Source organism: Sprattus sprattus, assembly GCF_963457725.1.
Source record: "Sprattus sprattus genome assembly, chromosome: 11".
NCBI classification, from domain to species: domain Eukaryota; kingdom Metazoa; phylum Chordata; class Actinopteri; order Clupeiformes; family Clupeidae; genus Sprattus; species Sprattus sprattus.
In genome coordinates this window covers 7793118-7865206 of record NC_137909.1, presented here as the reverse complement: position 1 = coordinate 7865206, position 72089 = coordinate 7793118, and the positions used below count along the sequence as shown (strand labels likewise).

Sequence of the window (72089 nt, the reverse complement as noted above, 5' to 3'; positions counted from 1 at the left end):
TTTAAAAAAAGGAAAAAAAAAGATGTATGTATTTATTTTTGATAGACTTTATCAAAATCATAAGCCCAATCAAATGGTTCCTAATTTACATATTGTATACTCTGTGGTTCAAGATCATGTGGACCCAAAACTGTTTCATGAAACATTCAGGATCTACTTATCTGGGTAAGTGAACTTGTACAGTTGATTGTAAAATAAATGTCAAACTTGTGAATATGTGTATGTGCTTTAGTTAATTATTCCCATAATTGTTCCCATTCACGGAACTTGAACTTGAACACGGAACTTGAACAGGTGATTGTAAAATAAATGTCAAACATGTGAATATGTGTATGTGCTTTAGTTAATTATTCACTGAAGCACATACACATATTCACATTTATTTTACAATCAACTGTTCAAGTTCCGTGTTTCGTGTTCAAGTTCCGTGAATGGGACCCACACACACACACACACACACACAAACACACACACACACACATACACACACACACACACATACACAGACACATACACACACACACACACACACACACGCATACACAGACACACACAAACACACACTTCCCATGTTCACAATGTGTCATTACCTATTGTGTGTGTGTCAGATGGAGAGACAACCCCATGCTGCCAGACGGTTTGTGGTACGAGGGGGTCAGTGAGGAGCCTCTGCAGCTGTCAGGAGGAAGTGCTGCTCAGAGCTCCACCATCCAGAGCCTTGATGTGCTGCTGGGCATTCAGCATGACAAGGACTCAGGTGGGTGGCACACCTGTGAAACAAATGATAGAGAGAGAGAGGGAGGGAGAGATAGAGAGAGAGAGAGAGAGAGAGCGAGAGAGAGAGAGAGAGAGAGAGGAGAGAGAGAGAGAGAGAGAGAGAGAGAGAGAGAGAGAGAGAGAGAGAGAGAGAGAGAGAGAGAGAGAGAGAGAGAGAGTACTTTACTGATCCCCAAGGGGAAATTGTAGTGTATCAAATAAAGGAAGTTACAGTTGTACAAAACATTGAGCACTGACCTTTGATGGTACCCTTAAAAATGAAGTTACACCTCATGCTTTGTTTGTGCTTATTTGTGCAACATCTTGGCCTCCAATGACAAAAGCATTGTTTTTTTTTCTGTATCTGTCTCTCTCACTCTGTCTGTCCCTCATCGTCCTCTGTTTGCGTGAGACAGCAGGCTTCCTGAGGCGGATGCAGAGTTACATGCTCCCTTCACACAGGAAGCTGATGGAGACTGTGGCCTCGCGGCCCTCCCTGCGCTCTCTTGTGCTGTCCCGCTCCGACCTCTCCCTCCGCCTGGCGTACAACTCATGCGTTTCTGCTCTGGTGGCGTTACGGAGCTACCACCTCAACGTTGTAGCCAAGTACATCACAGTGCCCGGGCACAGGGCACAGGCCGCTGGGTGCCCATTCCGTGGAGCGTGCGTGGCCCTCGGTGACCGTGGCACTGGAGGTTCCAGCCCTATGACTCTCCTGAAGAGTGTGCGCGATAGCACCAGAAAGGCACTCATCCCCCAGCACATGAGCCTAGCAGAGGCATGAGGACACATGAGCTGTTACAATGGACCATTGTACACATGACGACTAGTTGCAGTGAAGTGTTGTTCAGAGCGCCACTCTTGTGTGAGATGCTTATAATGCTAAAAGAGAGAAATCAAGCAAAGCTTTAAGCCGTAATCTGTATTTGTGATTTAGGCATTGGTTTATTTCAGCTAATGACTATGCGAATGTGTTGTCAATAATGCCACTAATTACGTATTATTAATTAACAATGGTGCTTTACTGTAGGGCTTGTTATAATGTTAATGTTATGCTAATGTCTATGTTCATAATATCAACATCTCCACATACCTGATCACATGTTTTGTGATTGTGATTGTTATGCATACTTGCATGATTTGTGATTGTGATTTTGAATAAGTTGTTCTGAGCAATTATTAGGGGTATCTTGAGAAAACCAAGTCAATTCATCTTCAGAAATGTCATGTGTGTGCATGAACACAAGAGGTCAGTAGTGTGTATGTTACATAGAAGAAGTACATCATCTTGTTAAGCCTTCACTGGTGGCTGTAGAGCCACGACACTGTGATTTGATTTCACAGGTATCTGAAGGAATCCAGCAGTGTCCCCTATTCTGAATGCATTCTGCATTTGTTAATGGTTATTATTATTTTCATTCCATTAATGCCTGAAGGGAACCTTTTTATTGTATTAGGATGATAATATGTTGTCCATCACAGCTGTGTCCAAAGCAAGTAAATGCTCTTTTGCTCAGCTCTGTCTATGTCATGAACAGAGATGATAAGGTTACATGAGATGGAGGCACCCCTTGTAGGGTTTGGAACAGCATGTCAAAGCAGAGGTCCATCAGTAACTAACAGGTCCGAGTTTGACAGAGCTTGGTGCACGGAATGATATTTCCTCATCGGAAAAGGCTGCTGTCAAAGACAAAATTATGAAACACTCCTTCTTTCATTTAAACCTGGAGTGACTGCTTTGTGCCATTTTTATAAACTGAACTGTCATTAAAATGACCATTAATATTGAATTGGACACGCAGCCCCTGGGATCCACATCCCTTCTCCTCCATCATACTCGCCCTGTGGCACCCAGCCTGACAGTGTTGTCAGACTCAATGAGAATGTCTGTCATTCGTACAGTTTCCATCTCAGCACACACACACGCACACGCACACATACACATATGAACACACACAAGCTCATCCATACACACACACACACACACACACACACACACACTTTCCTCTGACCTACCTTTTGCTGTGAAATGATGCCACTTTGGGGTTTTATGTGAATGGGACTTACAGTAGCCTGCTGAGCGGGAAGAAAAAAGCAGTCATGGATGAAAGCTATCAAGCTGGATTGCTGCCAATGCCTCACTCTTTGTGCTCAGTATGTGCTTAGACACTTGGCTGTGTGTCACTGAGTATCTGACCTTCTCCTGGTCCGTATTACAGTCATATTGAGAAGACACAATGCTGAGACACAGTCTGTTTGGATGTTTTTTTGGATGGTAACACCCACCAGATCTTTCATAATTAATTCAGCAGTAATTTGCCATCATGAGCATAAATTAACGTATTAGTCTTTCGATTGGATTCATTAACATCTGTTTATCTCCTGTGGACGCTGATATGATGTGGGCACCGCTTCCTCCAGATTTCAGAGGCTGTTGCCTGTTGGTAAGCAGCTTATTTGTCAAATGTTCTCTGGAGCAAAGTTAGCCAACTTTACAGACAAATAAAGGACTTACTAGGTCATTCCGTTCTTAAACTTGAGGCATTCAAAATCACCAAAGCAACTGTTATACATTTCAGAAAAGAGGAACCCACGTGATTGTCAGCTAAAGTGCTGTGTTTGATTTAGCGACTCGTACATTATTGTCAATAACAGCCGGAAACTTTTTTAAATAGCGTAGCGGGGTATAAAGCTTAATTACACCGCAATTTTGCAGGGCAAACGTAACTTCACCCACATAAATCACTCACGAACAAAAGTCCTACACTGCTCACCATCCATCTCTCATCTATTAAGTAAGCCACACAGTGTGCGCATGAATAAAACATGCATGGGTAGTGAGGTCCTGTAGGCTCCAAATCAATGGAGACGTGTATGGCAAAATTCCTCATTAGCTGCTTCTTGTTCCCCTGTATTCATATGGTCATCTGATCTAAATAAGTCATTGTACTTCATAATTCACACAGTTGCAATTTCAGCCACCTACTCAGAGGCCATTCTTTCCCAACTCCTCCACAATCCCAGCCTCAACATCTCTACATCTCACGCTTTCACCTCTGAATCATAAAGTCCAGCACCTGCTGCACAGTAATTGCATCTCCGGCTGTTTGTGCCACAGGCAAGGTTATTTCCTCTGGTGCCATGAAGTCATTCACTTTGTAGACTTAGTTTGCTGTTTCACTTCATAACTGCTTTAATGCCTAAAATGGTCATCCGGTCACTGCACTCAAAAGGGACAGGGAGCATAGCATAGTGTTGCCTGTACAAAAGCAGTTCTTTAGGTCCCCATCACACTCACTTAGCTCTCTGCCAATCTCTACTAAACAACAGTTATCTTTGTGTATCTCATTGCCAATATCTATGGTTCTCATAGAGTCAGCATAGACTAATAATTATTTACCATGTTGTTTAAGACTCGCTGAGCTACTGCAGCCCAGGTCTATATCTGCATATAAAGAACATTATTTCAAAGATAAAAATTGCTCTACAGGAAAAAAAACGCAGACAGTTCAAAAGGCTTGATGGAGGCATCTTTCTTATCGTTCTTATATGAGCCCTCTCGTGCCAACAACCCGTAATTTTCACTCCACCCTCTCATATAAAATATACAGTATACATTTACTAGTTTGACCCAACCACTTCTGAAGGTGATGTGAGGAGAGCACAGTATATGCAAGCCAAAAGAAATTTACCAGGCAGTACAACTTGTGTAAATACTGTGTACATAACGTACCCTGTGTACACAAGTACTCTGTGTAAATACTGTGTACATAAGTACCCTGTTTGCATTTCATCTTTACATCCTTAGGTGCTTAGGGTAATTCATGACCACTGACCAGTGACCTAGAAAAACAGCCCTGATGAGTCACATAGAGTGGTTCATGTCCATCGCCATGTTGAGAGCATAGAGTGGATTCATGTCCATCGCCATGTTGAGAGCATAGAGTGGATTCATGTCCATCGCTATGTTGAGAGCTTTACTCACAAGCTCCACAGTAACTCGCTGGTCGCACATGTCTCCTATGTAATGCTAAACAGCCGCAGACACTGATGGGAGGGAGGCGCACATAGGGGGGCCTCAGATAGCACTGAAAGCGCTGCGACACAATGAGGCTGGCAGAAGTGGAAGCAGATGGCAAGACATCCAGAAGCATGCAGTCGCTGAAGGTCTACAGTCACAGTGGGGTTAAGTCAGAAATGAATGTACAGGAATGACGTTGAAATGGCACACAGCAAGTCACAGGCTGTTCAAAGTTTAGACAGGTGTTAGGAGTGTGGGTTTTGGTTCGACATTTATCGAAAGTGGCAACAGTCTTTCACATTAAGGTGCAGGGTTGATGTCAGTTTGGGTTTTTTGTCAGTTGACAACAAGGCACCTCTTGAGTGTGCATCAGAGCCTATGAATTTTGTATAAGTCATCTGTGCAGTCTGTGCTAATGTAACTGAGGGGGCAAAAGACCTCCTGACAAAAGTCATGTGCAACATTACGTAAGGATGAGTCGTTGGAGGTGAACACAGTTCTTCATTTAGCCAGATTTTATACTGTCATTTACACAACAGTGACGGCATCTATTTTGATCAGTCTGTGTGTGTGTGTGTGTGGGGGGGGGGGAGTGTTTGTGGGTGTATGTGCGTACGGGAAGGCGGCTGCAGTGGAGCAGGAGTGTTTATCAAGGTCCATTACCAAGGTCCATTATCCTCTGTCTGGATTGTAAAATGGGAATTTGATGAATGCACAAATGAGCGAGAGGAGCGAGAGGATCCGTCATGAGGCCACGAAGACAAGCCCATTACGGAGAGAGCACCATGAACTGTTCCTCTGTGCCGGTGAGGTCAACTCAAAGGTCAGCGGGCTGGTTTAGTGGATTTCTCGGCCATTCCAAATTGAGGTGCTCAGTCATTTCACCAAAAATTCATCACAAACAAAACTGGGGGTTATAAGTAATGAAACCCTGCAGTTTCCTTTCCTTTTCACCAACTTTTTACAACCATTTTCCATGTGATGCAAGTGAAAATGTACCTCAATGCAACAGCAAACTTTAGGAACAGGTCAAAGATGTATTTCATCTAAATTCTGTTATTTCATCTTTTGTGTGGAATAACAAAGCACCCCGCATAGCGAGACATCCAAAATGTGTAGGTGGTATGGCAGCTCCAGATTTTCTTGCATACTACTGGGCTTCTAATATACACCCAATTGTGCATTGGCTGTATGAGGATCCAGGTGCTGATGCACCATCATGGTGTGTTCTAGAATCTTTATCTAGCCTACCCTTCTCTTTGCCAGCATTGGTCTATTCCTCCACCTCAGAATCCCCAGCGGAATTTACCAAAAATAAGATATTGAGATCAACCTTAAAGATCTGGAAACAGATGCGTTGTCATTTTGGATGGACATGTTTCTCTTTAAAAGCTCCTATCCATTCAAACCATGTTTTCACACCTTTTCTTGTTAGACGTCATTTTTTATTTAGCAGAGATGAGGTATCGAATCTTTCTATGACCTCTACTCTGATGGTGTTTTTTCCTCATTTGACCAGCTCTGTAGGCAATTTTACCTCCCCAAAAGTAACTTCTTCCGCTACCTTCAGGTCAGAGATTTTCTGCGTAAAACACTACTGGTGTTTCCAGCACTGCCACACTGCCACACTGCAACTCATTTGAGGTGTTTGTAGAGCGACCTAAATCATTAAGGAGGATCATTTCTCACTGCTTCCATCTTTAGAAGCCAATTGGCAAGCTGATTTAGGTGAAAGCATTACCGACGATATGTGGCTCTCTATCCTGCAAAGAGTACATGGTTCATCGATTTGTGCTAGGGACAGCCTAATGCAATGTAAAATTCTACACCGCTCACGCTGGACCAACCAAAAACTTTCAAGACACTTCCCAGACATTAGTCCCATCTGCAGCTGATGCCACTCATCCCCTGCTACTCATGCCAACATGTTTTGCAGCAAACTTAAAGGCTTTTGGTCTTTGATTTTTGAAGCTCTCTCAGAATACATAGGTGGGGATATAACCATCAGTCCTTGCCCATTCATGGCCATTTTTGGTGCCTCCCCAGACTGAAATGGTCAAAAACAGTCAGATTCCATTGCTTTTGTGACTTTTATTGCCAGACGTTTAATCTTACTCAAGTGCAAAGATCCCCATCCTCCCACTTTTACACACTGGATTGAAGATGTGCTGTATTTTCTTAAACTAGAAAAGATAAAACACTCATTGAGGGGTTCTGCAAAGAGGCTTTTTGAGTTATGGAACCCATTTATCACTCATGTCAGAGATAAAATCCAGCTACCTTCAATGTAAATCATTTCTATGCATGCCTATTGCTCAACTTAAAACGTCAGCTCTGTATGAACAATCATCCTGTGTACTTATTGCCTAGTCCTGTGTTATTTTTTATATATAAATATATTTAGGTTTCCTCCGGTAGGAGGTAACCTATTGTTATCGTAGGTATTATTATTCTCCTGCCATGGGAGTCAATGGCAGCCCCTAGAACCATATGGTAACTTTTTGTGAAATTTGGCACACTCATTAAGGACAGTCCCTTCTTCATTCTCACCAAGTTTCATGGCTCTCATTACACCACTCTAGCGCCACCAACAGGTCAAAGTTGGACTTTTGTAACACACACAACTTTTGAACCGTATGACCGATTTTCAAAAATGAGGCACCATTGGATTCTCTGGATCAAGACGAATTAAACCCTAGCCTCACAAAAGTTATGGAAATAATTTTGATCCTCACAACCGTTTGTCCGGTACAGCCACTCAAATTCAGCAGAAAAGCGGTCAAACAGGAAGTGAAGTCATATCTCAGCTAATCTTTGAGATATCAACACCAAACTGGTATGTCACTTGGAAGATACTACAACATGTTCCCATGTGCAAAGGCAACTTCATATCTTGAAAAATGATTGATATAAAGCAAATTGGATACATTGTTAACGCTAAAATAATGCTTTACACATCTGCAGGTCAAAAAGTGAAACTCTGATTCAATCACAAGTTCATATGAAGACACTTGAGAGTGTTTAGTACACAAATCTGAAAAAAAGTTGACTGTAAGATAAAAAGTAGATTTTTGGTGAATATTTGAAACATGCATGCTTGACTACTTGCTAGGGTGGTTCTCTATAGAATGTCTCTCTGTCTCCTCATCCGCGCGGCTCCTAAATCTCACACACTCAGTCTCCCCGTAACACACGCGCAGGCTTTGTTTTACGCACACACATTCTCACAGACACACAGCTTGGTGTCACACACATACATTCTCACAGACACACAGGGTAAGCGTGCACACACAACCTCCACTCAGTCTAAACTTCAGGGAAAAGCATTGTAAATGTTGGATTTGAAATGTAATATCCCATTGGCAAGTCTGCAGCATGGATTTTTCTAGACAGTGACAAATTGTCACAACTTTACATTTTTCCCTGGTTCGCAATGTTTGGAGGAGGAAACCGCCATCGCTGCTTGCAGCTATATTTTTAGTTATTTTTGGGTGGGGGGTGGGGAGATTTGGCATACTCCTGCTTCTTTGCCCTTCATTATTCTTTGGTGCGGCCCACTTTCCCAGCAGCACAGCACGTAAAAAAGCATTTAAATAACTCAAAAGAGAGAGAAATTAAAAGGGGTTTGGTACAACCGATTAGGAGGTTGAGGGGAGGTGTTGACACTGGACTTCCCCTGGGCTCGCTCCAAGACAACAGCAAGGAGGAGAAACATTACTCACAATGACAGCATTAAGATAGCCCTTACGTAACCCCAGTGGTTTCTTTCTTTCCCATCAAACTGCTTCTACAGCTCCTGGTGTCTGTCATGAAATTAGATGAAAGAAATCTATTTTTAGTTCAGTTTTACGCAAACAGCTTTGATGGACATAACTAATGAAACGGAAATGTATACTATTTTGAGCTGACATGGAGGACATCAAGACTTTCTTGAGAATCTGGATAATTATGTTATATTTCTGGCATATTATAAAATGACTCAATGACTGACAGAACATCATTTTAGCAATGATTTGTGAGAAACTTCCAAGAAATTACCATAGCAAAGTGGGAAGCCCTTTTCTCTATCTCCCATTCTATTATGTGTGTGGCAGGCAAAAGCTATGAACTTCAAATCTGTTTCAATCCATTCCATAAGAAAAGCCTTTTGCACCCCTGGGACTAAATACATGGAATTAAATAACAGAACAACCATCAATAAAATAGCAAGTAAGATCTTTGTGTTTCTCAGATTTGCTCCTGAGCCAACAGAAGTTATGATTATGAATGACTAAACATTATTGCATTCCCATTATAAATACAGCTCTTATTACAGTCATTGATCTTTACACACTCCAACAGTATTTACCATGAGGATGTATCCACTCTCATGTTTCAACATGAATCTCATGGGTAGGAAGTATCAGTAAACAAAAAAAACAGTAAACTAATTATTGGTGTTAATGTATTCACTCATATCCTCTTGACACAGAACCAAGACATTACACGTCTGTGGAAGTATGCTGATGAATATCACACAAAATCAATAGAATATTAATGAATATTGTGGTTTATTTAAAAATATACAAATAAACATATATCACCACTACAGATTTACGACACCATTTACACTGTCTGATAGATATCACCAATCTTAGAATCCATTCGAAGCAAGAGAGAATATGTGCAACACAGGACCTCAGACACAGCAAGAGATAAGGGGGATTGATGACTTCAATTTAGTCAAATACAAACCTCACTGGAGAAAAGGGATAAGAAGGGTAGCATTCCTATCACTGTATCATCTATTTGCATTCAGACAGATGTGTCTTCACTTTGGAATCAAGACAGCAGAAGAAGTACAAAAGCATACAAGCCCGTACAGATTCAGAGACAGTTTCTACCCTCATGCCATCAGGCTGCCCTACGCCCCTTCACATTTAACATGGACAAACTCATACAACTTGCACTTGCCACTTTAATTTAATTTATATCTGCTTCATCCTGTCTTTCCTTTAAATTCTTGTACCTAATTTATTCATTTAAGTTGAGTAGAAGAGTAGAAGGAATTCCATTACTGATACAGTAAATGCCTTTTTATGAGAACATGACAATAAACTTGAAACTCGAACTTGCACTGTCACAACTAAATCCCATCAATGGAATAAGATGCTATAAACCTTTTTTTCAGGCATTTTCTAATGTCCTGTTGAAACAATATCACCCAGCACAGTAGTAATATAATATTAATGTTGTACAGTAGTGTACAAGTGATAGTAATAAGTATGATGCAATATCAAGGGAGGTCTATATTACTATCACAGCAATTATTACAAAGCCTGACCCTAAAACTATTATAAGCTATGTCAGCAGTTCTTCTTAGTTTTCTGTCAGGTTTAACTACCATGGGAGTCAACCTCCTACCTTGGTCTGCACATCTAACATTATTGACAGGCAAAGATGCCCGCCTCTTTGGAGTTTTCTCAATTGGTTACCAAAGACACCCATTGTTAATAGTTTGGGCTGCTGATTATAATGCTCAGCAGACTCCTGGAGATCATGGTCCATCTTTTTTAGTGATAGCTATCAGGATGTAAAATAATTTTACAGTCATTTACAGCATCTGCTAGCATGGGGTCATTTTGCCAGTCTGTATAAAACATTCATGCAAATTCACTGAATATTTACAGGGCAAAATGCCAACAGGAAACAGCACCACTGATACCCAAGATGAAACATTTTACAGACTACACCAGGTTATGTTCCCAAACATGTTGGTCATATACTGACAATCACTAACCTATATGACCAAACATAAAACACTGTATTTATAGATTAAAACAGGATATACATCAATATCACCTTTGACCTGTTTAGCATAGAGCATCCTTAAAGAATCTCTGTCCTCATTTTCAGCTTTCCAGCTTAGCTTTGGATGTTAATCAAAGAGAATTTCAGAGTATAAATATTCATGTTTCAAAATAAGACTTTCTTCTGAGACAGTGAACGCACGAGGAGAGAGAAAAAGAGAGGGGGAGCGAGAGAGAGATTAAGGGTGTTTTTCCTCCAGTGCAGTTGCCGTTCAGTAATGGATCCTGGGAATTCTTGGAGCACCACAGTAGAGTGATATACACACCAAGCTCTCACACGGGGAGCCAAAGCAAAGTCTACTCTTTAATTCCAGACACTAGGGGAGTGCACCGCCAATGTTGGCCGCCATCACACAGACAGACAGCCTGGCAAGACCGTTCCAGCCCCACACACCCACCGTCTGTGCCGCCTGCCACGCCCTCTCTCACACCTTGAGGGCCTCGTGCACTCCCATGGCGGAGAGACGGCGGTTGATGTTGCGGTAGCGGCAACGGAGCAGGTCGCGGTAAGTGGAGCGCAAGTCGCGGTTGAAGAAGGCGTAGATGAAGGGGTTCATGAGCGAGTTGGCGTAGCCCAGCCAGAGGAGCGTGCGCTCCAGCCAGGAGGGGCCGCAGCTGCACAGCGCGCCGCAGACAAACGGCCGCACCGTGGTGAACACAAAGAAGGGCAGCCAGCACACGGAGAAGACACCCACGATCACCCCCAGCGTGGTGGCCGCCTTCTGCTCGCGCCGAAAGATGGAGGCGTTGCGGCGCTCGTGGTGCAGCAGGCGCGCTATCGCCGACCACTCCTCCCCCGGTGGCCTCTGCGCAGGGGCCAGCCGCAGGCCCTGGAGACCGAAGCCCTCTTCAGACGCCACGCCGCAGTCCAGTGGGGGCTCGTGCCAAGGCCGGGGGGGCAGCGCGGTGAAGCGGTGCTTGGCTCCACTTATGCGAGCCGCTCTGAAGATCTTGTAGTACATGATGAGCATGACAGCCATGGGGATGTAGAAGGCCACGGCTGTGGAGTAGAGTGTGTAGCCCACGTCCTGGCTGATCAGACACACGCCAGCCGTGTTGATGTTCTGGGCCCAGCCGCAGAATGGGGGCAGAGTGATGGAGGCCGATGCCAGCCACACACCCACGATCATCTTGGCCATCAGCTGCCCATTCTGCCTAGCAGGGTAGGTCAGAGGCCGTGTGATGCCCAGGTACCTTACAGAGAGCAAAAGTTAAAGAAGAACAGCAAAATAGATGCGATGCATTGTACCAGCTGTGCATCTTGATTCTTGTAGTTGAAATGAAATGAAATAGTTTGAAACACACAACCTAAAAAACACAAAAAACGGTCTACCTGTAAATTGATCTCTTCAAATTAAGCATTAATCCTCAGATTTGCCAGACCCAAGAATTTTGAGCTTCATGACTCCTGTAAATCAACATTCCTAAGAGGTCCCTCAGATAAATTACGAAAGCTTCTACGTAATATATATTTTAGTATAGGCGTGAGTTTGGTTTGAAAAGTGCTGTGGACACAGATGGGATTTTACCCAGGTCACCCCTGTGTAAAACACTCTATTTCTCTGTCAATTTGTGGCCAGCGGATAGAGAAATCTTATTCCCAAAACTATTTTGTGCTAGTGAGAAAACCAGGGACTGTAGCATAACTATGTGTTAAAATCCAGTGCAGGATTAGAATATCGCATAGTGGGCTACACATTAAAAAACCCAACACCTGTGCATAGTTTGCCAAGTTTATGTCCACGGATTACAACCAAACACAAGTCCTGCACACAGAGCAGGGAGTACACACTTGATCTAGAAACACTTTGAGAAGCTATTCATTGTAGTTGTGGGGACATATCCTTAGCGTAACTGACATCTACATATATTAGTATCTACACAACTTGCTGTTGCATGCAGTTCCCAGACTGTATATAATTGATGAGAAAACATAGTAGTTCCTGTCACATAAGAAAAAAGTGACAGGTTTCAAAACCTCTATCAGCAGATGCTGAAAGAAGAACAAAGTAAATGTGTCTGTCTACAGTCTGTGCTTGGATTTTGGACAAGCAGGCTCATGTCTAAGCTGTCCTGTATCATTTATAATACAGACAAGCAAAATGTAAATACACGCAATGAAATAGTCCTTATAGAGGAATGATACATAGAGTAGGCTACCAAAAAGTAACGATTTTGTTCGAATGAATGTATTTGAATGAATCATGAAATTGCTTCTATTCTATTATAGAATGTAGACAGATATAGTTCACTGTTCCTGTACTGTAAGATACAGATGTAGAAAGTGGGTACATTATGGGACATCTGAATACACAGATGCCATTTTAAGATGTCTTCCAGGATTTTGTCACTCCCTCCAGTGTGCCGTGACTGGGCATTCAGCACGAATACAGCAGATGACATGTGAGGAGCTTCACGTGACTACCTGAACACATCCTCCATGACACAAACTGACAGCACAGAGACAGCAGGTGAGAGGTGAGAACAATAATGGTCCAGAGGCGAGGGTATACAGTAACATTCAGATCTCTTGCTCATAGTCCACTGTGTGTGTTACCATACAGGTCAGCATGCTCATTTCACATCTCAAATCAATCATGTGGAACTATTGACGTTAATTTATGAGGAGACCATCACTACATACATTTAAATTGATTTAAAGAACAGGTTATAGAGCAATGAAAGAACAATTTGGAAACATACTTTTTGGTTAATCTCTTTAGCTACTTGTTGCCAATTATGTCTTTAAATTACACTTTAATCTCATTAACTCTCAAACTAGTCTCCACTCAATTGGAAGAGCAGCCATGGCATAAAATTGTGTTCTTATGCTTAGTAAGACTTGCTTTTTTGTGCATGACATAAAAGGTATTTGATGTTATAAAGTAGTGTCATGTGTACGTGTCCGGATGGTATCCGATGGAATGGCAATACTTTCTCAGTGTTAGAAATTAATTGTATACAATTTTATAAAAATGTGATTTTTTTTTCAGCATTGATGTGTTTAGTCACAGTTCACTAAAATGATTTCATTTAAAGCTTTAGTTTACATGTTTAGGTACGCTTACAATTGAAATGTGCCATTTGGAGAGAGCAGGGGGAAATTCGGTAACACCTGAATTTGACCTGAAGCTGAGTGTCTTAGTCATTTGTGCAGCTTCTGTTGTGTTTCAAACCACTGCACGAAGATTCAATTTGAACAGCTTCCAAAAATAGAAATCAAATTTAGAAAGAAAACTTACACCATTACATGTGACACTAGCGAGTAGCTAACAACTATCATCCTGTATAGTGGCCTGGACAACATCACTGCAGAGCACCTTAAGTTAGCTGGGCCCAGGTTGGCAGTGCTATTGTCTTTGTGCTTTACTGGAATGGTGACCCATGGTATATTGCCAGAATCCATGATGTCAGTAGTTCTTGTCCCAGTTATCAAAGATAAGGCTGGTAAAATTGGAAGTATTGATAACTATAGACCCATAGCACTTGCCAGCATTCTCTCCAACGTGCTAGAAAGATTAATCCTTGACAGGATAAGTGAATTCATAACCACCACTGACAATCAGTTTGGCTTTAAGCCCAAGCATAGTACTGACCTATGTATGTATGCTCTGAAAGAAGCAATAGACACATATAGAAGGCAGGGATCTACTATGCTTATAGGGTTTATTGATGCATCCAAAGTATTTGACCGTGTCCACCACTTTAAGCTGTTTAGTAAGCTAAAGCTTCGGGGTGTGCCCAGTAGCTTAGTACGCATCCTAGCTTACTGGTATGCGAACCAGAGCATGAGTGTAAGATGGGGGAACATCTTATCTACCCCTTTTAAAGTTGGGAACGGGGTCCGGCAGGGGGGTATATTATCCCCAGCCCTTTTCAATAGCTATATGGACGACCTTTCCAGGCAGCTGGGGGAATGCAGTACAGGTTGTATGATAGGTGATTCCCTGGTCAACCACTTTATGTATGCAGACGACCTAGCTATACTATCCCCGAGTACAGGTGGGTTTCAACAGCTGCTTAACATCTGTACTAACTAGACGTAACGCAAAGCGTTACAAAATATGACCGCCGAACTGTTCAGTATAGGTTTTGGCACAGAATGAGTCATGGTTGTCAGTGTGTTTGTATGTTTTTATGTGTTTTGTGTGTGTAAATTGGTTTGTGTTTCATTTTTATGTATTAAAGGAATTATTTGTGATAGATTTTGATGATTTGGTTATGTAATGTTTTGTGTACTACTTTTTTTGTGGATTGTTTTGGTATATTTTTCTTTTGCAATGTAGTTTGTTAAAACAGGTCACATAAAGAGGTGTGGAAACAAAGTGAAGTTTCCAACCACCAACAGGTGGCGCTATAGGTGATATCAGTCAGGCATATGTACGCGTTCGGGCCGGATCCAGCGTCCACCCTAAGACATTTTCTCTGGATCAAACAATGTACGCAAGAGTTATAAGAGACTTTGTGTTTTGTGGCAAGCACTGGCAAGTTGGCAAAGTTTGAGGGTCTGCCACGCCCACACCTTCCGACTAATGAGAAAATCTTATATCACTTTTAGTCGCCCATGGCTGAAGAGTAACCTGACCACATTTCAAGGCGTTACCATTAAATTTGTCGGAGGAGTTCGATCAGATGCGAGGTGTGCAAATGGCGTCAAAACGAATCTTCCACTCAAAATGGCCGACTTTCTGTGGACCTGCCACGATGGCGTCACGAGACTTTTTAGTGCGTCCAAGCAGGATGAAGACGTGTACCGAATTCCGTCAAGCTACGCCAAAATAACCCCAATGCGCAGGTTTTTTTTGCAATGTTCTAGGGGGCGCTACGAGCCATTTTGCTCCATCCATGGACAAAAACTCTAACGAAGATGGACGGTTACAGGCTTGATGTCCCTGGCAAATTTGGTAATTTTTCGAGCACTTTGACATATATGCGATTGAGTTTTAAGACACTTTGTGTTTTGTGGCAAGCACTAACAAGTTGGCAAAGTTTGAGGGTCTGCCACGCCCACACCTTCCGACTAATGAGAAAATTCAATATAACTTTTAGTCGCCCATGGCTGAAGAGTAGCCGGACCACATTTCAAGGCGTTACCATTAAATCTGTCGGAGGAGTTCGATCAGATGCGAGGTGTGCAAACGCTGTCAAAACGCATCTTCCACTCAAAATGGCTGACTTCCTGTGGACCTGCCACCATGGCGTCAAGAGACTTTTTGGTGCGTCCATGCATGATGAAGACGTGTACCGAATTCCGTCAAGCTACGCCAAAATAACCCCAATGCGTAGGGGTTTTTGCAATGTTCTAGGGGGTGCTACAGAGCCATTTTGCTCCATCCATGGACAAAACTCTACTGAAGATGGACGGTTACAGGCTTTATGTCCCTGGCAAATTTGGTAATTTTTCAAGCACTTTGGCATATATTCGATTAAAACACCTAATATTTGCTTTTTAATTTTTAACTAGGTGGCGCTATACATGTAATGACTGGTTATGGGTTGACATGGCCCCTTAACACAAACATACAAGAACAATTTGGCCCTCCAAGGCCCTACGGTTCTCGGGATATTTGAAGAAAACTGTGTCGCGCCACCTATAGGCCAGTTGGTGTATAATCATATAAATCAATTTATTGCATGCCCCCCCGTGAACGGAATTCCACGAAACTTAACGTGCAGTCAGAAGGTGTCATAATGATCCCATACCTCTGATTTCGTGCAGTTCTGACCTTGTCAACTTACAATTAAAATGTTTTACAACACTCCATTATTGCTTTTTCATTTGTAACTAGGTGGCGCTATACGCTATACAAAGGGCGTAAAAACGAGTTTGTGAAAGACCCAGAAACACAAATATCCGATGACGCAAAATCCCGGACAATTTTGGAATCCAACATTTTTTAGGTCTCGGAATGTCTGGGTAAAAGAGGACGTCTGGCCACAACCTGAGAGCAATAACCTGTCGATCTCATACGAAACCATATCATTACATCAGTATCATGAAGGCTCTGGATTGATTGCAAAATGTCTGAACGTCAGTTTCCACGCCTACTGGCCTCCTCTCATTATCATATTGGGAACAACGAATGAATGAATAAATAAATGAATAAATGAATGAATGAATGAATGAATGAATGAATGAATGAATGAATGAATGAATAAATAAATAAATATATAAATAAATAAATATATAAATAAACAAATAAATACATACATTAATTAACAAATTAATAAATACATAAATACATGAATTAATTAATGAATGAATAAATGAATGAATAAATATATGAATGAATAAATAAATACATAAATGTAATTATAAGTGACTTTGATTAACAATTGTGCATTAATTAAAACATTTATCCATTTATTTCTGTCTAAATACATGGATGTGGACATTTATTTATTTATTCATTCATTTGTAAATATGGCAGGTTTGGTCCTCCATACTGGACATTTGCATTGTAACAGTCAAAAAGGTATTTTCATTTTCCATCCACTTTTTCTTGACTTGACAAAACAAATCCGAAACATCTGACAAAAAGATGTGAAAGAAAAACTTCTTCTTTCAGCATAGTCATTCTTGATTTGTGATTGTGCTGTCATGATTCATATTTGGGAACACGAGCACAAATAAAGAAAGCTCTTCCTGTCTTGGATTGCAGCCAGTGTGGTAAGCCATCTGAATGAGCATGCTTTGAAACTCAGACAGTTATACCTCTAAACACTTCAACATTTGTTTGACTTACGAGGCCCTTTAGACTGGACCCCTGAAGTAAGAATTACATCTTAACTATTTCTACTGAATATTTCCTGATATCCTGAAATAATATGACAAGGGATCAGCTAAACATTAGCCTGACGATGTCATACTCATAATTCTAGTCAGAATATGAGTCTGATACTGCTCCATGGAGCTGTGATTATGGGGCGTGTTTCAACGAACCAGGGAGAAAAAATGCCTCTTCGCTTAATTGGATACCTAGAACCAATCAGAGCAATGTAGTATGACCATCTGATACATTAAACTTTTACCGGATCCCGTAGGAAGGACGGCAAAAACATCTTTTCGATCGACAAATGCCTTGATCGCGGGGTCTCTGTTCATCTGTCAAAACTGATGCGCTGTCAATATCTGTGAGATATGCATGCTCACTTATACGTATAAGCAGCGAGGCTAGCTAGCTACTATGTGTTTCAATGGATTTTTGGTCTAAGCGTTAGCATTCACCTAACAATAATGGCCTTGAGCTTCAGTTAAGACCTTCAATACTCTGCAACATTTGTGCAGCACATACACAACTAACCGAGTCAATGTAGACATAAAAAAGTCGTGTAGATAGCTTAATTCACATAAAACATTTCCCACTTACAAGCTCCCGAGACGCCGCCATCTTGGTACGATTTCACATCCACCCTTAATTCAACTCAAGCCTTGGATGATCTGTCCATCATCGTATAAAGCCCACCCTGACAATTTCATTGGTCAGATCATTTTGCTGAAAACTGATAATTTCTCCCCAATGCCAGACCAAACTTCCCAGACCACAAATGTGGTGGGCGGGGCTAGGTTCAGTCTGGTATCCAGGCTAGCTAAACATGATGATTGGTGGAAAAATACATCTGTCTTGACAGAACATTTCTTAAGCTTTATGTGGCACACAACAGAAAATATTAAGATTAAAGCCTTAGTATTTATTCTTAAAATTATTCTTCATATCTTCACCAAGGCCTTTTCTTAAAGGTACCGTATGCAACAATAGCTATTCGCTAAAGGTATGCTAGCAGCTAAAACTAACGAAATCTCTTGAAATGTGCTGACTTTGTCATTATGACAAACTAGTTACTCAACGACTGTCCTTACACAGTCAACAACATCAAGCAAGTGCAACACAAGACTAAGCAAGACGGCAAATAAGCTACTTACTAGATCGGCAGAAGGTAAACAAGTCAGGTCGGCGGGCATCGGCAGGTAAAACTACATAACGCAGTTATATGCCTATCGACCCTGCTATGCCAATGGCAACGACGCGATTCTCCATATTAAATGTCATTGTAGCGCCCCAATTTTTTTTAAGCTGTTATTTTAAGGTTAAACTGCTTATCCTAACCCTAATCCTGAAGCATAATTGTTGCATACGGTGCCTTTAAGCCCAAACGGAAACTGACTGAGCCATGCTTTTAGAACACAAAAAATATCAGGGCATAAAGTCCTCCCAACAAAAAAATTGAAATTCTATTAATTTAAATACTTATTACAGCCACTGTTTCAGATCAAGTTGGCTTTCATAGGAACGTCTCTGCTGCTTTAATCATGCTGACTGATGAAATCCCTCTGGTCTCATTACATTACCATATTTTGTTGTTACAGATCCAGGTTGGCATATCGAATGTACAGGTGCAAGTACTCAAAAAGTCGAATGTTAAGCTCTTTATGGTAATTTGTTTTAACAAAAAAATATGTTTAATAAAAATATTTTTTTTTTAAAGCTTCACATGAATGATCATGTTTGATGTTAACAATACATGTGCTCAGAGGCAATTTTGTAAAGGCCAAGACCAAAATGTGTTCTGTTGTGCACTTTATGTGTGACAGACACCTTATTATGCCTGCAATACTTGAGCCCAGGGGACTAGTCTAGCAAAAGATCTCAGGAAGACATTGTGGCAGGGTCATACTCAACATCCATTGTACCTGCTACACCATGCATCATATTAATCACTGGTTCTCCTTTCTGATGCTTTATTTGATCATAGACTCACTGATCGTCAAACCTCTACCCAAAGTCCCTTTGGTCCGGTACCATCTGTTTTGATGCAGCTAGGGAGCCTTTTTCAAAAGGGATGCACTTGCTCATTTCAAGAGCCCTGAATTATTCATGCTCTTCACTTAAAAGATTTACAGTTTAATGTATTTCATCGTAGGATGCTGCAATACAACAGTTGCTTGGTTAAACTCTCTTAAACTGAAACTATGGAGTTCAGCATTAAAGAGGTGCAGAGTCTTGTTCCTGATATTTGGAGCCTAAATCCTGTGGGCAAATTGCTTGGCTCTACGTGATGGCATTGAGGGTTGACCCACATTTCAAAAAGACATTCATTGATTCATTTATGCTGAGGATGTTTGGCTTTTGTTACAATGCAGTCATGGAAATAATGTTGCCCTGCTATGCATATGCAGTATTTACTATACAGTTCATGACAGAGGTAGGGACTTGCCCAAACAGCTGTTTACAAACAAACCCTACCAAACCAATACAAAAAATAGTACTGTTCAAGACATGATTTATATATTTTTAAGGAAATGTAAATGAAATGTAATGTTTAAATGTAATGTTGTGTTTGCACATGCAAGATCATTTATGTACGTAACACACACTAAATACAGTTTCGTAGAGGACTACCATGTCAGGTCACTTTACATCAGTGGTTATTTGAGTTTTTATAATGATGGTCTAATCCAGGGGTCTTCAACGTTTTTCAGGCCAGGGACCCCCAAACTGATGGCGAGATGAGCAGGGACCCCCTTCTATATAAATTGCCTAAAATTTTGTTTATAATATACTGGGCCTAGTGCCAAATAAACATAGCTACCCTGTTATTGTGTATTCAATACTAAGCTATTCAAATAATACAAAGATTAATATATTCATTAACATTTGTATGTTTTAACATTGAATTTAACCTAACATTTTTGAACAACGAATTTAACTTAACATTTTTTAACATTGAATTTAATTCAACATTTAACAACATGAAAGGTACAGGGTGGCCGTGCCACTACCATTTATTAACATACATCTTGCAAACAACTCTGAGCTAACAATATATAACAACTTATTTTTCAGTTACAATTATTTTTCAGTTACAATTAACGTTTTTTGACCTTGTACAGTGTCTATTTCTCTTTATTTATTTTTTTTAATCTAAGCAAAAAAATGTCAAACTAACAATTTATAGGTACAAACAAGACCAGCTATGGAGTTTGGTCCGGCATCTTTTATTTTTGATCTTCGCGCTATTAAGACTTGAGCAGATACGCGATCTGATTGGCTAGTGCCTGTGCTGATGTATTTGCATGAAAGGTGCTGTGAGTGAACCGGTGCCCAGCTTGAGAGAGCTCCTGTGGGTAGCTGAATGTGTCGATTGGACTGAAAGATAACGTCTTCTGGATCAATTTATACGTTTGCTACAATATGTTGGATTTATGTTAATGTAAATTTAAAGGGAATAAATACAATTCTGATTCGGAAGACATTTGAATTTGGGGGGGAAAAAATTGGTTGAATCCCTGGTCTAATCTAAGTCGTGTCTAGTCACCCTGAGGCGAACCTCAATAACACAGTTTTTGATTAGGTGAAACATGGACTCATCACTCCCAAAATGGAATCTGATCAATGGCTCAGTATCACACAGAATCCTGGCATTCCATCCCTCCGTTTTACAGCGGGACAGCGGTCGCAAATCTGTGGCCCCAAATAAAATGGGTTGGATCGGCATCAGTAGGAACCCTCACAGCCTTATCCAAGTCATCCCTCATTCCACGTCCATCAAAACAGATATAAAAGTAATTGGAAATTCTAGCTTCCCCAAATGGCCAACAGGTTTTTTTCATACATTTATTTTTGCTTTGCCTCCGCTCCCCATGGGGCAATGGACACAGGGCCTGACAATGATTCATGCACCTCAGATAACCTGCCCTACTACTAGCAACTACTGCTCTGTCATTCAGGCAAAGTCAGTCTGTACTGTAACCAAAGGTCAAGAAGGCTCTCCACAGCATCCAAGATTCTGTTGCCAAATTGAACCACTCCTAATCCCCTGTAGAACAGTAGCCTATGTTGAATGTTCATGAGGAAATTGGCATGGCAGATTCTTCATTAACAAAGTCTAGAACTGGATTTGAATTCTTGGTCATGGCAGAAAGGAGCTCTTTTGAAGCAACAACTTTGCACTTTCAAAACGGACATTCCAATGGATAATTAAAACAACTAAAAAAAATAAAACACACAGCATTTAAAAATATTACTAGATTTTTTTTTTTTCAGTAATCGAGTGGTTTGAATTGCAGGTGAAAACCTTACCTGTCTACGCTGATGACACATAATGTCATTATTGATGCTGTGCAACACATAACATCCATGCTAATGAAGATGTTGCAGAAAACCTCTCCAAACAGCCAAATACCTCCAGTCAGGTCGGTTACAATAACAAAAGGCATTACGACCAGCGCTACAGAAAGGTCTGCAACAGCCAACGACACAAGCAGGTAGTTGGAGGGCTGACGAAGTTTTTTCACCACACATACCGCTATAACTACCAGTGTGTTCCCCATGACAGTTACTGCAGTGATGATAGACAGAGTAATCCCAATAACGACCGTCGCCACTGTGCTCAGGTCAAACATCTGCTCCCCACATGAATCATTTCTTGAGGGCTTCTCCATAAAGGTAGTTAAAGGTTCTTTGGTGCCGTTCCTAACTTCACTTCCATTTTCTCTGTAGTCAAAGACGAGCCCGGTACTCGGCGTGGTGAACATTCTGCTGTAACTAGTCGTGGGGCAAGAAAAGGCACGATTCGCTGAGGAACGCACTGTAGTCTTCCAGTCCTGCACCAAAGAACAGTGTGGTGCGATGGAACACCCCACCAGTCTTCTCATCACCGTCCTCTCAAAAACGTGGTCCAATGGATGAATGAAAGCACAAGTGCGACCACGGTGATGGACCCTTCTGCTGAACTGAGACCACCACAACGAATTGTTTTTTGAAACTTCCTGTGGCTTTGGAGCAGTGCGCACCTAATGTGCCAATTTAAGATTAAATCTCTTATTATTATTATTATTATTATTATACAACTTTGTTCCTATCTGCCACCCGATGTGATTTATTTTCAAATCACAGTCTAGTCAGTCATCCCTGGGCATTTTAGTTATTTATTTTGGGGAAATAATGCACGTTGGGACATTTTTGATTAATCAAGTGACGAAGCACTGACGTCTCTTAATGAAGCTACGTCTGTCACTGTCTGACCTTTGTTTATTTCATAGAATTGTATATAACGAAGAGTTTTGCGAGGGACGAAGAGGAGGGTTTATGACACTAGCACTGCGAGCTATTTTGCCACGAGATTGATGAAATTCCTCAAAGTATGGTCAAGAAAATTGTGGATATTGTCCACAAAGTATTGGGATATGGCATTCTGTCCATTCTGTCTGGGAGCTTATTGTTATGTAAGGCCAAAGTACTGGGTTAAAGAATATTTTTAATGAAACCGAGAAGTTGGTAACAAGGTTGCAGAAAAGGTGGCATTCTTTTTACGTTCTATTTTCTTCCTCTCGTCCTCTCTGCTGTAAGTGCTCCCCTGCAAGAAATATGTTGGTGTATAAGGCTCTTTGAAGTACAGATGTGAACTCATTGCCTCAAGTCTGATCAAGGCATTGAAGGGCTGTTATTAACAACTAAAATGTCACATAAACTGATGGTAGGGGTTATCCTCACTGCAAATGTGGACTGAAAATGTGGAGGACAACTTCAATTCCCTAGTGAGAACACAAGAAGACTGAGTTCAGTTCACTCTTTGCACTAAGAGCAAAACGCCCTCCTGTGGAAGAAATGAAAATCGATGGACCACAATGATAATTCAAGTTCAAGTTCAAGTACTTATTTGTCATATACACAGAAAAACAGAGTCAGACTGGGCATTGCAATTCTTAGGACAAGACACCGCACAACAACCTACCATAGCATAACATAAAATAACATAACATAACATATAAGTACTCTGAACATAAATTACACATATAATAAACATATAATAAATCTACAAAATCTACAAAATAAATAAACAATACCATCTGCTAAACATATAATACACATATAATAACCTAAACTAACCTAATATACCTCTACTAACATAAAGACAAATCAAATGTGCCTGGTATCAGGTAGTGCAATATTACTGTAGTGCAAACAGTGGAAAACTGTAACATGTAAAGTGAATGTGCAAGACTGTATCACTGTCCATTTAAAAGACTGATGGCCCTTGGGAAGAAACTGCTCTCCAATCTACGGGTGCGAGATCGAATACTTCGGTAACGCCTAGATGGCAAAGGGGGAAAAAGTTTATAGGATAATCATTATCAACTAGACAATTCATTTAAAACAAACTGGTAATGAGTCACCACCATGAACCCATTCACACAGTAAGGCATTGTCTAACATTGTTACACTGACATTACAAAATACATGTAAATGTAGGCAAACATACAGACACTGGTGTCAATTGCCAGAGCATCGGTTGTGACTAGCAGTTCATCTCACTTGACTCATCTCATCTTCGACAGCCAGGTCATCCGACTTTCCTCCACAGTAACAAATCTTGGAGTTAGGTTTGACTCTCACCTGACCTTTAATGACCATGTAAAACACCTGTACAAAACCTCCTTTTATCATTTAAGAAACATTTCTAAACTCCGCCCCACTTTAACCCTATTAGATGCAGAGAAGCTTGTCCACGCCTTCATCTCCTCAAGACTGGACTATTGTAATTTGCTTTTCTATGGGATTACTGGCAAGAACATCCAGAAGCTGCAATACATCCAAAACAGCACTGCCAGGATCCTGATGAAGGTCCAGAAATATGAGCACATAACACCAATATTACACTCACTACACTGGCTCCCTGTCTCTTTCCGGATTGACTACAATGTCCTTATACTCACCCATACATGCATAAATGGGCATGCACCTCCCTACCCGCAATAATTAATTACTCCCCAAACCTCCACCTGCACCCTCTGGTCTTCAAACAGCTTGCTCCTCAGCGTCCCCAAAACCAAGCTCCGCACCATGGGCGACCAGGCCTTTTGCTCGGCAGCGCCACACTTATGGAACAGCCTCCCTGACCACCTAAGGGCAACGCAGACGCTGGACTCCTTTATAGCTGGACTTAAAACATTTTTATTCAGGAAGGCATTTCTGGCCTTGTGTTAAATCTAGAACCACTTAGTTTTCTATTATGCTCATGTTAACAATTTTTTTTATATTATTGTATTATTATAGTTAGTTTCTATGTAGGCACTCTGAGATTCTTTTGAATGAAAAGTTAACTAAAAATAAAATTAATTATTATTATTATCTAAAAAAAACTAAAAAAAACAGGTGTTAGAATGAACATGCAGATAAAATCCCCTATGCCTTCAGACCAAAGTCCAGGTTTACATCTTTTCAGGGCTGATCACGAAAAAGTTTTGTTTTTTCAGGTATGAGAGGAAATTGTTGAGCATTTTGGCTTATGTCTAAGGTAGTTTTGATCACAATCTGTTTCACTAGTATCATCAGACTGGCATTTCTCAGATTTGTCAGATTTGTTAAATTAGCATTGAATCCCGACTGACATATTTCAACCAATCTCAATTATTTAGCAAATAAATATTTTGATTATAAATATGTGACACTAGTACCTATCATTATAAATAATGCTATGCATTTAAATATGACTAATTAGTCTGCCCCAGCTGTTCCTTGGTTAGCACATATGTTATCCAATCTCTGTGGGGAGGAAAAGGGAGTAGTTTAGGTATATTTATTTAAACTCTTTACATTCTATTAATCTTTTATAGACTGAAATTATATACAATTTGATCATATATATATATTATAATTATATATCATTTTCATTATATTAATTATAATTATTATGATTTGATTCATATGTGATTGCTTCAGTTTTCAACCAATCTTCCATAAAATACAGACAAATACAGTAAATATAGTGAGTTTTAGTAAAATCCAGTCCTACTTCAACCACTGGTTTGCATTGTTTTTAAACAATATTCTCAAATACTACACCACCTATCCAATATTTTGCTATTAGGAAAATATTGCTCTTTAAAACCTGTATTATTATTTATGTAAATTGGCCTCTTAGGACACGTATATTACATTTATTTGCTCCTTCTCAATTTGGCCACAGAGCGGCACTAGTGGGATCTGTTTCAAATCGCGTATGTAGGCTATCTTGCTTTTACATGATAGCGATAAAGCAATGTTTTCACTGAATTACAATAATGTTTTCTGGTCAAGTGTTTTGAAAATATATATATATATACGATACATATATAATTCATAAAGCGGTATTGTAACGATGTGTAATCTTGAATGACACATTAGCTAGGTTAATGATGAAATTGCGAAACTTCATTACCCATGAAACACTGCGGTCACCAAACTCCGACATGTTCTAGGAAATCCGCTTGTTCGTGGATTAGAATTTAATCCGAGAGAAGAGGGGAGAGTCTGGACGATTCAACGGTTCACGTCAAAACTGGAAGACAGAGAGAGATAAAAACAAAGCAACGAGGCATTTACCTGTAGCTAAAAATAGATTAGAACCACAGATGAGTGCTTTGTGTCGTATAAGTAGTAGCTTCGGTTTTGGGAAATTAGACTTCTCTCTAAACATTTTGCAAGGAGATTTTTCTTGTAACGTTTTTTCCTTGCTTCGTTGATTCATCGCTGACTGAAAATTGACAGCAGCTGGGCAACTAGCAAACGAAGGACAGATACGGAAGGAAAATACAATTTTAGGGTTAAAGCCGGCTCCCCTTTCCCCTCCCCTTTCAGAGTTAAACTGTTAAATGCAATATAGACATCGCATCCCATTTTGGGTTGTCCTGTGTCTGGCAACGAATATTAGCCACATTGGTAATAGCAAAACGTAGCTAGCAGAGGTTGCTAGCTGATTTAACTAGCTATCGCTAGCTAGCTACACGGAGGAATTAATTTTTCGAACCAGAGAACATTTCAGGATGTCTGAAAAAAAAGAGCAGATCAAACAGTCCACCACCGAAAGGCTTGTCAAAGGTGAGCTTTTCTGTGTTATTTTTTTTATCAGAGAGCCTTTTTATGAGATGCATTTTTTAATATGCTGGCTAACCTCAAAATAGCTAGCAGTATGTGACACTTGAAGCCAGCCAGCCAGTTAGCTGACCGCAGTGTTAGCTAAGTGGCAATGCTGGCTAGCGAGCTAAATCATTAGTTCACCGAGTGTACAATCCTCATTAGTGTAGGACGCTTTGTGGTACCCCTGTGTTGCTTTTTAAATCTGTTAAGTTTTGACATAACACGAAATTTGTTTGGCTTTGATCATGTTTTTTGTGAAAACTAGTTAACTAGCTTGTATTGCATCTCTGGTTCTTATTTCCTTAACAGCAGATGCTAGCTAGCTGTCTGACTAGCTACATCATGAAATACGCGCCTGACTCGATAGTCGGTTCAGTGTTAAAGTTCTCTATCCTGGCTAGCTATCCAGCATCCTGCTGTTAAGAATTTTACTGTCATTTCGAGCCTTGTTGACATCTTATGGTTACTGCTTATCTCCAGACTATGGTTTGTATTTTTTATTGGAGACTTGGACAGTCTTAGTGCAGTTTTGCTAGCTTTAACGTGTGTCCTTATCCGTCGTTCTCCGAAACGAACAGCACGCATGGTCAATGTCATCTCTACCTCTCCGCGCGGCTGAATTCCAGGGTCTCTTCAGCCGAAGAGGGGCAGAATAAAATAAGAGTCTAAAGCCTTCTTGGCATTGTGATGTTGAATGCATTTAAACGTGCTGTGCATTAGCCTTTGATGCATTAACGTCATTGACCCGCTGCTACCATGGCTGTGCAGTCACTCGCATCCAACAAGTACTACCTTCATACATTTGCATACGGGTGCAAGTGCTGTAGGATTTATCGGAAGTCTATGTTTCCTCCATGCTGTTGATGTCTCAATGTAATAATTGCATTTTAGCTAACATCTGCTCGAGCATTGGTATGATGATTGTTTTCCCTTTTCAACCCGTTGCCATTTTGAAGTGTCAGTGCGGATAGACCCAACACAATGACCATTAGGCACTCAGACTTCGGTGTGTATTTTTTCCACTCCGAATGTTATAACATGTAGCCCTGTAAATATATGTACATTTAGCCTCATCCTTTAATATCAGAAAGTTATAACACTGGAATGCAAAACAGCATTACTGCATACCAGTATGGTAATTGTATGTGATTCAAGGAGTGTCTTCTTTTTTACTGCAGTCAGATACCCCTAAGTAAGGATGCTTGTTGTCCAGCTCACATGTTTGGTTTGTGTCTGCATTAAAATAAAATCTCACTTATCTCCCAATATGTAGACTGACATTTAGACAGACTCTGAGTTGTAAATGGACTGATGGAGGCATTGTTAACCAGGACCCTGGGAAACTTCCCCAGCCCCAGGGATGAGCCATGACTCCTGGATGCCTAATTGGATTGTTCCATCTTAGGTGGTGGAGGTGTGAAAGGAACATGGGAGTCAGGACTCTTTTGATTAAAGCTGGCCCATCCTCTGGCACAAGGCCAGCTGGGCTCCCGGAGTCCCTCACCACCTCTTGCTTAGAGCATAATTGATTCTCTAATGAGCGGTGCTTATGGCTTGCAGTGCGGAGGCTCGAACACTAGTTGGCACATAAGGTTGCAGAGGGCAGGGTGTACTCCTCTCTTGTTTGAGAACTCCCCGGAGTAAATGGCATCCCTAATAAAACGGCCTGAGTGATGCTGTGGATATGTCATTTTCATATGCCGTGTCTAATTCCAGAAACCAAATGCAATGCAAATGCCATGGGGGATTTGTATGTCATTATGAGGAGTCTTTTGGGAAATCTAGTCAATACCACATCCCTTGTTAATGTTTTCAACCCAATGACATGGACAGGTCCCTTTAGGTTTTATTAATTAGCTGTATGAAGGGTGGTAAGTAGCACAGTTAATTAATCACACACAGTTGCACAGATGTTTAAGATCGAAGATGTTTGATTTGAAACTCCCATTTGTGAAATTCTTATCTGGTCTTGGTCAGGTTTTTGCCTGCATACAAAATGTTTTGGTTTTCCTAGTGACTTCTGAAATAGCTTCTCTTGAATCCAGTTACCAGACTGACCTTTAGAGAGGTGAATGTTTGGACATACAGTTGAGGTTACAGGGTACAGGGGAATGTGTAGCACTCACATAGCCTTTAAGGGAACCCTGAAGGCCAAAGGGGCGTGGAAGAGTCCTGCTCTATTGGGGCTTGCCTGCGCCATGGAGATCATATCCACATCTTGTCTGCTTAGTGCTTAAGTGCAGTGCCTTTCTCATAAAAAGGTTTATGAAATGATTCATTGTGTCCACAATTCTAGGAAAGCTGGCGATTAATTAGCTGCAGCGATTAAGCACAGCTCAATGATAATCATGAGCTCATGCACATGGTAGAAGTCGCAGCCACAGCTTCAGGTGTAGTAGTATTAGGATTCCAGTGAACAAAAGGAAGTGTCACCGTTTTGTATTGTATGTTCTCCCAGTACAGAGGTAGGTGTTGTCAGATGGGAGTGCTTCACAGACGGCTGTCGGTGATTCAGTTTGGCTTTGATATTCCGAGTAGGAGTTGAATCCTCCAGTGAGGCTACATGCAGATGAGTCCTGCAAAGCTGTGGAGAGTGCTGGGATCCCTGGGCTGTCGTGCACACTTGAAAGCTCTAGTCTTCCACTTGGGCCCTGCTTGGTTAGGTTAAGTGCCGCTAAATGCTTTTCAAATCTGCCAGTTTCTCTGCGTGACTCACATTTTTTCTTTTCTTTTTTTCGAGGCAGTGTCACGACCAATTTGTTGTGTATGCATAATCATTTTAAAGCAGGTTTGAATCAGACAGAGAAATTATAGGCCTAGCCCTCCCTGGTGGACTCCTGAAACCCACTCGGAGCCTAAGATGCGTGGACACAAAACGTTTCTCTGCAGGTGCATAATCCATAAAAGATGTTTCCTCTGAGCTGATCATGTTACACATAAAGGGTGGCCTTGAATGTGTCAGCCTTGCAGGAAGAGAACAGGCAGTTATCCTCCCACAGTCCAGATTCTGATTGCACTGTCTGCCAATCCTGTCCTTCCAAGTGTACTTCCAATGTGAACAAACTCTATGGATAACCAGCATGCACAAGTCTACTGCTCCAGGCTTCTCCCCCTTCAGGTGTGTATGCAGAAAGCCCCATTGGTAGATGTGGCATGCGTACGTCAGGTCCCTGTGTGAATTCTGGTGTTTCCTGACCTTTTGGCTTATTTACAGATGGTAACTGGAGATGTTGGTCCAGCACCACCCTGCCAGTGTAATTACTCGGCCCTCATGCATGATTAAAGCTCTCCACGGGCCCGACTAGGGAGCCCAGGTCCCCACTATCCCAGAGGAGTGTCACGTCTCCGATCTACCCCTCAGAAGTGTCCGCCCCCTCCCACTCAGCCTGACAGCCCTCAGGACCGTCTGGAGCTGACGTCAGTCCAAGATGGTCCTGTCTCGGCTCCAGATTTTTCAGAGTCTTTCACTGATGAAGTCCTGGTCATGAAGACCAACCAGCAGCAGATCATGCTTCATCACTGTTATGAGAATCCTCAAAGCCTCAAATTATATTTCTTCAGAAGGCTAACAGGATTAATTGTTGTCCTACAGTTTCACTCCGAGGCTTCAGCTATTATCAGAGGCATGTCTGTTTTATTTTACCTGTTTGGCAGAGGAGCAGAATGAAAACGGCATGCATTTAAGAGATGAGGGAAATGGGTGCATGTATCTACTGCAGATATTAGCTACTCTTCTTGATTGTTAAGAGATTTGGTTAGTTGAGAATGCTAACTACAAATGCCAGGAGAGTAGATCCTCTTTAGGGCTTTTCTCCTCGCCACATCTGTGGTCACAAAGTGAGCTAATTCTGTGAACATCTGGTGTGTGAACCCAGCTAAGGTTAAGCAACGTTCTACAGAATTAGTTGAACAGGCAGTATGAATTGGGCTGTTCGCTTTTAGGGTTTAAATTTAGTTTAGTCAGTCTAGATGAGCTGGATGGGTAAAATATGCCATCACTCTGAAGGCCACTGAGTGTTAGGCAAAGTGTATGAGAACCCTGGTGTTTTAAGGTAGAGAAAGGAAGTATGCAATCGAGAATCCTTTTAATGTTTTCTTTATATTTATATATAAATATATATGTACCATTTAAAGAATGTTCAAGTGTAGACTTCCTTTTAGTACCTTGATTAGATATCCATGCTATGGGAAGAGCGCAGTGTTAAAGAAGTTACTAACCCTAGTGTCTAACCTTACATCTACCAGAAGTTGGCTGTTTTGATTGGGAAAGATTTGATTTACACTGCACATGCAGACTATCGCTGTTCTTCAATGGTGTGTGAAGCCTAGAGCTTGTGGTTTTGGCTGCGTTTTCAACTTGTTATTCAAATGGGCCTAAAAGCCTGAGTGTTGAAGGCTATTGCTATCAATATAATTTAATATTATAGGAAGTGTGGCTACAAATAGTAAGGTTTGATCCATCAGTGTGAGCTACGTGTCTGAGTGATAGTTTTGAAATGCTGGCATCATGGTGTAAACACATCCTTACTGTACTCTTAATAGATAACAGCTGCATGATTTGCGTTTTTAGTTATTCAAAGCCTAGCTCGATCTTCTGCCTACAAGGAGGCATTGTAACAGTAGTCTGCTTAGCGATCATTGTTTTGCATTGCGCTTTACATTCCGTCCTCTGGTGTTTTATTTGGGAGCCTGTTCAAAATAATGCTAAAGTGCAAAATGCAGCACTTTTCACTCTTACCACACAACTTACAAAAATATTGAGAATTCCAGACTAAATGAATGGCGTACCATGGAAAGGAGAATGGAACCAGTTTAGCTCTTCTCAGGAGGCCAACCCAGTCGCCTGAATCGTTGTGACCTGCTTTTGTTTGAGGCGCGTCGGATAGCCTGCTTCATGGCAAGCTCCCACAAAGATGATTGATTAAAGTGGAGTGTCTGACTAGAGGACTGGGGGAACCTGACGAGAGACAATGTGATGTTGGAGATCAATAGCACTGCTCCTGTGCTCTCTGGCTTCTCTGGTCAGGGGGTGGAGAAACAGGCCTAATCAGTCAGCACCTGCTGTAAGGCTCACACCACACCTACTCTTATTGGTGCCCTCACCACAATGTGTGGGGGTGGGGGGGTGTGGGTGTGGGCCTGGGCAGGACACAGTGCAGATGCTATGTCTGGGATGAAGGCTCATTGCGGGTCTGGTTTTGTTTGGCTTGGCTTGGCTGACAAGCCCGAGGGGTTGAGACGTCAGGGATGAGATTGAGCTGTCGGAGGAAGCGGCGTTGTGTGAGGGAGGCAGACAGATGAGCTGGTTTTGAATGGCGCTGTCAGGTTGGACAGCTGCCCATTTGGTAGTAAAATCTGCCCTCTTCCGTGAAGGAGCCCGGTGCGCATGCAAATCAGCCCTGCATAAAGAGTGGAGCTCCTATTCGGCATCAGTGTGTACTCAGACCCAAGGCAGATGGTGGTCTTGATATTCCTTTTTTTTTTCTTTTAGTGAGCAAAGGCAAATGAGCAGGTGTGCTGTGCCCAGTCCCTCAGGCGTTATGGCAGACTGGCCCTTTCACTTCCTCCTGTTCAGGCGCACAAGCGCTCTACAGTACCACCAGTAGACACGAGAGAGCGGCGCCACAATAGCACGCCAACCAGCCACCTGCTCTCAGAGTGGATGTGCACTGTCATCTTGGTTCAGTCGAGAAGTCAATCATTCACTGCTTTGAAACCGCTCCTGAGAGCAGGTTTCGGTCTTTTTTTTGTGAGCTTTCTAACCTCCTAGCCCTCGCATCATCATCACAACAGCTCAGCTGGTGGCCAGCGGTGAGCACTGTGGCAGCGGGCCAGGCCAGCATTCCTGCTCAGCCCCCGGTGTTACCAGCAGGGCCTGGGACCCTGGCAGGGGTAATTCCCCCACACCGCTGTCAGCGGGAGTCCCTCGCTGCCACTCCGCGGTGGAATGCCTTACCTATATTTGTTCTCGGATTCCTGCTGCTCAGAATATACTCCACTTCCCAGGGTGAATGACGACGCATGTGTTTGTGTGTCTGTGCGCACTGCCTAACACATCCATCATGTGAGGCATATGGAAGTGTACAAATGCATAGTGCTGCTTCTATGTGGACACACTTTCTTTCATATGTGCATACTAGCCACAGGGCACCAAATCTGCTCTGCTGCACAGCATTAAACAAACATTGTCTGAACCTGCTCTCTCAGGCTAATAGAGGCTTTGCCTAATCCCTGGTTCTTAGTGCTCTTGCAAAGCTTACAACCCCTTCCCTGGTCGGCCCAGCTAGACCCCAGGATATTGCTGCGATTTATTTATACACCGATATCCCTTCCATAAGGCCCAGCAACAGCAGCTCGCCTCCACCCATCACCACTGCACCCCCCTCCCCCCCCCCTCCCCCCTTAGCGTATGCCCGTGCTGATGGGAAGAGGGTTGTGGATGCCGCAGTGGCCATATGTGTGTCTATAACAGAGATCATACCCCCCCCCCCCCTCCCTTCAGCAGCTGGTCTGGCCATCCCCCATCCTTTGCCTGGATGAATTTCCATGGATGTCTTGGTCCTGGAGGTCTACTTCAGGGATGCAGGCCATAGGGCTAGGCATAGCACTGTACAAGGGAGCTTTTGTCGATAGCTAGTCCCATGGTAACAATTGCAAGCCTAATATGGTAAACCAGGGCACCAGCAGTGTAGCATTAAATCATTATATTGTGGCTGTGAATTACATTCTTCTCTGTCTTACTGTAGATTGGTCTCATTGCTTTCAGCAGTGCCCTCATTTAGCTGAAAACCCGCTTGGTTTGGCTGAATGTGTCAGAGTGAAAGTGTGCCATCAAGAACTGAAACCTCAAATCCCACTAAGAGAAAGGTGGACTGCTTATCCTGTGCTGGATTTCTTACACGCTCACGCTAGGGGTGGGAAATGGCACAGTGGCGAGGATATTATTGCAATTCTCTTAACCAAAATAAAATTGAAATCATAATTTCACACAAATAAATATTACGATACTTGTCACCGCTGTATCGATATATCAGGCAAAAGTAATAGCGCAGCGCAACAAAAAAGATCTCCCTGCTCTAAGATAGAAAAGTACTTAAAACGTTGCATTCAATATTCTTCCCTTGTCTCATTCACTGACATGACTGTCTCTCTCTCCCTCCCTGCTCTGGATGCAGCCGTGCCGTACCCCCCCACGACACGCCTGTCTTTGAAGGAGCTGTACGAGGATGGCAAGCCCAAGGTGGAGCTACTGAAGAGCCACCTGGTGAAGGAGGGCCGTCTGGAAGAGGAGGCCGCACTGCGCATCATCGAGGATGGCGCCGCCATCCTGCGGCAGGAGAAGTGCATGCTGGAGGTGGAGGCACCCATCACCGGTATGGCATATATTGTATAAACATATTGTGTTTGTAATAGTTCTTTGCTGTCACTTGTGAGTGCCCATCCCTTTTCTCCAATCACATCAACTGCAACAGTAATGTTCACTAGTTGCATTCAACATATTACACTAATGTCCTCTGACCATCCTAAGCATGATCCATTAATGTTCTGGCCGTGTGGTAATGATACTCCCCTCCCATTCCACAGCATGTTGACGTCTCTGCACAGCCATACACTGCCATCGCTCAGACAGCTGCATAAAATCCATGGCGAGCACTATGACAACATTCACCCAACTAGACACAATACCAGCAAACGCAGCAAAGCAAAAAGCATTTGGCTTGCTTCTAATTGCTTGCTAATAATATTACCATCAGAAGACTATTTCTGAGCTGAGAAGGAAGGCTCTGGTCATTCTGTGACCAGGGAATAGACCATCACGGTCGTTCTCATTGGACACATGTTTGGTCAGGCAGCAACGGTAACAGTGGTTCCCCCCACCCCCAAGGAACCTTGTCGTCCTTGGCTCTGCCACACGTGCTAGAGGGGATTTAAGTCCTCTGTGAAGTCCACAGGAAACCCCCCTGCTCTCCACGGAGACCTTTTGCACGTACTAACAGGTGCCGGGGTAAAAATGGCTCTGTTCGCCCAGCTCCCCCAGTGAGCTAGTAATGGCCACCCCCACCCCACCCCCTGCTATCAGATGGGCAGAAGCTGCCTACGCTGTCGAGACTAAGGCCTCTCTCTGGCAGCAGACGCCCCCCCACCCAACAGGGAAGCCACCGCCAGGGTCAAGGGGCGGCCCCTTCGGCTCTCCTTACAGATGGTGAAATGCACCTGCGTAACCTCTCCATGGAAACATGGGAGCATTATTCACGCTTTGTGTGCTCTGTGTTCTCCAGCCCACGTCAGCGCGACCCCCACCAGCTCTGGAGAACAACAAACATTAGCTTTTTGTTTCCCCTCGTGGGAAGCGGTGTTCATAATTAGTTGCAAGCGTTTGGCCACTTTGCTACTGTGGCCTGTGACACAGATAGATGGAGGGCCTCGAGCATCCTCGGGCAGAGTGTAATAAAAAATGTTTGCTTACCATACTTTTGACCTCAAGATGGTTTAAGAGCTCTCTCCACCACTGCTTTACAGCACCCAGTTAGCTGCTCCTCCTTTATTTGTTTTTTTGTCATTGTTTTTTTTTTTTACTTACAAGCTGATTATGAAAAGCACCAGGTTCAGGAATTTATCTGTTTAGCAAATGCATGCGCTTCCTGGGGATTTAGTCATAGCCCGCTCTGACAAGCTGGTATCTCCGTCACCAGTGATACGTCAACATTGATCAACAGATTATGACAACTTGTCAACAGCCATAATTGTCTCATGCTTTTAAAGCCCTTGTGCACATCAGCTAACTCAAAATGTCAAGCCGTCTCTTGTACCCACCCTGTTTGCTAATCCACGTGCGGTTTGTTTTTGTGCATGTGCAGTGTGCGGAGATGTTCACGGCCAGTTCTTTGACCTGATGAAGCTGTTTGAGGTGGGGGGCTCCCCCAACAACACACGCTATCTCTTCCTAGGGGACTATGTGGACCGAGGCTACTTTAGTATTGAGGTGAGTATCTCTGCATGTGTACACACACACACACACACACACAAACACACACACACACACAAACAAACAACATTTTCACCCATCTGTTTTTAGGCCTCCCCGCTGCTCACTGTATTAATAGTAACGCCCTCTAATGCCACACTGGGTGCGGTTACTCGGCTGCATTTCCTCTTTTTATCTCTTGCATGTTTCCTGTCATTAGCTTTTGATAATGGAGAGAAAGACATGTTGCAGAAAGAGGCCACTAGATGAGTAGAATGTGTGCTTGAAAAGCCATCTTTGGGTTCCCTCAGTCTTGATCAGATGGGCACGAGAGGGTGAGGAGCAGGGAGGCGATGCCATGTGACAGGACCTGCTGGCTACGCACTCGTTGTCTGACTAAATGCCATGTCACCTCAATTTCCTCGCCACATTAAATTGAGGCCTCCACGAGGGGGTGGCGGGGGTTGTGGGGTGTAAGAGGCAGGAAACCACAGATGCTGCGCAGTGTCTCACTGTTTGGGGGGGAAATGACAAAAAGACAAGGCCTAATACCTGTCTCATGGCTGGACCAACTGACATCTTGACACATGGTTCTTCTGCTTTCGCTTTTGAAGCAGGCGTGAACGTTGCTGTCTGCACCCTTCTCTAGATGTTTGTTTAGATTGTTAGGGATTGTTCAGTTTGTTGGATACCCAAATAGTCAACCCAGTTGTAATATGGACATGGTGACATTGCATTGTTATTGTTACAATGAATACTCTGTAATGTTTCAAAAAGTTTCTCATCATGTCAAACCCTGTGGCTGCACTACCAAAGTGAACCATAAAAAGGCTTGTTCAAGCACCTCAACAGTTCCTGAGTTCAAAGAGGAAACTCACAAGTGTGGGGTAGTTCCGCATGCACAGGCTGGTATTTTACCTGTATTTGACCCTTCCCAGGCTGCACAGATTGTGCATGTTCCTGCAACAAAAATGTCTGTGCAAGAATTTCTGGACTGGTGAGATTTTTTTGAGAATTTGCCCTTCAGGTCCTGAAACTTGAGCTCGCCCTCATTTGTGGTTGTCACCGTTTGAATAATTGACCATCTTGTGTTTCTGCTAAAATACCCAGTCCTGTGTCATTTGTTCCCGCCTTTTATTGCAGCAAGAGCCTTTTAGGGCGTTTTCACACCTAGAGTTGGTTTATAAAGGTGGAGCATTTTCCCCCTTTGATTGGTTTCTTTTCGAATGGAGATAAATAAAACCAGAATGTGCGACTACAAACCATATGAGAACTGGCACTCTGCTTTTTGGTCAGATATGTCTGGGGTGGGACTGGGAAAGAAAATGCAGTGAGAAAGGTCCTGTGTTTTGGACGAGGGCATATTTCTTTGAGAAATAACTTTGCAGCAGAGTTGGCATTTGTTCATAGCCATGGTAATTATCTGGGCGATATACTAGGCCAAACTATACCGGCAGAATGCTGTATGCACTTTGAGGAACCTTATTGAAAATACTATACTGCCTCTGACTTTTTTTGGTTCATTCTGTGACAAGCTGCTAGGTTCCAGAGTGCAAAGCATACCTGGCTTCAGGAGCCGTCTAGCTCAAACTTGCAGACTCGTCTACACCTGGTAGTCAGGTCAGATCAAGGTGGATCACATTCCTACTACAAACCAACCGCTCCAGAGTTCGTTTGGGACCGGGCTGACACCACCTCCTTTGGAGGGACTCTGTGCGGTTACTTTATTCACACCCACCCAAACGAATCACACCAAGGGGGAGAACGAACAAACTGATTTAACCAGACTAAAAAGCACTGGTGTGAAAACACCCCCAATTGAGTCTAGCCCAAACCTTGGAGATGCTTCCCAGGTTGAGTTTGTTCACTCTGATCCTCCCCTGCGGTTTCTCTCAAAAGCCTCTACTGTTGTGTTATCTCAGGATTGCCTTCCAGGTGTTTGCTTTAGAAGAAAAACATCTCTGTAGGGCCTTATACACGTGCCGCTGAGATCAGATCAGTTTATCGTATCGTATTCGCGTGTAGGTGTGAAGATTTTCAAGGGAAACGGCTCTTGTCGTTACGTTTATACATGTGCAAAATGTGAAGCGTTTACATTGCCTCGGGCATGCGCAAAGACCACGGAGATGTGCTCCCACCTGGTTTGTTTACTAACAACATCAACGTGGATCCGCATCGTGCACAGGCAGTGTAGTGGCTTAACGTTCCCTTCTTTCTATCAGCATATAGTTCTTAATATTTTCTTTGAATGACCACTCTCGGATGGAAAGAAAACGAGTCTACACGTGGATGTGTTTCAACAACGGTGTTTGCTCCGTCTTTTATTGGACTCATAATTATATGACAGTGGTATTAGTTACAGTTGAGACACCCGAAATAACTTGCATGCGCAGCAATCCTGAGACGTGATTTTTAGTTTGCACATGAATACTAACGTCTTCTTTGATCCCAGGAAATTTGAGCACATAACCCATCTCCCTTACGGAGATATTGGCGAAAGTTGTTTAAACCTACTTCATTGCAAACGTCTAGTTTTTCAAACGTGTCTAGTTTTTGTGCAGTAGTGAATAGAGTCTCAGTCTACTACACCATACATGGCATATCATGTTTGTAGAAAATGATTCAGGTGCAACAAATGCCAATAAGCATATTTAAATTAAATGATTCACATTGCAAGTAAAATGGTGCGGCTGGAGCACAGGGAGGGACAACGGTGACGCAGTTTGGATGTAGCGCAGGCTTTTAGCTAGGCATGCGTCCGTGCGTCTTTTGGACGCACTGTTCTAAAATAATAAGAAATTGGACGCAGTACTTTTAGGCAGACGCCCTACAGACGCCTTAAGTTTTTCGTCCCTTTTTTCACTCAGTCAAACTTTTTTAAAACGTGTTCACAATAACTCTCAACATTGTTCAAACGTTAATGAGCGTAATCACGTTGTAACACGTAAAACAACAGTTTACCGCTATTAGGGGTGGCGAGCCGCATGCAGCTGTTTGCCGGCTGACATGTGGCTCGGCTCCAGCGCGAGTGCTGCTCACTGACTTTTCTCTTGGTGTACAGAATTTTCATATTGTAAAATAAACATCTCAAATGCATATTTTGCACGAAATACAGACAAAAAGCTGTCCGATTTGAATGGGGTATTTATTCATGTATATTGTGTCATCACGCGATCTTGAGAGATGTCTTCAAGTAACGTTAATGTTCCAAACATGAAACATTCTAATGTGTGCACCCAGTTGCAGAGTTACTAGCCAGACTAGCAGTAGCTACTGAAAGAATGCCATGGATCCAGCAAAGCGTAAAGCTAAACGAAAATATGAAGATAAACACCGCACGTTCTTGCCTTTTTTGCGGAGAGAAATGGGAAACCCCTCTGCTTAATATGCCAGACGTCACTGTCGCATTTTAAAGCCTCAAACTTGGAGCGCCTGACAGCGCCTTCTCTCCACACACAATGCTAACATAGCCCAGGATTTCCTAAAGGCACAGAGCTGTGCAAGCACAAGGTACATACTTTGAATTGAAACGTCAGTCAGAGAAACAGACTCGGCTTTTTTTTTTTTTTTTAATGTACGAAGTAATCTGAAACGGTCACGTTGGCATCGTATCATTTGTCATGGAATATTGCTCGAGCAAAAAAAAGTCATATAGTGAGGGAGTTTGAAATGAACAGAGGATATCTGACATTAACTATAATTAGCACCTATCTCAGCAGATGTCTTCAATATGTTTATTTTTGTGCCATATTTTAAATCTACATTTGTTAATTTCTCTTCCTAAAACCCACTAGAGGACACTATTTAAAAGGTTATTTTCAACAAAAAAAAGGAGGCAACTGCTGTGATTAGGCTCTTCTCCAGGCACAGTCTGTTTCTCTGCTTTGTTTTGATCACAGTCATTGCAGAGAAGGAGGCCTCACATAAATATGTGGAGACAAAGGGTATAGCTGCTCCTAAGCTTTCTCTCCCAGGTCAGGGTGCTCCTGCTTCACACATATCCAAAACAAAATCTCAGCGGATGTCTTCAATATGTTTATGCCATATAATAAATCTAAATTTGTTAATTTATCTTCCTTAAACCCACTAGAGGACACTATTTAAAAGGTTATTTAAAAAAAAAATCTTATGGGGGAGCATGCCCCCAGACCCCCCTAGTTTTGCTGGGTCACGGGGGCTTCGCCGCGTTAGGTTCAATTACAAAATGGACCCCCCCTCAAAAAATCCTAGCTAAAAGCCTGATGTAGCGACAAACATTTATGTGCTGTAACAAACAGTGTTAACCAGTATGTGAGTAACGTGGCTTTTATTAAAACATAGCGTGTGTAATGTGTAGCTATTTCATTCCGTTTATTAACCTTTCCGGCTGTCTGTATTACTAGCCAGCAGCAGACGTAAAGGAAAGGGACTTAACCCGAAGTTAAAAACATGTAATCTACTTCGGCAGCGGAGCATTTTACAGCCCGCAATCTCTCTACAAACTTCCATATAGATGCGGGATCAGCAGAGGAAAATCTACTTTCCTTTTGGGAGAAACCAGGCCAGTCGTTCCCACGACTACAGCACCTTGCAAAACGAATTATATGCGTTCCAGCAACAGGTGCTGCGAGTGAGCGCTCCTTCAGTGCAGCAGGGCGCGTTATAGAAGCCAGGCGCTCTCGCCTGAATCCTGACACTCTAGATGCTATTTTATTCCTGCATAGTGCTAAGACAAATTCTAAATAGAACGAAGGTTAGGCATATCAGCAGAGGTATATTTTGGTTACATTAGGATGGCTACGTTTATAGCTTGCGTTTTGGGCGCACCACAAGGCCAAGAAGTTTGTCGCGACTGTAATGGCATATTTCATTGTGGGGGTGATTGATAGCTTAAGGCTTACGAGACATGGTGTTTTCCGATGTTATACTGAGTCCTCTCTGTCTCTATCACACACACACACACACACACACACACACACACACACACACTAACGGAAGCAAAAAAGGTTTAAATTAAGTGACATCCCTCAAATGTCGCGTCTCCCGCAAACCTGCAAGCTATGAGTCAGCTGTCAGTAGGCCTATTGGAAGAAGCCTTAACGTCTCGAAGATGAAATTTCCTGGGTTATTTTGTTTCGTTAGGCTATTAGTTATATTTTAAAACAGCCAGTCATTGTAGCCTACCACTCGTGGAATAAGGAATTTCAAAGAGATGATGGAGTGAACTTTCTAGCCTCTAACTTTCTAGCCTCCTGTCACCGTCTCCCCCCAGTCACGCACCGCCTCCCCCATGACACATCGGCCTGATTTGACACGCCCTTTTCTAAGCCGAACGATCGTGGTAAACCACCTCTCTCGAAAGCTTCAGACGATCGGCGGAAAAATGAACAGTTCACATCTAGACCCCTTATACATGAGGCAATTGTAACACGTTCGCGAGTTTCTATCGTGGTAGACGCGATGTAACAGCTTTACATTGACGCATGTATAAGGGGCTTGTGTGTCATGTTCTTGCGTGGTAAGAAGTTTCTTGTCACCACCTTCAAGGTTTGTTTTTGTTTGTTGATTAGCTCTAGCCAGTCTCATGAAAGGCACATGAAGGCTGGGTGGTTTTATTATCGCCTCCAGGGAAATGGCTGTGTCCTGCTTCGAAGAGCAAACCCATTATTCCGAAGTGAATAGCTTCATTATTTGAAGGAGTGCCAAAGGGCCATACGCCTGGTCATACACTTTTCATAACGCTATGCGCGTGAACTATCAAAACTAAAGCATATTTGCTATCTTTTTAGCATATCTCAGTCAGTTTGGACACCTGTATGCTTTAGTAACTTAAGTAAACCTTAATTCTCACCAGTTGCCCTGTAATACAGTAATCTCTTGTAATGCACACTTAGTTGCTGGGTGACCAAGAAGCCCTGCGCTAGTCTAGCAGCACCAAAGTGCTCTGGTGTTCTAAAAGAAGACTCCTCTTCTCTCTGCCTCCAACACCACCATTCACAAACGACACCATGTGGCGCTGGTTTTATTTTCTGACTGCACTGCTTGTAAATCCCATCGAGATGTTTATTGCTGCCATCTCCCAGCAAAGCTTCCCCCCAGTCTCGGAGCGGTTAGCGGCGTTCTGTGAAATGAATAAGGTGCGCCCTGATGAACGGGACGCCTCCAGGCTGAGGGGATTCTACTTTGCTCCCCTTCTGTGTCCTTATAAAAGTGACTGATGACTGATCCCAGAGCAGTCTCTCGTTGAGGGATCTTTAATGTCCTGTATGTTTCCGTACATTCAGAAGGTACTGGGACCCCTGCAGGGCTCGAAATTGGCACCCGCCAAGCGCCAATGGCGTGTAGATTTTTGGGCTGGCGTCTAAATTGTCTCCGATGCCCCGCCACTTGGCGAGTGACATTGCGGAGCAAATCTCCCGACTATTGCGCCCGTCATGGTTAAAAATAGCTTGCAAAGCCAACACGAAAAGTGGGAGAAGGGAAAGGGTAACATAAAGTTCTTAGAATCTTAATACAACAATAACAATTTGCGCACAAATACAATGTTCTTATATTTTTCCAGCGAATACAAAGTTCTAATACATTGCCGGCGAATACAAAGGTTATAAAGTTCTAATATTTTGAGCGCGAATCAAAAGTTGAAACCGACTTAGTTGACCACACGCAAGTTAACGCGGATAAACGAAAGCTAAAATAAGGTGCCGATTCATTGCCGTTGCATCAACTCAAGCAAAGGTGCAGAGAACATTCAGGGAGGAAGAAACAACAGCCACAAAAGCAGCTACAGCTACACCAAGGGCATGTTGCAGTAGGTGGCTCATTGCGAATAATGGGGAGCCATGGCAGTGGCTGAAATACGTTGACGGTGGTAGTATAAGCGTAGAAGAGCAATGGCTGAATAAGCTTATCCCCGACTGGTGGGCTCTCGCACGCCTCCTTCAGTAAAGCAGAGGTACTGTTTGCTTCCCTCTTTTTTTTCAATGCGGTTTTTTGTAAGATCAGTAAGACTATAGTATAATAAGCTTTTGCATATCTATGCTGTAGTGTTAGTTGGACCATATTTATCTATCATAAAGGTGTCATTTAAAAGCTTAATTTAGATTTTTTTTAGTAGACCTAATGCAGCGCTTCTTATGAGGTGAAATTAATTCATCTGAAGCACATTTTTAATAGGCAACTCTTGAATGTGCTTTAAAAAATTGTGGTCATGCAAAAGTGAATTAAATAATTAACGTATCGTGAAGGAGGGCCTTTAAGGGTTCCCGGGTACAGCATACAGCGCGTGTTGCGGCTGTCACCAGCCAATTGGGCAATATTGGTTGATTTCTTTTAATCCATTCTGAGAGTGATTAACAATGATATTAAAATCATAGGTAAAGATTGTTTGATATAAACAATGTCAGAGTAGGTCTGAAATGGCAGGTTTAATTTTGGCTGGTAAAAAATATGATTGGCTGGTACATGTTTTCATCTACCAGCCATGTTGGTTAATTTCGAGCCCTGGACCCCTGTGCTCTTGGTTTTCTCCCTCTTCCTGTCCTGTTCCGTCCCATGTGTGTGCTGAGTGCTTTGGACTAAATGGGGTGCGGGCTGTCTTGAAAAGGGCATTGGCCACCTCTGTTCCCACTGCGCAGTGGTCGCCGCCACCTGCAGGCAAAGTTCAGGCACCTAGGCTGAAATGTCACAGTTCAAAGAGGCGGCGCGCGTCGACAGGGGGGATGTAGATGGCCTCTCAGTAGGACGTGGCGCTGTCTGAGAGCGACTGAGAGTGTGGTCTGACCACAACAAAGGCGTGCCTCCAGAGCCTGTGAGCCTTCCAGTACATCACAGGCGCACCCCCCTACGTGCAGAAATCTGGACTTCAGTCAGGGCTCACCCGGTCCTATTGCTCTCTAGCCCTACCCTGTCCTTGGCTGCTCAATGCTGGGCCAGCAAACCCAGAAATTCTGCACAAAGAAATTGGTATTTGCAGACACTTTCAAGCCGAGTTAAATATATCTATCGATCTGTCTGGTCGCTGGTAAAGTTCTGTAAGGTTTGTAGTGATGAATACCCCCAGCCCCGATAAGACTCACAAAAGTCTTTTGAGCTTTTAGTAGCTGTCTGCACTTGAGTTTCCTGTGTCAACCATTGGTGTCCTGTTTGAAAGTCAAATAATTCACGTAGGTTTGTAGAAGGAACATTTCAGTTGCTCTGTCTCCACAGAATGATGGCGTAGCATTTGGTTGAGCGCTGCTCAGTCTTGGCACACTTAAGCCCCCACATTTTGAACAAGAGCTGCTCACCATGTCTGTGTCCAAGTATGTTTGAGCCAAAAGCTGCAGTTACAATTGGATGTTGTGCATGATCAGATCATCATTTTGTCCATAGATACCACATATCTACTGCATGGCTGTAGTGACCTATTTCTGTTACATTAGTTCATGTTCCATCAAGTAGTACCTGCTTTTTGTTTGGCCACTTGGTGACATATTTGAAAAGCTTTGGCATTTGTGCCCTTCAAAAAGGCATGCCTGCGTGTCACAGTGGAGAGTAGGACCCAGTGATGTAGTACGTAGGTCCTGCCCCTGGTCTGAAATTGATTATTGATGAATACCGAACACTCATTGTGGACCAGAGCTATGAGGTACTCTTGACTTATAAGCATACAGAATTCACTCAATTCTCATGTCAATGTGTTTAAATAGGCTGTAGTGACCTATTTCTGTTACATTCGATCATGTTCCATCAAGTAGTACCTGCTTTTTGTTTGGCCACTTGGTGACATATTTGAGAAGCAATGAGGGTATTTGACTTGACCAAGACCTAGTGAGGGCCCCACCAACTGACAAACAGGAAATGGTGAAGGCTTCCTCCAAACTCACACACGCAATCAGGTGAGAAGAGGGACCAAAACGTGGGCATTAGGTTGAGCAATTGTCTGCTGCAAAGCCGCAACCATAGCAGAAGAGATTGACTGACTGGCCTACATGTCAGTGTGTGTGTGTCTGTGTGTGGTGCTGCTGTGCTACTGAATTCCCTCTCCTCTGGTCTTTAAGTCTCTCAGCCTCAGCCACTCGGCAACCATTTTTAACCCATCCCTCTCCAAAGAGAAGCCAATCTGACTGATTTGGCACTGCGAGTTGTTACCAGATTGCCGTTATAGATCCTGTCCAATCCTTTTCTTTCTGTATAGCAGTGACCCATCTTGTGCGCAAAGGTTTTTTTTGTGTGTGTGTGTTTAAAGGCGGTATATAGCCTACTGTATGTTGATAAAATAGCCGTGCTGTGTTTCTGCTTAACGTGTGCGTGTTATCTACATCAGTTAATTTGAACTGACATTTGGAGCCCTCCTGTTAGCCAGTCTTGGGGTTGTCAGGGCTTAGAAGCTTCTCGAAATAGAAGAGGAGGGAATGGAGGGGCACTCCTCTTTCACCAGGCTTGCTAAAGGAGTGCGAGGAACGACAGATGCAGTTACCGACTCTGGTAGCAGCGTAGAGCCCTGCTGGAGAGCCACTGGGCCTCCGCCAACTGAATGCTCATCACTTCTCTTTCGGAGACGCAAGCTGACTGCGGTGGCAGAAACTTGTCACGTTTCAGGGCGGTTTTCTCACAGAGTGTGAAATGGTTAACATGTCAAACGACACACCTGCTTTGTTTACATGAGTAAATGGTTTTAGGAATGTCTGTTCATCCAAAATAAAATCAAGGATTTTTTAAGCAACGTGTGCTAATGATCTCTCTCTCTCTCTCTCTCTCTCTCTCTCTCTCTCCTTGTTACAGTGTGTGCTCTTTCTGTGGTGCCTGAAGATCAACCATCCCAACACTCTTTTCCTCCTCCGAGGCAATCACGAGTGCCGGCATCTCACAGAGTACTTCACCTTCAAACAGGAGTGTAAGTTCTGCAGACACGGGATTGAAACGCACCTCAGCACCTACTCATCCACAGACATTTCAACCTTTTCTATACCATGTTATTTAACCAGCCTATTATTATGACTATCACTTTTTTTCATGTTGATGTGGTACAGTTCACAGAGTTTGAATGCCCACAGCGACATTGTGAAGGCTTCAGTTCCCCCTGAGAGATAATGGCTTATAGAAAGCCGGCGCCGGCTCAAAGTGTTTGCCGAATGACTCAACGCTGAAGTAAGTCGGCGCTCCACAGGTAGAGCCGAGGGCATGTCTGATGGGTCCAACTAGATTGAGCCCGGTGGAACTCGACGAGCATTGCCTAGCTACCGGCCAGGGGAAACCATAGCAACGCGTGCATTTTTCACTCGCACTATAGAAAATGAGAGTGGTGGCGGCCGTGTCCTTGAGCGAACAGCTGAGTGGGCGAACGCCAGCGGAGCCTCTCAGCTCGAGCCGTCTGACCGCGCTCTCGCAAAACCCTGCACGCCACGGTCTGCATCTTGTTGGCAGAAGTGTAGCAGTGATGCATTCCTCTTGTCCCAGAGCAATGGAATCCTGTCGAGTAAATCACAGCAGATCTGTTTGTTTTCCCCTGGGTGGCAAGCAACCAATAAGATCACCAGCCCTCCCTCATCTCACAATCTTCTGAATGTGAAAGTGATTGGAAGCTATTTAGAACAGCCCATCCCTGTCAAAGAATGTGCTTCTTTACCCTGACTGTGTGTGTGTGTGTCTGTCTGTCTTGTCTGTCTGTCTGTTTTGTATATATGTGTGTGTGTGTGTGTGCTCTGTGTTTATTGCACAAGGCTTTGGAGAGCTTGTTGTTCCCGGCGTAAAGAGCTAATGATGGACCTGTTGGCGATGAGGTGATGACGAGTTCCAGCTGAGCGCAGTTGGTAGTAGCGCCGCTGTGTGTGTCCCCTCTAGGCTTCTGTCGGCCGTTTGGCGTCACAGCCAGTCACAGCCATGATTGTTTAAACGGCCTGAGAGCCCCACTCTGTCCTTCACTTCCTGCCCAGATAGACTCTGTACAGTTATGAGATGTGTAACTAGACGTGCTCTAGCCTGGCCATGCATTGCAAGTCTGCTCCTCTTAACTATTTCCAGTTCCGACTGTTGGTTTATATGCATAAAATAACTATTTGTAAGCATATATGGTCAAAGTTGATTGGGAAATGCAAGTGGAAATATAGACTTGCAGTGCATACTTGGTATAGTCTGGGCTTTAAGTGAAGTCATGCCCTCCCCTTTGTGTACAGAGTGAGCTGTGGCTGGCGTCAAAATGCACTGGCATCAGAGAGGTAATATAGCCCATGTGATGTGTCCTGCTTCAACTGGTTCTAGCCATAGCTGACCGAGTGAGAAACCCCCCCCCCCCCCGTTTCCTGGACTGTAGGCCTTGCCTGTTAGCGCGTGTGTGTCTGGTAACCATGTAGAGTGTGAGTTCTGTGAGCAGGTAGGTGTACACCCCCCCCCCCCCCCCCCCCCCCGCCTAGTTTAGTTTTAGAGGGGCTGGCATGAGAAGGCTTCATCAAACCTTCTCATGGCCCAGCACCTCAGCAGTAGTTTGGGCGGATTTTGCCATGTCCTCCATCCTCAACTGACTCCAGCAGTCTCGCGCTCCGAGCGAACTGACGGGCCGAAAGTGAACTCTTCTTCTCCACCCCTTCTGTGTGCCGTTCCCCTTCCTCCCCTCTCAGGTAAGATCAAGTACTCGGAGCGTGTGTATGACGCCTGCATGGACGCTTTCGACTGCCTGCCACTGGCTGCGCTGCTCAACCAGCAGTTCCTGTGCGTGCATGGAGGCCTCTCTCCAGAGATCACCTGCCTGGACGACGTCCGGAAGGTAAGGCATCTGGGTTGGGCCGCCCTCTCTGGGCGCCAGGGTCCCACCAACCTGGGGACCAAACTTTGTCCTTGGCGTTTGTCATGTCGCTTTTTGACTTGTGTTCTTGTGACTTCATGCACCTAGGTGTATTTAAAAGAATGAATTACTTGCTTAATTTGTCCCAAATATCCTCCCTTCCGAATTATCCAGCCCCTATTTTCAAATAGGGAGTATTGATCTAAGTTAAGAGTCACTTAGCAATGGAGAAAAATGCTCTTACGGTACATAGGCAGTGTATACCTGCTTCTACAACGCCTTTCTTTCGTTTGCCTCTACAGTTGGACCGGTTCAAAGAACCCCCAGCTTTTGGCCCCATGTGTGACCTGCTGTGGTCAGACCCTGGCGAGGACTATGGCAGCGAGAAAACTGCCGAGCACTTTAGTCACAACAGCGTCCGTGGCTGTTCTTACTTCTACAGGTAGTGACACTAACGTTAACCATGTGTGCCATGCTCAGTTTGCCAGGAGGTTTTGGCTAAAAGGGATCAATATGTATTGGTGTTTGGTGTTAGTCACAGTCCTTAAAACACTTCTCTCTCCTCTCCTTGGTCTCAGTTACCCTGCGGTATGCGACTTCCTGATGAATAACAACCTGTTGTCCATAATAAGAGCCCACGAAGCCCAGGATGCCGGGTGAGTCCTGACCTCTGTGCTGCTGTGTGTCTGATCACTTTATTGACTTCATATTGGCCTGTTTCACTTGACTGATGAGTTTGATTTATCTTGTCCCCAACCCTCAGGTACCGAATGTACAGAAAAAGCCAAACGACAGGCTTCCCCTCATTAATCACAATCTTCTCCGCACCAAACTACTTAGATGTGTACAACAACAAAGGTGAGGGACGATGGGTGGAAGATTCACTTTAAATTCATTTGAGACTAGCGTCAATAAGACACATTTATACATCTTAAAGCTCCAGTATGCAACAATTATACTTCAGGATTAGGGTTAGGATAAGCAGTTTAACCTCAAAATAACAGCTTAAAAAAAATTAGGGCGCTACAATGACTTTTAATATGGATAATCGCCTCCGTGCCATTGCCATACCAGGGTCCATAGGCATATAACCGCGTTCTGTAGTTTTGCCTGCCGCAGCCCGGCAGCCTGACTTGTTTGCTTTCTGCCAAACTAGTAAGTAGCTCATTTTGCCGTCTTGCTTTGTCTTGTGTTGCACTTGCTTGATGTTTGACTGTGTAAGGACAGTCGTTGAGTAACTACTTTGTCATAAAATCAGACAGCACATTTTCAAGAGATCTTGTTAGTTTTAGCTGCTAGCATAACGTTAGCGAATAGCTACTGATCCGTCGTGCTGCTTTAATATTCGATCTTTAATTATGTCTTCGTTCTGCAATACCAGTCATCTTCATGGTACCCTCTCTCCATCTCACAGAATAATTTTGTTTAAATCTCGGCCCCCAGCTGCTGTTTTGAAATACGAGAACAACGTCATGAACATCCGACAGTTCAACTGCTCCCCGCATCCATACTGGCTGCCCAACTTCATGGACGTGTTCACGTGGTCACTGCCCTTCGTGGGAGAGAAAGGTGAGCTCAGTAGACGGGTCCCCTGCTCTGTTCTGCTGTACTCTGTGTACCCCACCCCCAATCTTTGGTCTGCTCCTGTTTTCTCCCTTCCTCTTCCACACTCTTTTCTGATGCCCTGCTCTGGTGTGGTGTGTCGTGTCTGCAGTGACTGAGATGCTGGTGAACGTCCTGAACATCTGCTCCGACGACGAGCTCATGTCGGAGGGAGACGACACCTGTGAAGGTAGGAGCCAGTCCCATCACAACAGAACCAGCCCCACTCTCAAGTCCACTTCACTCCATACTGCACACACACACACACACACACACACACACACCACACACCACACCTCCTAGCCTCTCCAACCTCATACCTGCCCATCGGGGGCAGTTTATAACTACAGTTGTGCAGCCCTTCCTCCCTTCACAGACGTAACCAAAAGGTTTGGTCAAAGTCCTCCTCAGCAGGCATCTTGGCAACACCTCAAGGCAGCTATTTCGGGCAAACAAGATCAGGTTCCTATATAAATGAATGGGGAGATATCTATAACAGACATTAGAAGGACATCACATGAACTTGTGTTTAAATCTGAGAAACGGCGTTAACATTTTTCCCAACCGCTCAGATAAGGCAGAAACTTTGTTCTTAGTGTTGACACAAATGGATGAGGGGCTGGATGGCTTTCCATGTGTTGCAAGCTAACGTTTTTAGATATCTGAGTGACCGTGCATAGCCATTTTAGATATAAGATCAAAACAACAACAGACAACAAACACAACCACAACACAACATGCCGGAATGAAATGTCAGTTAATGTTGTCAATTAGTAATAAGCCTAAAGCATCATTTGTGTGTTCTAATTGTGCCTTTACCTTTATCCTGTGTATGTTCAGTTCAGTTGCTATTTGCACATTTTTATGGCTATGGACTGCGTGGCATAGACCAGGTGTTTATTATGTTTGCAGAAAATAAAGAAAACGCATGCACTAGCAGATGGTCAGAATAGTCATAAAAATGTTGATTTCATATGATTCACTCACTTCAAATTAGTGGATCATTAATTTTAAACTGGAAGTGCTTACATACAGCACCTTTTTAAAGGAAGACATGTAGATATACAGTATATATGGCCATTTAAAGGTTTATGTATCAGTGTTTGAACACATCAGATATTTTGCCTTGTTCTGCTGACTGACTAATGTAGGGCATGTAGTTTACTACTTCGACCTCTTTCCGGCATCACATTTAAGTCATGTGAAGTCAGTCTGCCGCAGGCTCCTTTAGCCTGGGTGCCTGGATAGAGACTTGTGCCTGTCACTGCAACACAAGCGAGGGAGGCAGCTCAGTAACAGGAGGCACAGGGGGTTCTTTGAAGCCTCCCAAATCCCTCTCTGTGTGCCCCTGATCTGCCTGTGCTGGTGCAGGTGGCCCTCATCACACTCTCTGGCTGCTGCTCTGAGCTTCCATCCCCTCACCCAGCAGACACCCTCCTCCTCCTCCTCCTCCTCCTCCTCCTCCCTCTGCTTCTAGTGCTGCAGCTCACAGGAGCCAGATCAGGGCCCCTCCCCCACCACACGGCGCCATCTTCAGACGCTGTCAGGCAGGAATTGAGTGTCCCATTTGCAGCCGGTCGCTGAGGATGTGGGAGCTGTCCCTCTTTCTCTCTCGGGCGGTGCATAAATTTAACTTGGCCTGACACAGATCCGCTGGTATGCCTGCCGGGGCCTCAGAACTTCCCCCAGAGATCCGCCTGAGCCCGGCTGGCTGTCTCTCTCTCTCTCGCTCACTCCCCACCTCAGCCCCAGCCCCATACGCCACCCAGATGCTGCCATCGATTCGCTCGCCAGCGTGTGGCGCTACACACTCGTCAGATGATTGACGTGTGTCTTCATTGAGCTCTCCTTGATGTGAGCGTAGTGGTCCGCTGGGAGCAGGCAGTAATGGCGCTCAAATGCAATTACAGGAGTCCCATCCAGAGAGACAATAAAAGTGATCTGTTAACATCCACAGTGCATTTGAAATGAACCTTGCTGTCAGAGAGGCAAGGGCTCTGTGTCACGCCAGCTAAGCGCAAGGATTTCCTCCTGTTGGAAATGGTTGATTTGATGACATCCTCTCTTCCCTCCTGTGTGTGTGTGTGTGTGTGTGTGTGTGTGTGTGTGTGTGTGTGTGTGTGTGTGTGTGTGTGTGTGTGTGTGTGTGTAGCTGGAACCACAGCTGTGCGTAAAGAGGTGATCAGAAATAAGATCCGCGCCATTGGCAAGATGGCCCGCGTTTTCTCTGTGCTCAGGTGAGCCAAAATTACCACTTCCCCCTCCACCCCATCTCAAAATTTACAACTCAAATATTTGAAGTAGCGGTTCAACAAGAGGCTAATGTGTGCTAAACATATCGTATGATTTTATTGCTTCAGGCTGTGTTGATACTGCTGATTTAGGAATAACTTTGTGTGTGTGTGTGTGTGTGTGTGTGTGTGTGCGCGCGTTTCCAGAGAGGAGAATGAGAGTGTGTTAACGCTGAAGGGACTCACCCCGACTGGCACATTGCCAGTGGGTGTTCTTGCTGGAGGCCGCCAGACCCTAGAGAACGGTAAGTGCTCCCCACCTTCCTTCACCTGCATTCTCCCTCTTCCATGCTGTCATTCTGCCTATAAAAACCTTCTTGCCTCTCTCCTGTAGTTCTCTCTCTTCCATGCTCCCATCCTGCCTATGCAAACCTTCTTGCCTCTCTCCTGTAGTTCTCCCTCTTCCATGCTCCCATCCTGCCTATGCAAACCTTCTTGCCTCTCTCCTGTAGTTCTCCCTCTTCCATGCTCCCATCCTGCCTATGCAAACCTTCTTGCCTCTCTCCTGTAGTTCTCCCTCTTCCATGCTCCCATCCTGCCTATGCAAACCTTCTTGCCTCTTCCATGCTCCCATCCTGCCTATGCAAACCTTCTTGCCTCTCTCCTGTAGTTCTCCCTCTTCCATGCTGTCATTCTGCCTCTTCCCTCTCTCCAGTGGTTCTCCCTCTTCCATGCTCCCATCCTGCCATTGAAAACCTTCTTCCCTCTATTCCGTGGTTTTCCCTCTCCTCCACCTTTGCTTTCATTCATGCTCCTCGTAACTGTCTGCTTTGCTCTCCCCTCTCCATCTCTGCTTTCTTCTTTCTTGTCATCTTCATTCCTTTTCAGTTCCCACCCAAACCAGCACAAAATCCCCACATATACGTTGACGGGAACAAATTGACACGCATTACGTTTAATCAGACTACTACTTCTAACCAGTCATGAAACACATGTCCTGGAAGAGATGTGTTAGACATGCAAGAGACCTAACACATCATGGAGAGATACCTTTGTAAAACCGGAACTACAGCAGACCAGACTTAGACTTAGACTTTCTCACCATTACACGGTGACTATGGCTTGCTCGTTTTTCAATAGCGGTGACGTTGGGTTGGGCACTGCTTGGGTTTTCCAGCCTGATATTTGGAGGTCAAGTCTGTGACGTGACTATGGTTGCTCTTGAGGACTGTGACGCAGCGTGACCCAGTTTTGACTCTGTCAGCATGCCATGCTTGTCTCCTGGCCTTGGAGGAGCTCGCCAGCCCTCTGCATCCTTCCGCTCGACCACTAACCCTTCTCTCACTAACCACGCCAGGCTAGCCCCGTTAAACAGACATTTTAGAGATTAGTGAGGTTCTACTCAAGGTTTTTCCTTGCCTCTGTCGCTTTTTATGCTTCCTCCAGCAGAGTTCAGGCCCGGGGCCTCTGTAAAGCCCCTTGAGACAGTTTTGTTTGGGCGCTATATAAATACAATTGAATGAAGAGAAATAAATGTAGTCATTTGGCTTAAAACCCAATTCTGCAGATGTATAAGCACTCCTGTTGGTAAAAAATCTGTAGCCTTCAATATCAGAACTGTGAGCACTTCCATGAAGGCCACTCACTAGACCCATGCCATTTCAGTGTTGTAATCAGATCCTGCTGTCAGTGTCATGGGCGCCTATGAGGCCCAGGCAATTAGAAGCCATTTGCAATCGCCTTGGTGTCTGGTTGCTTTATTCATCAGCTTAATCAGGTTTCTGAAGGCTCTAAATTGGCATTTCTACTGTAATGTACTCGATAAGCAGATGCTTTTATCTAAAGCCCTCTCCAGAGAGGTTTGCCCTACAGGAAGCTTCTCCATGCACAGAGCGACATGGCCACTGATGGGCGTGTAACTGACAACTGAGACGATGCTGAAATGCTAAGTGCACCAGTGGTTATCCCAGAACTCATCTGCTCATATTGTTCATGCTAGCGCCGCTAATGATGCTTCTCGAAAGACGCCGGCTAAAGAGCCAGCCTTCAGCACATAGCTCCTCTCCTGCCCTCCCCATGTCATTTCACAGTTTAACCCTATATGATGCATATTTAGTGAGTGTCCCATTTTGTGCAAAAATGTGTTTGTGGGCTAACTTATCAGCCCGATCACATCTAACACTTGATTTTGTATAATTACATTAGTAATGTTTTTGATGTTTATGTATTGTGCAGTGAAATGGTTCAAAGTTAGTTTCTTCCCCTGTGGTACTTGCAGGAGGATGTAAGATTAAGAAGCAGTAAAGTTGTTACCAGACCTACAGAAGTTTCTAACATGCTCTGTGTTTTATTTATTTTCCATTAAATGCAGAAGGTTACATTTTCTTGCATGAGTTCCCCTCTGAGTAAAGCCATTGTTGTGTAGTGAACTAACCCTCTGGGTACGTGTGAATGTTCAGGGGAGGCCAGTCATGACTGGGTGGGGTGGTCTCTGGGGAGGGGATGTGTTCTGGATGGACGTTGATTGCATTGATAACTTGACTCACTCTCTTTCCGTCGGTTTTGGGCATGGCACTACTACTCACGCTTACACAGCCACCGTAGAAGCTGAGGAGGCACGAGGTACGCAACAGTTCTCTTTCCATCTCTCGTGTGTGTGTCTGTCTGTCTGTCTGTCTGTCTGTCTGTCTGTCTGTCTGTCTGTCTGTCTGTCTGTCTCTGTCTGTTTGTGAACCTCCTCCTTTACCTCCTGTGTTCTATGAAATGTATTGTCCTCTGTGTAACATAATCCCTTTAATACACAATGTGTAATCACCTTTCGGTCTTACATTGGTGACCTAACTGGAAGATATAAAGCAGTTAGAAATGTAATTTGTAAAAGTTGGAATTGTTAAAGGAATTCACATTGAAACAAGAAATGTGTCAGTATAAATCACTATCCTGAGTTGAGCAATGACTAGTCTAGTCTTACTTTGAGGACTATTTATACGAGTTGTACTGAACAGACCCATCTGAGCTAGCTTTTGGGACCTTCAAAAAGTAAAATCCTAAAAATGTTGAAGGCCGCCCTCTAAAGAATTGCAAGCGACAGCATTGCTTTTAATCAATCTGGAAGAATGTGTCCTTCAGCAGCATACAGAATGTTGTGATTAGTTGCAGCTAATGCTGGAAGTTATTCAAGGGCCCAAGTAAGAACTATCATTGTTGGGGAAGGACAAAAATTGCAAACAAGAAGTTGCTTTCAGATCAGGGGGTTTCACATCATCTTTTAATGAGATAAATTGACCTCGCAACAGAGAATTGTGTATTCTTGTGTGCTCCATCTCTCTCTTGATTTGTATTTTGACTATCTGATACCTGTGGTCTTCAGGTTCAACATGATAACTAGATGTGAAGCTATAGCACACTTGCACACCATTTTTGTGTGTGCGCCTGAATGTGATCAAATTACGAGCAGAAATTGTCAATCAAATAGCTCTCACAATGTCTCACTCCCTGATTCAAGGTCATTATGTTTTGTATATAACATGTCTGTCATGAACTAACTAACTGATGAACTAACTTGTTTATTTGTTTTCTTATTTTGTGATATGCACCCATGCTTCCTACCTAGTAAGTCCATACTGGATTTCTACATTTCATAGTAAACCTTAAATTGTTTTTGTGTTTTTTTTTTTTTTCTACTTGTTCAGTCTTTGTGTTGTTTGGTGTCCTAAATGTAGTTGTCATGCCTGGTCAAGTCAGAGTTTTTTTTAACCACAAGGCTGTGTCTGTTGGATATTTTGAGCACACTGTAGAGTTGTAGTGACTGCCATATACAGCTGTGTAGAAGTGTGTGTGTGTGTGTGTGTGTGTGTGTGTGTGTGTGTGGGGGGGTCCCACCACAAGAGCACCTTCTTTGTCCACCGGGCTCACGTTCTCTCTCTCTCTTTCTCTGTCTCCCGCTATCCCCCTCACAGCTATCCAAGGCTTTAACCCTCAGCAAAAGATCCAGAGCTTTGAGGAGGCCCGTGGCTTGGACCGGATAAATGAGAGAATGCCGCCACGCAAGGATGGCAAGGAGCCGGACGGCACTGCCAACTCCATCAACACCGCCAACTCCCCTGACAAAAACGGCACCAACGCACAAGCATAGTGCCCACTCATCCCAACCTGCTCTGCTCCCCCCATATCCCCCACCCCCTTGTTCAATCTCCTCCTCCCCATCTCTCTCCCCTCCTTCACTCCCCTGGGTGGATTTAGCGCCCCCTGCAGGCAAACTGCCATAGTACAGATTTGGGGGGAGGGGGGGAATTGCACAACACCATGACCAGAGAATAGACCAGACGAAAAGAAAATCATGGTTTTATTTATTTATTGATATAATAAAAAGGATGATTAATACGGATATGTAATAATTAAGGATAAACATAAATAAATAAATACATTGTATTCTTAAAATGTATATAAATGCAGTATATAGATATAGACATACAGATATATATATATAAAAAAAAGAAAAATCGGGTTGGGTCAAGGTCAGCACAGCCTGAATAATCATCAACAAACTCCATTTTGTAAGTTACTTTCAGTTGATGCAATCTGCGGTTAATTTCCTCTTTTTATCAGCCCCAAACTAGTTGAGCAGGGTTTGGTCTGTGTGCTTGGCAGGGAACCGTTGGCCAGTGCACAGTACGGCCACTGTGGCTTGAAAAAATGAAAAAAAGTCTCCATTTGCACGTAACATTTAACCAGAAGAGAAAAAAAGGTAATGCCAATTCTAGCTGAAGGGGAGCAGACTGAAGTATCAGTTGACACTTATATTTCATGTATTTGTATATTTTTAAGCGTTCCCTCACTCAGATGTGATGTTTCTATTTTCTTTTTCTGTCATCATTTTAGTTTTTTTGGTTTTTGTTATTTTTTACTTTGAGTCTGAAATGACAACTAAGTCCCCAGTTAGGTACCGATGAGCAAACTAACTTCGCTTTTAGTCAATAATTAGTGTAAGCTTTTTATATATACATATAATGGGAACGGTGTTTGGTCAACCACCACAGCTGTTATAACGCAAGTCAGACTGGCCGGCTCTGTGTGTTTAGAGATGCATTTTATTGTGGTACTCTGGTGAGTTGCAGCTAGAGACTGTGAATCCTGGCACCTTCATAGAGGTTTTGTGGAGGAAATGAGTGCTATTGGCACAGAAAATTCACAGGGGGAAAATCATTTGCCTTCATTTGCTTGTTACTTTTTTCTGCTCTTTTTGTGTCCGACCCCCTGTACAGCACACCAAACTAGCAGGCTGGTTGAGGTTATTAGGATTCAGCAGAATATGTTCCTCTGTCTGCAAGGCAGCCCTGATACTGTTTATCCCAAACCTAACCGCTGGTTCACCACTTCACCACTCTCTGGGCTGAAGGTCCCCTTGACCCCCTCCCCCCGATCATGTAATTGTACTGTAGAGGTCATGTGCACCCACCTTCAGAAGTGGTGCGTGTGTGGTGTTCAGGGGACCTCACAGAAGCCTGACCCCCTCAAACAGTCTGTCTGCAACCCCAGCAGTGCACAGCCATGGAATCCTCAGTACTCCGAGTCTAATAAGGTCTCTCTGCCCATCGCAACACTGACATCCATTTTTGTAGTTGTTCTGTTGTGACCCATGGGAGCCATGCTAAAGAGGAATGCAGTACCACACAACGGGCTCTTGGGGCCCCAGCGCAGAACTTTGTTAGGAATGTTCTCATCCAAAGAAAAAAAAAAAATCAGTGTTTTCATTTGTACTATAATGTAAAGTCTGTACCATCAATAGAGGAGCTATATTTTAAAAAAAGGTCTGTGCTCTTGGAGGGGGGGCACTTAAATGAGTCCTGTAGATTTGTGTAATCATGAGTAAGATAATGCATTTTCAGCTCTTGAATTCATATTGTACTTTTTTTTTTTTTTGTGTGTGTTTTAAAGGGAAAAAAAACTAAATATATAGATAAATATATTCTAAATGCGCTGCCTAGAGGCTTGTTTCCATTCATGTCTGCAGTCAGGTACCAAAAGTTCACCTGGATGATGACCCCCTTCCTTTTGTTTATGTTTTCGTTTTCTACTTCTGAATGTTCCGTTCCTGGCTGGTCGTGTCGTCTGTTTCTCTGTGAAGAGGCTCTGCAGACTCCAAAGTTTTTCTTTCATTTTTTTCTTTCTTTTTTTGTTTGTTTGGTTTTTCCTCCATGCTTAATTTAAAATAATTCTGCTGTGGTGTGAAAGATAGCTAGCGGATGGTGGGGTTAGGGGTAGGGGAGGGAGCTACTGGGTCAGGGCTTTGTGTTTGGATGTGTAAAGGGCAACACAGAGGCTTCTGGGAAAGCAAGTACTGTGGGGTGATGCTTTATTTCTGACTTCTGTTTTGATTTTGAACACATATCTTGCAGAATGTACAGAAATTGTTTATTAAGATTTTCTTAATAGCTTAAAAAAATGGAAAGAACTTTTTGTCAAGTACTTGTTTTGCGAGGCCTCTATAAATCTGAATTTCTGTAGATGTATCACTCCATTAAAAAAAAAAACTTTAAAGAAGTACAAAAAGTCAAACATCTTTCTATTGTGTCTTCTGTTCCCTCAATCTGTTTAAAAAAGGTATTTTTAAAGGTATTCTATAGTTTTTCAGGATTCAATAAGGCATTTGTCTGCTTCTAAAGTGTGCCACAGAGGTTGAGTTTTCAGTGCACCAGTGAAATGGAATGGGTGGTCCTTAGAAATGTTATTGATGTAATCCTGAGGTTATATTTCTCTATTTTGACAAGTAAAAACAAGAGGAAGACCTGTTGCCTAGATGGGATGCATTTTTATTTTACAATTGTCCACTTTTAAGTTTTTTTTTTTTTTTTTTTACCATTTATTTAAAAAGTACAGTGTATATACATACATTTCAGACATGAACTCTAGCTCAAATGAAAGTTTTGTTCACAAAGAATAATACAACATGACATTTAAACACAACCTAAAATTCACAGCTCTTAGAACTGGGAGAAGTTCCTCAAGTTCCACTCTTAAAACAGAAGTCCTTGGGGATAATGCTACTTCACTGGCACTGTTGCTGAGCAACAAGAGCATTTTCTGACCTATATTTCCACGTAGGCTGAAAAAAGGTCTGATACAGTCCCTGACACGACTCCTGTCAAGAGGTGCATTTGACCAGTATATGGTGAGAGTATGGTAAGATACGTTTTTTTCCCCTGAAGTCTATAGCCGAGGGAATATGAGTTGTGAAACTTGATAGTTTGCCACGTCTTTAGGATAAAGAAATGGACATGGCATTCCACTTTAAAAGAGGAAAATTCGATTCAAAATGGCAAAACAACCAAAAGGAAGGTAAACAAAAACCAGGGGTACTAGCACATGTCTATGGCCCCTATGAGCCCCTATCTGTTTTCTTGTGTTATTATGTGGCATGACGTATGCTACATCTACAATCTAAACTGTCAGTTCTTCATTGTTAGGATGCAACACTTATTTAAACACCAAATATTACACCTAACTTCATGTTAACATCAGAAGTTAAGATGAGCATTCACTCAAATTTTTATACACTGCCAGTTCATTAACATTACTATTTTATTTTTTTGAGACTAGATATACCTGACCAGAAAAAAACGTATGCTAATGCACATGGTACCTTCCTCCACATCAAGATGAAAATGGAGAACACAAACCATATTTAGGGTCACATGACAAATTGTGTCCAGATACAGGTGGAGGGTCCCTTTTCCCACTGGCTCATCTTAACCCACTCTCCTCTGAACCACACAACTCTGGCCATAGACATCCAGTGGTCCTCCATTTTGTGCTCAGGGGGAAAAAAGGTGTCTCTATTTTTTTTTTTAGATGATTAATGTTAACACCTCACAAAGCAAGTCTGAACTTGCTATTGTGTGTCAGCCCTGGCTGCTGTGGAGAGGATAATAAATGTGCTGCTCTGAGCAAAGCCCACAGCTGCTGACCAGAGCACAGCCATGCTACTCCATCATTCTTCCAGCCCAGGAGAGGACACCCTAACCCTCATCTGATCTCCAGTCTCATCTGCAGCTCAAGCAGAAGGGTGGTCTGGTGCTGTCTGCCAAGGGTTCATCACAATTGCTTAGAATTCAAGGCCGGTTTCAATGAAAATTGATAATGTGTTGTATGGAACAGCTGTTCCTAAAATGGACTCACCTGAAAGGGGGGATCTACATTAATTGCGTAGACATTTACTCGCTCCCTGTAGAAGCCAACATTGTCCAACCCCGCCTGTGGGCTATTTGGAGAGTGTCTGGGTGAAGAAAGAGACAGGTCAACCCAAGCTAAGTAAGAAGCAACAGTAACCTTGCAAAGAATATTGTCAAGTAGGATACCACATATTTGCACTATATTGTGCAACATTGGATTAAAGCTACAAATCATGATCGCGGTTAAGTTGTCATACATTGAGTATGTAAAGGAAGGAGTAGGCATCTGCTTAATGGTGATAGGGAGCATTTACTGTAGAAAATGCGTTTACTCATAGTGTTTTAGATGGTATGTTTTAATTACTCTATAGTCCCCTGTGTCTGTCGTCACACCATGAGTTTTTATTTCTAACCATGCCTAAATCTCAATGTCTGGCATTGTATGTGCTAACACTACAGTATTTACATTGGTTCCATTCTTTCAGTGAGAATGCAGTGTGTATGGTACCTGGGTTGGCTGATTCCCTTTTTATGATTCCTGCAGAACCACACAGTTTTGACCAATACCACTAGCACCAAAGTCCCAACAGTCCCCCCTATGATGATCACAATAGCAATGATCGCCCCTGGAGGTGGGGAGAGAAAAGAGCTCAATGTTCATAGAAAGGCTGCACTTAAACCTTTAAAATCCATTGACTGTTGGTGTTGAGGCGGTGTGAAGAGGGCAAGGGGGTAGTTGGTGTTGGTACACTGCACAGGTAAATACACTCAGCATTGTGTTCTCACCTTTTTCGAGTCCTGTCGGGTGACCTGCAATAACAGGTCAATAAAGATGTCAAATTCTGTCGTGTAGTTTTGTTATGTTGATTCAATAGAGGATAAAGAAGTTTTTGAACAGAAGACAAATTCATGGTCTTTAAAGTACCCTAATGAGATGCTTATTGAAACAGCCATTCAATGACAGCAAAGACCTTGTTTGTACAAGTTTATTAAATTAAAACACTCACTTTTGGTTAAATTCTGGCCCCCTTGATGTTTCTGGTCACAACGAGGAGGGATCCAGCCTGCTTCACACTGACACTCCAATTTATTGTTGCACACCTTTGAACATAGAGTGAAAATACAGCATTGATTTAAACACCTACTGCTTTGGATAATACCACTGTGCCAGTCTTTTGACAGTCTCCTTATGCTATCAATTCATTGCATGACTCACTGAAACACACATTTGCTGACTGAAAGAACCATTCACTTGCTAATATGAAACTCATAAACTGAGCTTTTCCAGCACGAATGCACAATATTTTCACTCTTAAGCCTTGAGCCGCCCCTCCACTGTTGAGAGAGCAGGTGAAGCCCAATGTCAACTCTCCAAAGCAAAGGTGATGATTCACACATTTAATTGCTCATATCCCATATGAATTCCTCCAGGATACAGCTCAGACTGTACAGATGCTTCTGCAGTAGCTGTGTACTCTGCCGTAACGGGTTCATGCACAAAGGGACGTGCACAGGAGTGTGCTAAGGTTTCTTGGGCAACTGCCCGTTTGCCCTCTTCGACTGAAGTTGCCCCTCCGAAGGAAATATACAGTGGGGAAAATAAGAAGTTGAACCCCTGGTGATTTCACAAGTTTGGCCACTTGCAAAGAAATGTGTGAACTATAATTGTAACAGTAGGTGTATATTAACAGTGAGAAACAGAATATCAACAAATCCAGAAAAATGCATTTTATAACATTTATGACTTTATTTGCATTTGATGCAAAAAATAAGTATTTGAACCCCTAGCAAAACTGACTGACAAAAATGACTTAGTACTTGGTGGAATAACCCTTGTTGGCAAGCACAGACGTCAGACGTTTCCTGTAGTTGGTCACCAGGTTTACACACATCTCAGGAGGGATTTTGGTCCACTCCTCTTTGCAGATCCTCTCCAAATCTTTAAGGTTGCGTTTTCAATGGGAGGGAAAGAGGGAATGAGGTTCAAGCCCAATGTTCCACGTTACATGCCCCCCCGTCAAACATGGCAAGTCGAGTTGATGCCAAAGAGCTTGATTTTGGTATCATCTGGCCACGTTCTGTCTCCCAATCCTCCTTAGAATCATTCAAGTGTGCAATGGCAAACTTGCGATGGCCCTGTACATGCGCTTCCTTGAGCAGGGGGACCTTGCGAGTGCTGCAGTACTTAAAAAATTACGGCGTGGTGTGTTGCCAAAGGTTTTCTTGGTGACTGTGGTCCCAGCTGCCTTGAGATCATTCACAAGCTCCCCCTGTGTAGTTCTGGGGTTATTCTGCACCTTTCGAATGATCACTGATACCGCACGAGGGGATATTTTGCATGGAGCCCCAGACCTAGAGCGATTAACATTTGTTTGGTGTTGCTTCCATTTACGGATAATCGCATCAATAGTTGTCTGCTTCTCACCAAGCTGCTTGCCAATGGTTTTGTAGCCCATTCCAGCCTTGTGCAGGTCTACAATCTTAACTCTGACGTCCTTGGACAACTCTTTGGTCTTGCCCATGGTGGTGTGGTTGAAGGTGTGAAGTGTGATTCTTTGGACAGGTTTCTTTTATAAACGTCACCAGTTGAGATCAGGTGTACCTTGTTAGACCTAATGAGGACTAATCTGTGTGCTTCTTGGGCACATAACTGGTCATTGTGAGCCAGCATTCTTGCTGTTTGCATCAAATGCAAATAAAGTCATAAATGTTATAAAAAGCAGTTTTCTGAATTTTTTTGTTGATATTCTGTTTCTCACTGTTAAAATAAACCTACCAATACAATTCTAGATCACACATTTCTTTGCAAGTGGCCAAACTTGCGAAATCGCTAGGGGTTCAAATACTTATTTTTCCCACTGTATATATTTGCGATCAGATGACGGGGCCGTGGCAGCGGCGGTTAGTGAGAGTTTAAAAGGATATTGTGAAAATTTGCGATCAGATGACGGGGCATGGCAGCCGCGGTAATTGAGAGTTTAAAATTATATTGTGAAAATCTGCGATCAGATGACGGGGGCGTGGCAGCGGCGGTGAAAAAATATTGTGTTGCCCCTTTTTTCCAGGGCAGAGCAACTGCCCTTCAAAATTCCTGTGCACGTCCTTGCATGCACATGTTTACTAGCTAGGGCTAGAGGAAGTTGAACAATTTTGTGCACAGACCATTTACTCACCTTATGCCCTGTACAGTCCTCTCTGCAATGACCCACTACATACGCCTCTCCCAGCTCCACACACGTCTTACTTATGCAAACCTAAAGGAGAGACATAAGCACTTGTCAACAATGTCAACAAAAGCACATTCCGTTTAAATAGTCAAGAGTTTTGCCATGAAAAGCATCTTCATGTGGATCAGTTGGGACCTGCAGTGGTCCTTACCTTCTCTTCGCCACACTTGGTGCCATTTAGAACCTGGCTGTGATCTGAGCTGTTGTGGGTTGAGATGGCGTCAGTGCATGTGTGGTTGGATGTGCTGTTCTGATCTCTGTTCCCACTGCTGCACAGCAACATATCACACATTGCATCCCTATGACAAAACCAGGGGCTCTGTTTTAAATTAGGTTTGGATGTAGTGCTGTGTAGTGTTTTGAGTGCTTTATTAGTATGTTACACCATGTATGTTTGTTAACTGCTTACTTTGTAGAGTTAAAATGATAGCACTGATTCTCAGCCTCCTGTGCATCTGAAAAGTAACATCACCAAGATTTGTACTAGGTTTCTTCATTTGCGGGTGTGTGTGTGTGTGTGTGTGTGTGTGTGTGTGTGTGTGAGTGAGTGAGTGAGTGAGTGAGTGAGTGAGTGAGTGAGTGAGTGAGTGAGTGAGTGAGTGAGTGAGTGAGTGAGTGAGTGAGTGAGTTCACTATGTGTTATCTGCTGTGTCAGAAGACATTGGTTCCTTACAGAGAGAGAGCGGTTCCCATTTCGTTGGCTAATAAGTGACACTTAGTATGGGACAAGCTGACCTCAGACATGATCAAACAAAATAAAGTTTTTAGTAGGTGATTCATCTTGCATTTATGTCACTTTTTGTAATCCCCCTTGTGCCATTAACAAACTATGATCTGACTGCAGACAATTGTAGAGGTGAAAGTGGCCAGAGGGGGCAGCAGAGAGCTTACCATTTCCCCACTCTGCCTTGCACTGCTCAACCCTGGTGGGGCAGCGGCCGTTGAGGCAGTAGCCTGTGTTGTCTGAGCAGGGGCTTCCGTCCTGCAGGAAGGTGTCCCCTGGACAGTCAGCAGAGGAGCCCATGCAGTACTCTGGAAGGTCACACTGGCCTGCCTGGGCCCTGCACTGTTTGGTGAACCGGATGAACTGTAGCGGAACAGAGAGAACAGATGTGATGCTAATGAATAAATAAATACCTTGTTTACCCTGGGCATTTGGGTGATTGTCACTTTGCATTACCTTGCAATCCTTGCAACACTCCCCTTGGTCGCACTGAGCTCCTTCAGTTAAATCACAGCGCAGAGCATCACAGCATGGGTCTGTGCACTCCTGCAGAGCATAGAGATACAGACATTCATGTCTCAACACACAGGATGTACAGGTCAGCATCTGTTTGCATTTCATTCATTGACTATACTATAGTACTACACATTGCACTTTGACACTACCTCTGGAAGGCCACAGTCACACCGCTCTCCTTTTTCCAGAATGCCATTCCCACATACTGGTATCACTGTTTGGTTAAAAGGGTTGGCTGTGAGGCAGGCCATGACACCTGGCCTTTCCAGGAAGGAAGTGTAATACGCCACACTGCAGCTGCTGAAATGTCTCGGAGCTGAGTCACTGCAGAGAGAGGGACGCTTTAAATGTCATACTGAAATGAAATAAAGTCAGATCCCTTTTGTCTGTATATGTGTCTGAGTGGTGGAAGCCAACGGCATCTTTATCTTAGTGGGCTCTGCCCGTCTCCTACCCCAGGTGGCTTGACATGATGCACTCAGCCTCCGCACAGGAGCAGTGGCTGCCCTTGTCGTGGTCCATCCCCAGATTGTGCCCCAGCTCATGGGCCAGTGTCGCCGCGGTGGGGAAGGGACTTGGGCTGTGATCCTGTAGGATGTCGACACAAAAGACAGCAGGTCCTCACAAAAAGTCAAATGAAATGTTAAAACTCAGTGTTAACCTGTGTGGACTATGTTTGACTATGTAACAATTAAAGCTGCTGATGACTGAGCCCAGTCTACTTTTCATGTCAGCCATCACTATAACAGTATTGTTCATATCAGATTTAGTTGAGAGACAAATCTAGAAGGTCGTGATCACATGCTAAAAAAAACTTTTTATGATCACCGAATGATGAAACAGTACCTGCTCTAGTCCAGTGGAGTACTCTGTGCACATTTGTCCGATATAGGCTTCGCCAATTACTCCGCCATTAAACTGCACTGCCCTGAAATACGAAAGGTAAAAGCGGTCATATACTCGTGTTACGGTGGAGCTAAAAGAGGAAACTGCCGTGGTGGTTATGAACGTGAAGATAAACGTACGTTACCAGCTGAGCATTGTCATGTGTTCCTTTAATGAGGACTTCGTTTCTCCATTTTGTAAAACTTTTCAAAGTCATACCGGGGTCTTTCTCAACAGGGATTTTGTCACCATCATTCCATATCTCCAGTCCCACAAGGACAATTGCGGTCCCTAAGGGTCGGTAGACCTGTTGATGATGTGAATATGTGAATCGCTAACCCAAACCATTACAGAAATCCAAATTGAAGTTGCATTTATAAGTAAGGTTTATCTAACCATCAGTCATACAGAACTCACCATGTTTACAAAATTAATTATCTCAAACATCCTCCTCCTGGTTTTGTTAGTGTCTTGCTGCATCATAAGGTACTAAAATATATAAAATAAAGTCTGAAATAATAGTTGCAAACAATGCTATGTTTCAAGTTATATATTGTCGCCCCTCACCTCACTGTGGTCCACTACCAGGTACATCTTAATGTATTTCTGTATATCCAAAGGAGACTGCAAAAACAGTTGTGTTAAGTATGCAAGGGGCTGATTTCAATGTTTATAACACCTCATAATTAAGCTATGTTATAGCATTGATCAAATAGATTAATCTAAACATTCTTACTGCGGTTCGGGAGCGCCCTCTCACGGCAAAAGATGGAAGCGCATGGTGTATGCTCGCGTTGTTGACGCCGCAGTGCAATGGAACCTGACGCAGGTTACTGTACTTAAACACTGCGTGGTCCCCGGTGTCAGTCCCCGCCAACGGCTCAATTACATACTCTGTCCCTGCAGACCTGATGAATCCACTGAGACAGAACGACATCCGGACAGCAACCACAGACATTTAAGATCCCCTTGAACTATTTAATTATTACAAATCCACGCAAAATCGAGAGACATACAATTTGCTTAACACACCTGAGTCCGGAGCAGGTGCTCATGGAGACGGTTGATTGGCTGTCGCCAACAATCTTCCCAAGGTAATAGCACTGAGTCTGACATGAAAAAAAGGTGGAACGTTAAGTTGGGGGTCTGGAGTGTAGCCTAGAACTGAAATTAGCTTTGAAGAACGCAAAGTATAGGGACTCAAGTAGGGACAAAGATAGGGGCTCACCTTATCCTGAGTGTAGGGCGTTGACACCCTTGTCCCCCTGCTGTTGTAGTGCGTCTCGCTATAGTCGTTGCTTATCAGCTCTCTAAGGTGAACAAAGAGCAAAAGTTGTGATGTCAATTCTTTTATTGGACTGCCATGTGCCTTTTCTGTGAAGTCCTCAGTGAGAGCGCCAAATGTGGTTTCTGAAAGCATGTTGGCTATGGTCAGTAAGGATACATTTGCGTTACTGTTGCTATTGTTACAGTATAGGCCTTCTTGCGCCAGAGAACGCTCCTCGTCACTCACCTGCTCTGCTGCAAGGAAATCTCTATGTCCTTCCCATTCAATTTCAGTCTATACTTCACTTCGTCTGGTCTGAAAAGCTGTGAAGTTGAACACGAAGATGTGTTTGAATTATGGATGTTGTTGTGTCATAGCATATCCAAATGAGGTTGTTGAGACATAGCTCAGCGTGAAGGGTCACCTCTGTGTCTCTGCTGTACCGACGATGGAGTCTTATCGGGCGCGACACCTCGTACTCCCGCCTGTTTTCCATCTGTTCCAGCAGCCATCCCTCTGAAAACAGAGACACTGTTACTCGCGCCAACCCAGTGGTCTTTGACACAACCATCACGACAGAACATGGACTTAGCCCTCTATTCATTCTTCTACACGCATTGATGCATTTGTGCAACTAATGTTTTAGGACTAGAACTGATGACGTGTTCAATCATTTATCCATATTTGCCTGCTAAAAAACTTTTGTGTCAGTCTTGTAAATATTGGTCTTTGATTTAGTCTATGCCCAGCTTGACACATGGGAAAATACAGAGTTTTTTTGTTTGTCTAAAACGTGACTCATAACATTGATAAATTGTGCCCTGAGGTTTCAAGTTCATGTTAAGATTGGTTTTGAGGTCTTGATTAACATGTTTGAAATAAATGCCTTCAAATCTAGTTAAGACGGTGCATACTTTCAGAAATGAACACCACACCACACTCGTTCTAGCCTACCCTTTGCTTTCATCATGGACAATGAAATATTAGGTTCTATGCATTATTTTGTGGCTTAACAGGTTATGTTTGTAATGTTACCAAGTGGTATGGTGTGTTAACTGTGAGAAGTAAACAGGACTAACATTATCTGAAGACACATTGTATATCTATTTCCAAACATGTATAGCAATGCCAAGAAAAACATAAATTGTACGTTTTCTTCATTCAAAGCTCATAATATGTGACTCAAACTAAACATGTGTTCACTTAAAGTAGCAATATGGAGTTCTGTTCCATAACTAGTATGCTAACTACCTAAAAAGCATGCAAAAACCTTGCAAACACCACCAACAGCCCAGCTGACACTAGAAGATTGCCAACACACTGGTGTCTTTTGGGGGTATAGCTGGCAATATCATGCGTGTGAAAGCTTTTCTTCCATTTTTGCAAGGGGTTCCAACTCTTTACACAGAACTACACAGCGCATATCTTGGATCACTAGTGGGGAAGGTGTTTGTCCTGCACATTACCATATACTATCAAAATTAATTTGAGGATTGTACCAATAGTTGCCTATAAAACCATACCTCAAAAAGTGTCAAATTGTAACAGAGTGTAACTTTAAACTCTGAAAAAAATAGACATTGTTTATATGAAGCCATCCACCAGAAGGTTTGAATAATCCAGCTCTTACCTGAGGTGTGAAGCCAGGCAGTCATGGTGAGCATTCCACATAAGACGTGTGTTCCTCTCATGGTTGACGTGAGGGTGTTTGCTGAAGTTGTGTTTCTGTGTGTGTGGTCAGGTTCCCGCTTCTTTATAAAGCCTACTCCCTCCCAAATATACAACAGCTATACCTTGTTGGTGATATTTACTGGCTGTCCCATATCACTCACATGGAACTGTTTTATTTACTCATTGCCTCATACCCTTGCTCACCTGACAGTGTTGCTAAACTATCACACAGTAATACTTAGGAATTACACAGTCACTCAGCCATGAAATCATTTTTGTGTCGTCATTTTATTCTTTATGTCATTGTCAGTTGAAATCTATAACACTTCATTTTTTAAAGATGATCTGCAATCGGGTGCTTCCCCCACCCACCCACCCACCGAAACAATTCAAGTAGGCGTACAGATGTAAACTATCCCTTCCTGGCACCAAGAAATTTCACCCAATTCCCGCAATTAGGTCAGGCCATGTATGTTTTGTTGAGGTCATGTCACTAGGTTAAACAGAAATGAATAATGAGTCTAAGAGTATGTTTGCTTTCTGAGCGTGCCAGATTAGAAACACATAACCATAAAATTGAAGTTATATGATTTCTACATGTCGGTGTGTTATAATGCTTGCTTACTGAAGCTAATAGTTCCGCACCAGCTGCCTCACGTACACCATTGTAGTACTGGTATATTCTAAGAGAACACCGCACTGGTCACTTTTGGAATGCATGTTTGGTATGAAATCAAGAATATAATTATGCCATGTGATTTGATTACTTTGAGTATAGCCTCTAGGCCAGTGACAGAGGAACACTGTAACAACCACGAGCCAGATCCCCAGTAAAAACAGCAACAATAAAAAGACTGAATTTGCGTATGTGTTTTTGTCATTCATGTAAAATTCCTTACTCTCATCTGTGATTATATATAAATCATCTTTTGATCCAAGCTTCCTTCATAATTATTTTTCAAATATTCAAACCTAGAGCACACCTGCTTGGACTTGCTGGACTCCCTACAATGTCTTGGTCTCACTACCTAGGAGTGTGTTTATTGTCCTCTTCTCACTACTCAGGAGTGTGTTTATTGTCCTCTTCTCACTACTCAGGAGTGTGTTTATTGTCGTGAATAAATATTGTACTATTGTATCCTGCTCCCCTTTCTATGCTTGTATAACTAAAATCCCCCATGCACCAAGCCAGCCAATATAACTAAACATAACTCACCACAACAAAACACTTAAAAATCCCATTATCAATAAGGCTATGCAACAGACAGCACATGTTGTACTGTGAAGGAGGGCCTTTACGGATCCCGGTACAGCATACGATGCATGCTGCGGCAGTCGCCAGCCAGTTGGGCACTGATGTGTACCCTACCACCCTTGCAAAACTAAAATCATCCAAACTAAACAAATAAAAAGGCCAGGCAGTCTCTTTCTCTCCCTCTCCTTCTTTATCCTATTGATAATGGTTCTATTGATACTGATAACGTATATTACCTACTGTTAATTGCTTCCCGAAACGCCTAAATCCTTAACTGTTTATCAAAATGATGTCTACGAACAACATTTTCTCTCTCTTATAGCATGGCCTTGGCTGTATATATTATGTACATTTACCACATGTATGCTGGGTACATTTATCCCATTTATGCTGTGTACATTTAACACTTCCCCTTCCCTTCTGTCCCTCCCCTTTTTTTACAAAGCGAATCTATAAATGAGCGTAACAAATGGATTCAAACAAGGAAACAATGCCTATTCAATGGCTAATCAACAACAGCTCATGTCCCAGACCAGACTGATTTATTAAGCACCTGTCTGAGCTGATAGGGCCTGCATGACTCATAGACTGCATGGCAGGACTATGATTGATGATAGTCTGTACAACTATACCCTCTATTCAAATACTTCCTTGACTTGGTGTTATAGCATTGCTGGTCAATAGCTACTGTATTTATCAAGATTTCCATCTCGCTCAATCCAAGCCGGAACAGTTGGAAATGTTTGTTCTCTCCACCTCTTTTCTAACAAGCAGTCACAGAATGGACTTCTGTGTCCAGAACAGGATCAAACATCAGGAATTTGACCATTTTAATCAGATTTCTTTATAAGTGAACCATTTCTCAGGAACACTTAAGGAATGGCCAATGCAGTCTGCAATTCGGTGCCAAAAAAGGTTGCTGATTTTAGCCAATCAAATTCCATCCCATCCACCCGTGCTCCTGAAGCACATGTGTTGATTGGCTGGGATTGTTTATGGTTTGGTCCGAGCCACTATGCATTTTCCCATTTATAGAGCCAGGACTGTGTTTAAACAGTGGAGGTTTTTTAATCGCAAACACTGAACGAACAGCTAGAGGTCTGTGAGGAGCAAGTACCTTCAGAATCACAGCCTGGACCTTTAAGTCTTTTCCATACCTGATTGTGGTCAGAGATGGCATGCCTGTATTATAATGGCTCAGAGTGACAAATAGCCACAGATCTACCAACCAATCACAAGTGATTTTTCTTCTTTTTAAAGTGGCGGTTTCATCCAATACACGAGGTCAATTCAGGCTGTGCGATTTCACTGTCATTGGAATATGCCAATTAGAGTCACTTACATCTCCACCAGATCTGGCCACCACACACTCAGTGATGGTGATCTACATGTTACAAGTCCATAAAATATCCTCTACCTGAGGGCAACTGTTGGTAATGAAATAGATTAATCTTCTACCACTAGATGGAGACTTAATTCAACTGATTTTTTTGCTGAAGATTTCTTTCTGTGCCGAATACCAAAAGAGAGGAAAGGTTTTATGGGGACATTTGTTTTTGGTCACGTGGCATAACGTCAATGTGGTGTGTCCTGATGCATATGCACACTGAGGTGTGTGATATTTGTTTGCTTATTTGAGAGGCTTACTTATGGAATTTTTGCCGTAAATTCCCAAAAGGTTATTTAATTAAAAAGTAAAAGGAATAGTTTTGCCAAGAGACATTTATGAGCTCCTGTATCAGGATTCAATGACCTGCTCACCAGTGTGACACTTGGCTTGCACCTTTTGTTTCAATTGGTTCTCATTTTGTGCCATCATCAGGCTCAGGGACCAGGTGACCACATTCTACTCTGGCATTGCCACATAACCTACTGTAGAAATCAAAGTGCACCACACAGCCCTGGTGCTGCATCATGCATTATCAGTGTAGGAGAACGCATCCGATCACCCCGCTTCTAACCAGAGGGGGAATGGACACCTGGCTCCATTTTCTAGCTCAATATTTGTGGCATATGTCTTATACACAAATGCAGAGGTTAGCGTGATGTATTACTTACCAAGGGAATGACTGACCTCCGACACACTACACATTCTTAAATGCTGTACTTGTCCCAAACACAAGGTATCATAAAACCATATGTCTGCCACCATGATTTTACCTCACTTGGAATTCAATTTTGGTAATGCTGTGCCATCAAATAAACGTCTCCTTGTTTTTACTTCTTTGGTTTTCATTAACTATTAATTTAGTTTATAAACACTTTTATATTCGTCGTTGTGAAACATATTGAGATGACAAGACTATATAAATGTGTGTAGACAGGCACGTGCACAGATAGACCCCTAGTGGTGCTCAAGCACCAGCCCTTGTGCCCTGGTTGAGAAAAAGTGCCCTTTTTGCTGGAGCCCAACTTTTTTTCATTTCATCAATATTTTTAGAATACAAATTAGTCTCTCTGTCATCAATTTCCCCAAATGTGTTTTGATATCCTCCCTCCTCATCCCCCACATCAGTGCTGAGCACCTACTGTACAGCATCAGACAAACAGGTAATGACGTTGTTTGTTATAAATTAACAGCAACATTAGTGCCGCTGAAAACATTACGTCTGAAAACATAACTGGTCCGACGTTTCCTGAAAAAATAAACAAACAACTAACTTGATTTCAAAGCATTGTCCAGCTATTTGCTGACGTTTGTCATGTTTAATGACATTATTTGTCTGAAAGAGCATATTTTGTGTTGTATAAATGCCGTTTAGACAATTTCGAAAGTATGTTGAATTTATGTTTATAAATGTCACGAGAATTCACAGCTAGAAAATAGCAGGTAAACTATGCTCTCGGTGTCATGCTATCCTTGTCCCATTGTTTAACTTGATATTTATGTATCTCTTCGTTTTGCCTGTTTTACAACGATCAAACTTGTATGAGTAATTGTAGAGGGTGACAAAGAGTAAAACTAGAATGCGTTTCGTGAACGAACTGCGAGAGTGTGCTTGCTCTGTGACAGAGAGAACAAGTGCCTATGAATTAACATGTATTTACATCTACTCAATCAGTGTAGTGGGGCCTTCTTCCAATATATTTTAGCAAGCAACCAAGCTCAACCATTATATTTTGGCTCCACTGACGTTTAGACATATGAGGGTATCTTTGTTGTTCTGTTTTTGTTTGTTTGTTTGCTTGTTTATTGTGAAAGGGTCTAGTGTGTTACATTTGGTCATAGCCTAATAGTTCCAGAGTTTCGTTATACTGACTTACTGAGCTAAGTGAATTGTTGAAATTGTTATCTTGGTAAAAGGAAACATCT

General features: G+C 43.0%; 4 protein-coding genes across 4 annotated transcripts in view; 2 read left to right on the top strand and 2 right to left on the bottom strand.

The window, feature by feature from the left end:
• Positions 1–1540, top strand: part of LOC308372103 (indoleamine 2,3-dioxygenase 2-like) — a gene marked incomplete at both ends in the record, with an annotated part of 4227 nt that extends 2687 nt beyond the window's left edge. The window contains 3 exons of the mRNA XM_080847213.1: positions 114–165; positions 609–757; positions 1173–1540. Coding sequence (XP_080703339.1) covers positions 114–165; positions 609–757; positions 1173–1540 — 569 coding nt within the window. The remainder of the gene's footprint in view (positions 1–113; positions 166–608; positions 758–1172) is intronic.
• Positions 1541–11051: 9511 nt separating this feature from the next.
• On the bottom strand, positions 11052–22162 carry LOC308372020 (5-hydroxytryptamine receptor 7; the record flags this gene model as incomplete). Its single annotated transcript, XM_080847109.1, has 2 exons — positions 11052–11820; positions 21708–22162. The coding sequence occupies 2 exons, from the start codon at positions 22160–22162 to the stop codon at positions 11052–11054; spliced, it is 1224 nt and encodes a 407-aa protein (XP_080703235.1).
• Positions 22163–25911: 3749 nt separating this feature from the next.
• ppp3ccb (protein phosphatase 3, catalytic subunit, gamma isozyme, b) lies at positions 25912–57606 on the top strand. The gene is made up of 13 exons (XM_080847175.1): positions 25912–26486; positions 33701–33898; positions 35384–35508; positions 45232–45343; positions 47064–47209; positions 47530–47669; positions 47806–47883; positions 47991–48085; positions 48671–48796; positions 48942–49019; positions 50982–51066; positions 51268–51365; positions 55020–57606. The coding sequence occupies exons 1-13, from the start codon at positions 26432–26434 to the stop codon at positions 55193–55195; spliced, it is 1512 nt and encodes a 503-aa protein (XP_080703301.1). The 5' UTR covers positions 25912–26431; the 3' UTR covers positions 55196–57606.
• A 1479-nt stretch (positions 57607–59085) lies between these two features.
• On the bottom strand, positions 59086–67541 carry LOC308372292 (zinc metalloproteinase-disintegrin-like jararhagin; the record flags this gene model as incomplete). The annotated part of the gene is made up of 22 exons (XM_080847451.1): positions 59086–59136; positions 59239–59335; positions 59740–59857; positions 60018–60041; positions 60239–60332; positions 62405–62485; positions 62610–62757; positions 62868–62913; positions 63350–63545; positions 63639–63728; positions 63848–64022; positions 64153–64286; positions 64545–64626; positions 64724–64890; positions 65001–65072; positions 65151–65207; positions 65320–65503; positions 65616–65692; positions 65812–65893; positions 66097–66173; positions 66275–66366; positions 67481–67541. 22 exons carry the CDS (start codon positions 67539–67541, stop codon positions 59086–59088), a joined length of 2205 nt encoding a protein of 734 aa, XP_080703577.1.
• Between the last annotated feature and the right edge of the window lie 4548 nt (positions 67542–72089).

Coding starts and splice junctions, on each gene's coding strand:
- ppp3ccb (XM_080847175.1), top strand. CDS start 26,432: ATGTCTGAAAAAAAAGAGCAGATCAAACAGTCCACCACCGAAAGGCTT. Junction 33,899..35,383: donor GGTGGAGGCACCCATCACCG/GTATGGCATATA, acceptor GTGCATGTGCAG/TGTGCGGAGATGTTCACGGC. Junction 47,670..47,805: donor GGCTGTTCTTACTTCTACAG/GTAGTGACACTA, acceptor CCTTGGTCTCAG/TTACCCTGCGGTATGCGACT.